The sequence below is a fragment of the Rosa chinensis genome, chromosome 3 (genome assembly GCF_002994745.2).
Source record: "Rosa chinensis cultivar Old Blush chromosome 3, RchiOBHm-V2, whole genome shotgun sequence".
Classification (NCBI taxonomy): domain Eukaryota; kingdom Viridiplantae; phylum Streptophyta; class Magnoliopsida; order Rosales; family Rosaceae; genus Rosa; species Rosa chinensis.
This window is the reverse complement of record NC_037090.1, coordinates 18,166,730-18,237,198: the sequence shown is the minus strand read 5'-3', so window position 1 is coordinate 18,237,198 and position 70,469 is coordinate 18,166,730. Positions and strand designations below refer to the sequence as shown.

At 38.1% G+C, this 70,469-nt stretch overlaps 7 protein-coding genes and 1 pseudogene across 16 annotated transcripts; 3 read left to right on the top strand and 5 right to left on the bottom strand.

The window, feature by feature from the left end:
* Positions 1–71: 71 nt before the first annotated feature.
* Positions 72–4,334, top strand: LOC112195042 (40S ribosomal protein S15a-1). 6 transcript variants are annotated; one of them, XM_024335356.2, is made up of 8 exons: positions 73–310; positions 1,158–1,298; positions 1,397–1,557; positions 1,932–2,115; positions 2,253–2,538; positions 2,852–2,963; positions 3,636–3,698; positions 4,066–4,334. In XM_024335356.2, the coding sequence occupies exons 1-4, from the start codon at positions 265–267 to the stop codon at positions 2,055–2,057; spliced, it is 474 nt and encodes a 157-aa protein (XP_024191124.1). In that variant the 5' UTR covers positions 73–264; the 3' UTR covers positions 2,058–2,115; positions 2,253–2,538; positions 2,852–2,963; positions 3,636–3,698; positions 4,066–4,334. The 6 variants fall into 6 exon arrangements, with proteins under 6 accessions (XP_040371945.1, XP_024191124.1, XP_040371944.1 ...); XM_040516011.1 differs by lacking the exon at positions 3,636–3,698 and having other exon boundaries at positions 72–310; positions 1,932–2,177; XM_040516010.1 differs by lacking the exon at positions 3,636–3,698.
* Positions 4,335–22,656: 18,322 nt separating this feature from the next.
* On the top strand, positions 22,657–25,284 carry LOC112195119 (UPF0481 protein At3g47200). 2 transcript variants are annotated; one of them, XM_024335476.2, is made up of 3 exons: positions 22,657–23,482; positions 23,615–24,250; positions 24,359–25,284. In XM_024335476.2, the coding sequence occupies exons 1-2, from the start codon at positions 22,771–22,773 to the stop codon at positions 24,247–24,249; spliced, it is 1,347 nt and encodes a 448-aa protein (XP_024191244.1). In that variant the 5' UTR covers positions 22,657–22,770; the 3' UTR covers position 24,250; positions 24,359–25,284. The 2 variants fall into 2 exon arrangements, with proteins under 2 accessions (XP_024191244.1, XP_040371949.1); XM_040516015.1 differs by having other exon boundaries at positions 24,336–24,472.
* A 2,466-nt stretch (positions 25,285–27,750) lies between these two features.
* LOC112192661 (UPF0481 protein At3g47200) lies at positions 27,751–29,537 on the top strand. Its single transcript, XM_024332494.2, has 2 exons — positions 27,751–28,637; positions 28,808–29,537. The coding sequence occupies exons 1-2, from the start codon at positions 27,926–27,928 to the stop codon at positions 29,437–29,439; spliced, it is 1,344 nt and encodes a 447-aa protein (XP_024188262.1). The 5' UTR covers positions 27,751–27,925; the 3' UTR covers positions 29,440–29,537.
* A 1,926-nt stretch (positions 29,538–31,463) lies between these two features.
* Positions 31,464–33,693, bottom strand: LOC112191369. The gene is made up of 6 exons (XM_024330689.2): positions 33,018–33,693; positions 32,840–32,921; positions 32,691–32,757; positions 32,393–32,584; positions 32,232–32,292; positions 31,464–32,138 (listed from the first exon to the last, which is right to left on the bottom strand). The coding sequence occupies exons 3-6, from the start codon at positions 32,724–32,726 to the stop codon at positions 31,978–31,980; spliced, it is 450 nt and encodes a 149-aa protein (XP_024186457.1). The 5' UTR covers positions 32,727–32,757; positions 32,840–32,921; positions 33,018–33,693; the 3' UTR covers positions 31,464–31,977.
* On the bottom strand, positions 32,854–33,267 carry LOC112194220. Its single transcript, XM_024334465.1, has 2 exons — positions 33,018–33,267; positions 32,854–32,921 (listed from the first exon to the last, which is right to left on the bottom strand). Exons 1-2 carry the CDS (start codon positions 33,265–33,267, stop codon positions 32,854–32,856), a joined length of 318 nt encoding a protein of 105 aa, XP_024190233.1.
* A 276-nt stretch (positions 33,694–33,969) lies between the features above and the next one.
* On the bottom strand, positions 33,970–39,950 carry LOC112193858 (serine/arginine repetitive matrix protein 5). Of its 4 annotated transcripts, none has more exons than XM_024334103.2 (11): positions 39,884–39,950; positions 37,504–38,919; positions 36,981–37,009; positions 36,075–36,141; positions 35,837–35,894; positions 35,379–35,603; positions 35,180–35,261; positions 35,025–35,091; positions 34,770–34,934; positions 34,400–34,460; positions 33,970–34,343 (listed from the first exon to the last, which is right to left on the bottom strand). In XM_024334103.2, the coding sequence occupies exons 2-11, from the start codon at positions 38,887–38,889 to the stop codon at positions 34,147–34,149; spliced, it is 2,337 nt and encodes a 778-aa protein (XP_024189871.1). In that variant the 5' UTR covers positions 38,890–38,919; positions 39,884–39,950; the 3' UTR covers positions 33,970–34,146. The 4 variants fall into 4 exon arrangements, with proteins under 4 accessions (XP_024189871.1, XP_024189867.1, XP_024189868.1 ...); XM_024334099.2 differs by lacking the exon at positions 39,884–39,950 and adding an exon at positions 39,676–39,877; XM_024334100.2 differs by lacking the exon at positions 39,884–39,950 and adding an exon at positions 39,676–39,877 and having other exon boundaries at positions 33,970–34,316.
* A 1,114-nt stretch (positions 39,951–41,064) lies between these two features.
* Positions 41,065–44,208, bottom strand: LOC112193780 (annotated as a pseudogene).
* Positions 44,209–47,728: 3,520 nt separating this feature from the next.
* LOC112194219 (ethylene-responsive transcription factor ERF024) lies at positions 47,729–48,484 on the bottom strand. The gene has a single exon (XM_024334463.2). The coding sequence runs from the start codon at positions 48,401–48,403 to the stop codon at positions 47,786–47,788; it is 618 nt and encodes a 205-aa protein (XP_024190231.2). The 5' UTR covers positions 48,404–48,484; the 3' UTR covers positions 47,729–47,785.
* Between the last annotated feature and the right edge of the window lie 21,985 nt (positions 48,485–70,469).

The window sequence follows — 70,469 nt, the reverse complement described above, 5'->3', positions numbered from 1 at the left end:
ATTTATCTATTAGTGTCCAATTTGTTTTAGGACACTAAACGTTCATTCATTTTCTCAATTTAGTGACCAATTCTGTGAGCGGGAATTATCCTTTTTTTTTATAATTTTTTTATTTATTCAGTGAGCGGGATAATTGGGCGCGGTTTCTCAAAGCTTGAAGTGGGAAATTGATTTCTTTCATTATTTATTTTTATAAAATCTGGTCACGTCTTTTGTTCTCCTTCAAAAACTGAATGCACCATCTAGTCTATCTTCCTCTTCCAGATGGCTTCTTGTTCTTGCGACTCATCTTCGTCAGTCATTCGTGAAGGTAGAGTTGAAGTATTGGATTGAATTTGTTCATTCCTATCCAAATTAATGATTGAATTTGTTCCTTCCCCTTCCACATGGCCAAACTTATTTTCGTTTTAGGGTTTGGGTAAGGGGCTTTTAATCAATCAACTTTAAGGTCAGTATTCATTTTCTTCATCAATAACTGAAATTGTTTCGATCTGTATCCATTTTAAGCTCTTATCGTTTCATGTATGCGCCTTGTGATTTCAATTAGTGATTTTTTTTTTTAGGCGTAGCTGGATTCTCTGTTTGGTTTCTTCGAAAATTTATGGAAAATATGAACCAAAGATTTGATCTTTAGCATGTAGATCTATTGGGTAATTGCTTTTATTATATTGGTGTGGATATTTGGTTTTTAGGGTCTGTGTTTGTATTGTGCTTGTTCTTGAAGTCCTTGGTGGAATTCCAGGGCATTACGGTGAAATGTAAATATTTGGTTTATTATTGTAGGATGAAATTGTTTTGGAACTGGGTTAAAAAAGATTTAAACTTTTGAACTAGCTAGAATTCGGTGCGGCCTTGTTATAATGGTGAACAGAGCTTCGGTAGTCATTTTGATCTTTTATGTGTTTGGTAGATAGAAATGGGGAAAACTAACATGGGTGTTGGTGGTTGCTATAAAAAGATAGTTGGACTGGTGGGTTGTTATGTGAATATGGATGAAGTTAGGAACTTGGCATGTGCTTTTATGGTTTTGGGTGCTATTGAGTAGGAGCATATTGAGAGAATGAGAGCAGAGGTTTTATGTGTGTTTCTGTTTGTTTGATTTTTTTCATTCCTGATTTGTGAACTGAAGTCCTGGATATTTTTGTTTTCTTATGCAGCAGCGACAATGGTGAGAGTTAGCGTGCTGAATGATGCTCTCAAGAGCATGTACAATGCAGAGAAACGTGGTAAGCGTCAGGTGATGATCAGGCCGTCATCCAAAGTGATCATCAAGTTTCTTATTGTCATGCAAAAGCATGGTAAGTATCCATTACTTAAACATAATTCATTACTTCTGTTTTTGTTAGTCCGTTTTTATGAATGTATGGATATTTATGTTTATGGTTTTCTTCTTTAGGATACATTGGAGGGTTCGAGTATGTTGACGACCACAGGTCTGGTAAAATTGTGGTCGAACTGAATGGAAGGCTTAACAAGTGTGGGGTCATTAGTCCTCGTTTTGATGTTGGTGTTAAGGAGATTGAAGGTTGGACTGCCAAGTTGCTTCCTTCAAGACAGGTTAGTCAAGCATTAGCAGTTAGCTTTCTTCTCGGAAAAAAGAATTGCAGTGGTCTTTCAAGTTTAGAAATATGATATGATTTCGACGCTCCGTTAAGTATACATATTTAATCTATAGTTGTTGTTTTGAACAATTTTTTGAAATTTTAAAAGATTAGCAGAACTCTAGGTGAGTATATATAGTGTGGCCTTGAATTGTGATCATTCGTGCTCATCCTTCACTGGGCACTAGTGGTATAATTAGTTGCCTTGTTATGAATCAAATAGTGTTGTACATTTATACCCTTTTCGCACTCTTACCTTATTAAGTTCACCTTACAAATTTGATCCTGCCACTTTCAGTTGAGCTTACTGCTTTTTGTTTGATCTTGCAGTTTAGATATATCATGCTCACCACTTCTGCTGGCATCATGGACCATGAAGAGGCTAGAAGAAAGAATGTTATTTCTTCGAGATGTTCCATATTATGTTTGTATGCTATTTATTTCTCCGTTTGTTGAAATTTTCATGCTTGCAACCAAGATGCATGACCTATGTTTATGCAGGCACAAGTGGGAGGTGAGTGTACACATAGATGTAGTGGGAAGTTAAACTCTTTTTGGCGTATAATTTAATAATTGGTACTTTCCATTATTTAGTTTCCTCCGCAAGTATCATTCTCGATTATACCTGATTGATCTACTTTGAAATTTCAGATTGTCAGGCAGTGGTTCCAACCTGTAGAGGCTTCAAGGTTGAGAAGTAAAATCTGGAAGTTACTCAAGGAAGAATTTCAAAATGCATCCAAGTCTAACTGCTCTAAAGAATCTTCTCCTTTGAGTGATGCTTCTGATGAATGAATTGACAAGTGGGATCCTTTCTGAATCTACACACAATTGGTGCATATTGTCCGACCAGTCAATCAGTTAATCTGCCTTGAAAATGATCTTTTGAGTTTAGTAACTGGAAAAATTAGTCTGATTTCGAATTTATGAAAGACAGGTAATACCATTGCTCAGAATAAGGCATAGATCTTAGTCATTTACATTACTGACCATTTTTGGCGAGTTAGAATCCTTCTCTAGGATGAGGCTTCAACTGTATAGTAGGAAACAAAAATAGTGATGGTGGACTTTTCTAGGTAATGTTCACCATGTACAATGCAGCTGTTAAGTAGAGATATTGTTTCCATAAAAGTAATTTCCTCCATTTTGCTTTGTAATCTCTCTTTGTGTGTTTTCGCCTTTATCTAGATATGCAGTTTTCAATTTTTTACTTCTGCAGTTGTTTCATTTTATGCTAATTTGGTATGCAGCTTTTTAAAAGAAGAATTGTGCTATCTGGATCAAGAAGTTGATATTTCAGATCTAACAGTTTCAGACTGTTGGAAATGACTCCCTGACCATATTGAGGAGAAAAAACTTGTGGTAATTTCCGTCCTCAATGCCATATAATACACACCCTATCTTATGGAATCATCATTAGTTCACTCACATTTGCCTTAGTCATAGTTGTCAACTTTAATTAAGATCATAAAGCTCTTGAACTTTATTCTTGAACTTCAAATTTAGCGTTGCTAATAAGTTGGAATTCTGTTAAGAGCTATAACATACTCAAGTATCTCAAGTTGGGGTTTACTTGGTACGTATTTGGTTTCAGCTGGTTCTTATGGTGGTCTAAAACTATTGAAATGAAACTGAGAATAAATTCATTAAGATTAGTTTGCAGGTTGTAGCAACTAGCATGATGAGGATAAGTTGCTTGTTACTTTTGTATGTAAACTTGTTGAATCATGCAGGATCACATAAGTAAGAAGGTTACAATGCTCAAATGAAAATGAAAAAAAAAATAATAATAACTGAGATGCTTTGGTCTTTATTCGGGAATCTCTTATTAATGGTATAGCTAAAGTGTGAGATCCTGCTTTTCTTTTAAACTCTTGGGTACTGTTGTGTTATCAATGGACTTTTTTTTTGTCCTTTTCCTAGCTTGGGTGAAGTGTGAGGTTTATCCAGAAGGTAGTCTAGCTTGCTAGAAAACTAATAGTCACTTGTAGTTATGTCATGAAATTTGATCTGGTATTCATATTAAATTTTCAGTATCAAGATCTCTTAAGAACCTAAACTAAAGTCAATTGAGGACCTGAACATACGTCAATGGAGGTGACCTGTCCTTACCATTCTTTTCAATGAATATCTTCATTTTATATTTGATAGCAAAAATCTTTAGGAGTTGGGCAGACCTTTTTCATTCTCTTGCATTTAATTGGCATGACTTCTATGTATTGCTCAACTCTTAATTGTATAGTGGAAGTACAGCTTCACTTATCAAATTAAAAAGCAACTGAAGAAAGAACATTACATTATTTGCTGTTTTCCAGTTTTCCATTGTAATTAATGATTTATTGTGTATGTTGGTATCACTGATGTCTTCAATAGTTTCTATTTTGTCAAACTTAGCCTAATGCCTTTTCATTTACAGTATATTCTGTTGGTCAATATGTGTTCTTATAATGTTCTTATAATGCAGAATGGTGAAGAGGGTTGTCAGTTCAGAGGTAGATATCTCAATGCACATCAATTACAACTGTTACATGTGAAGAATTGCAAAAGCTTGTCCATCTTTCTCATGGATTTTGTTGTCATGGAAGTATTGAAATTGTTTTAGGCTTTTAAATTAGTTTTCAAGGGACTTGTACTTGTGATCATGATCAGCAAGTGATAATATGGATTGTTTTTAGCAATACAATGTATTTACTTTGATACAATTTCAATTATATAGAAGTTTTATTATTAATATTGGAGTTTTATTTTCAACTAGTTATTATTTGATGACTATTGTAGAGACCAAAATTAAAAAGTTTATGAGATATTTTTTTTTCTAGTGATTAGAACTTTAGTGGCCTACAGTTTGGTCACTAATATAAGCATGTTATTCGGATTTTAGTGACCATATCATGTGCTTTAGTGACCAAACCTGTTACTTTCAGTGAGGAACTCTGTGGTCACTAATTTTTTTGTGATGAGTGACCAAATAATCATGGTCACTAAATCTTTTCACATTAGTGACCAACAACCATATTTTGGTCAAAAGAATATAGACCAAAAAGAATGGTACGCTCCCCACGCGCCTTCCCAATTTGGGGATTAGGGTTTCTGCAATTTCTCTTTTCTTGCTCTTTCGTTATCCTCTGGGTTGCTTGGGTTACTACTTGGAGATCAAATTGGCCAAGCTTTGATAAACCCGAACCCAATAGCTCTCTCCTACCTTTTGAATTCCAGTCTCCGATTCTTTGTGATGGTAGGAAGCTGGGACCTGCAGTTTTCGGCGATGTCAATCATTATGCCCCTAAAGCCCCTTTTGGACAGAAGGTGTTCTTTCCCAAGACGAAGATCTCTTCTTGGTTGTTGCACAACCGTTCGATTTCTTTGCTTCATCTCCACGATCAAAATCCTGCGATCCACTCTCTCCTGTGGGTTCAATTCTACCCAGATTTCAAGATAAATAATTCACAGGGAGATCTCTTAAACCTTTCGAATTCTTTTCTTGAATTTTCTATTGGCGCGTCTATTAATCCTACTTTCACTGGTATTGGTTGTTTTGTTGCATGCTCAAATCTTTTCATTCTCTGTAGATTTTATCATTTGCGTGTGTTTGGAATAGTTTCTCTTTTACTAGATTACTTAGTTCATAATCTTAGTTTTCAAGGCTATATTTGGGGTACCAAGAACCCTAGAGTTAACTTGCGTTCTTATCCTCTTCCTGGCTTTATGTATGCGGTATGCCCCAAGTATTTCTGTAAGTATAAATACTAGATTAATTCAGAACCTTCCCCATCCGATTCATCATCTTTCATCCTTTGTCTCGACAACCTTCACTATGGCTTACAGTCCCAACTCTCAAGCTCATGTTTCTAGCCCTAGGAGACTACCACTAACTAGAACTTACCCTCCTTTCACACGAAACACTGGTACTGATCCTATCCAAGTTAACTTTGGGGATGCCTCTTTTGATGTTGATCGATTTGCTGCCCAGGCAGATATGCCTCCCCCTCCTGAAGGTTTTTTCTCCCACTTTTCCAAATTTTGCCTTGTTGGCAAAATTTTTGGGAAGCAACTGTCTGCTGATATCGTCCTTGAAAAGTGCTCTGAGCTCTGGATAGCACTTCAGGGCTCAGTTACCATGAATTGGTTAGTCAATAACTGGTTTAGTTTTGAGTTCTCTATGGATGAGGATATTGAGTTTGTTCTGGGAAGGAGGCCTTGGTTTATCCGTAGCCGTCTCTTTCGACTTCAAAGATGGACCCCAAGTTTCGATCCAACTGTGAATCGTATTGATAAGCTCATTGTCTGGGCGCGTCTTCCAAACTTACCAAGGCCCTAATGGAACTCTACCTCTCTTAAGTCCTTGGTAAAGCATCTTGGTTGATTTATTCTGGCGGATGACAACACCATTAATGGTAAGAAGACCATGTTCGCAAGAATTCTCATTGAACTCGACCTGCGCTACCCTCTTAAGCGTACGGTCCAAGTCAATAATGGGAATGAACCCCCTTCTATTGTTCTTGTCTCCTATGAGGTGATCTTTCAAGTGTGCTTCAGGTGTGGCCAGCACCGTACTAGGCTTCACTCTTGCTCGCTCAGGGCTGTCAATGACAACTTTTTCATGGTGGAGCGTATTGGACAAGAACATGATGTTTATCCTCCCGAGATGGCTGATTATGATTTTATTAAGCCATTCCTTTCTGATGATGTCTCTATCATCTTCCCACAACCTTTAGTGGCTAATCAATTCCCCCTATCCTCTGATCTCCCTTCTGAAAACCATGATGGAGGATCTTGGAAGATTGTGTCCAGGAAGGGAAAAGCAAAGGATGCTTGCTTTTCCAAGTTTGGATCTCTCCCCAACAGCTCAACAAAATACAACCTCAAAAACAACTCTCTTGTTACCCCTGGTTGGTCTTTTAAGGAGGCTGCTGTCGGGAGTGAGGCTAGCCCTGCAGGCCCGTCAAAGAAGAAGGAGGTTATTGTGCTCTCTGATTCATCTCAGGAGGTGGATCAGTATTTAGATGCTGAGGAAGCGCCAAAAATTGGAGATATGGATGCGCTGCTAGCTGTGAAGGACTTGTCTAAGAGTCCGGCTGTTGATGTTTTGGGCCCTAGTAATTTTATGTATTCTAGTCCTAAGAAAAGAAGTAGGCAGATGGTGGAAATGATGCAGACTAGTGATAACCAGAGTCTAGGTTTTATGGCCCCAACTGATAATGTTGTTAATGAGATTGCTAAGCTGGAATAGCCAGGGTAGTTCCTAGCCTGGGTTTCTAACCCAAGTTCAACACCTTGTTGTTGGCTTGAGGTTAGACGTTTTGTTTATCCTAGATACTAGGATTCCTGATATTAATCAAGCAAATAAAATCGTTTCTTTCCTTTCGTGTTTTTTTTTTTTCGGATTTTGAATTTGTTCCTTCAATTGGCCAATCTGGAGGTCTTCTTTTATTTTGGAATGCTTCTACTGTTCAACTTAATGTTTTACATGCTCATCCTAGATATTTACATTGCCAAATTACTGACTCTGCTCTTAATATCACTTGGTTCACCACTTTTCTTTATGCTTATCCCCATAAGCCCTTGCAGGCAAATTTCTGGAATGAAATTAAGAATCTGAAACCTGATGATGACTCTCCTGGGAATTTAATTGGTGATTTTAATAATATTGTTTCCCCTGCTGAAAAAGTTGGTGGGTGTTCCCTTTTCAACAATTACATGCATAATTTCATTAATTTCTTGAATGATATTCATATGACTTCTCTTCCTGCAGATGGAATTCCGTTTACTTGGACTAATAAGCACAAAGATCACACTGTGATATTTAAAAGGCTTGACCGAGTTGTTGCCAATGCTTGCTGGTTGCATTTATTTCCTAATTCTTCTCTTGAAAATCTCCCTATAGTTGGGTCTGATCACAACCTCGTTATTTTAACTACTCTCCCCACCAGAAGAGTCCACAAGTCAAATTTCAAATTGGACGCCATTTAGATGAACCATCCTGATTTTTCCCATATCGTTAAAAACTTCTGGTCCCAAAACCTTGATCCTAATCCCCAGAAATTTTTTTTGGCCATTACTGGTGCTTTTGCCTATCATCTTTCAGTTTGGAAGAAGGAAGTTTTTGGCAATTTTTTCAACAAACTCAATGCCTCACAAAAAGATCTTATGTTTTACCAAAACCAACTTATGATGTTTCCCCAGTCTGCTTTTCTTCATGATAAAGTTATGAAAATTTCAGAAAATATCCTTGAGATTCAAAGGAATGAAGAACTTTTTTGGGCCCAACGGGCAAAAGTCAACTGGTTGGCTCTTGGGGATAGGAACACTCGTTATTTTCAGACCCAAGCTACGGTTAGAAAGAAAAAGAACAGAATCTGCAAGATTAGAAATGAGCTTGGCATTTGGTTAAATGATCAATCTGACATCAAAACTTGTTTTCTGCAGGATTTTATCAACAGGTTTAGAAGTCGTGCAAATCCTGAGAATTCTGTTTTAATAGAATTTATCTCTGTTTTAGAACCTACAATTTCTGACCATGACAACAGGCTGCTCTCACGGCCAATTACAGTTGAAGAGATCCACGCTGCTGTTCAATCCATTGGAGGTCTGAAAGCACCTGGACCGGATGGCTTAAATGCCTTATTCTATCAGAAACATTGGGATTTTGTTAAGGGAAGTCTCTCGAAGCTAGTTTTCAATTTCTTTTCCAATACTTCTTCTCTAAAGTATCTAAACCACACTAACATTGCTTTGATTCCAAAACTAGATTCTATTGAACTTGTTTCGCACTTTCGTCCTATTAGCCTCTGCAATGTTGTTTACAAAGTCATCTCAAAAATCTTGGTTTCTAGGCTAAAACCCCTTTTGAAAAAATGTATTTCTCAAAATCAGGGTGCCTTTGCTCCTGGCAGATCGATTATAGATAATATCCTCATAGCCCATGAGCTTTTTTCTGGTTTCAATAAGTCTAAATCTAGGAAAGGTGCCATGGCTATAAAGTTGGATCTCGAAAAAGCCTACGATTTTCTAGATTGGACTTATATAAGAAGGGTTCTTTCTCGGTTTGGTTTTAATTTTGCTTGGATTAATTTAATCATGGAATGCATCTCGTCAGTTTCTTTTTCTTTGATTATTAATGGTAAGCAGGAGGGAAATTTCTCCCCCTCAAGGGGAATTCGACAAGGGGACCCTCTATCCCCTTACATTTTTATTTTATGCATGGAACCGTTGATTAGACATTTGAATTTGGCTACTGGTCGTTCTAAATCTCATATTGGTTTACTTTCCTCCCCCAAAGGGTTTAGAGTTTCAAACCTCATGTTTGCTGATGATTGTTTGATTTTTGGTAGGACCACTCCTACTGCGGCAAGGAATATCTCAGCTATTCTCCAAAAGTTTGCTTCTGCTTCTGGCGAGAAAATTAATCTCGATAAGTCGTCCATTTTTTTCTCCTCTAAAGTTCCTTCCAATGTTAAAGTAAATATCTCTGCTATACTTGGGAAAAGTCATAGATGTTCCATTGGAAAATATTTGGGGATTCAGAACATTGTTTTCTGGAAGGATCCCATGAATGCTAAAGAGCTCCTCATTAGAATTTCAAAGAAACTTAGTGGCTGGAAAAGCAGCACTTTGTCTAGAGCAGGGAAATTAACTTTTATCAAATCAAATTTATCTGGTATTCCTAACCATATTATGTCCTGTTTCAGGTGTCCCCCCAAGGTCACTAGGTCCATTGACAAAGAAATGAGGAATTTTTTCTGGGGTAATGATTCGAAATCCCCCTCGGTTGCTTGGAACCAGGTTTGCTTACCCAAGAACCAGGGTGGTCTTGGTGTTAGACCTTCTGCTTTTTTCAATAATGCTGCTCTTGCTAAGCTCGGTTGGAAATTATTAACTGACAAAGAAATTTGGTGGGCTCATTTGGTTAGGAACAAATATTTAAGAAAACACTCTTTTTTTTATCTGAAGAAGCAGGCTAATCATTCGATGGCCTGGAAAGGTATTCTTGATTCTCGTGATCTTTCCCTTCAGGGAATGCGATGGATAATTGGTTTTGGTAAGGATGTCAAATTCTGGACCTTTAATTGGGCTTTCGATTTCCCTATTTACTTTATTTTGGATGATAATGCCAAGGCTATTGTGGATTTGAATGAATCCGTAAGTGATTACATCACTTATGGAAGCTGGAACTTGGATAAATTAGCTCGTGTCCTGGATCAAAAGATTATTGATCATATAATTAGCATTCCCATTCCTGTTTCTGATTTACAAGATGAATTTGTTTGGGGTCCTGCAGCAGATGGTGCCTTTTCCATTAAATCTGCTACTTGGCTCCAGTGTAGTCCTATTTCTCATAGCCAATCAACTTTCTTCAATAAATTGTGGAAACTTAATCTTCCCCCAAAAGTTAAAATCTTTGCTTGGCTGTTTTTGCGGGGGAGATTGAAAACTAGGGCTTTCATTGCTCGTTATAATCAGTCTATTGTTTCTACTTGTGCCTTTTGTGGAACAGGTTTGGAAGATTGCAACCATTTGTTCCACTCCTGTTCCTTTGCTAACAGTCCGTCCCAAATCTTCCTGCCCCAGCAAACTTCTCTGGTCTCTCTGATTGGATCATTTCCCTCTTTACCAACGATTCTCCTACAACAATTGAAGACTGCTTATTAATTTGTTGGCAAATTTGGGGGGCAAGGAACAACCTCATCTTCAACAACACTCTTGCTTCCCCAAACAACATCTCTCTTGCTGCAACTTCTATTGGCTCTAACTTCAGAAGCAACAATCAGTCTACTGTCAAGAAAGTCCCTACCTCCACGACTTCTATTCATTGGAATTCTCCTCCAGCTGGTTATTTTAAACTCAACTTTGATGGTTCGGTCAAGAATCGCAACCATGCAGCTGCGGGGTACATCATCAGAGATTCTATTGGTAGCCCTCTCTTAGCGGGAGCTCGACGTCTTGGTGCTACTACAGTTCCTATCGCTGAAGGATGTGCGCTTAAAGATGGTTTAATGCAGGCGCTTTTGCATAACGTCTCAAGAATTCAAGTTGAGGGTGATTCTCTTCTCATTATCAACTGCATAAAAAAAGCTTGTACCCCTCCTTGGAAACTTAAGGCCCTCATCCAAGACATTCTCAATCTAGCTGCGAAGTTCGAGACCATTTCTTTCAAGCATGTTTTTCGGGAGGCCAACTTTGTGGCGGATGCTATTGCCTCATCGGGTCATGGCCTCTCATGGCCCAAAGTTTGGTTTGGTTCTGTTCCGGCTGCGGCTTACTACTAGATACTGTAAACCTTGGCTGTCCAAGGGCTTTGTTTTGTAATTTCCGTTTCTCCTCAAAAAAAAAAAAAAAAAAAACCATATTTTGGTCACTAAATAGAATTAGTGACGGGTCTATAGTGACCACTCAGTGACCAATAATATTTGGTCACTAATCATATTTAGTGACCAAATTGGCTATTTTTAGTGACCAATGTGGTGGTCATTAAAGCCAGATTTTGTTGTAGTGATCACTATAAGGCTTTGTTTGTTTCACGGATCTTAAGATCGGAAAAAGGAAAGTGTTTACTTTCCCATGTTTGGTAAGTGCAAGGTTAGCAAAATGGTTCTTCTTGCAAGGGAAAATAGGGAGAAAAATGAATCATTCCATTCTCCTAAGGAACCATTTTCCTTTCTCATTTTTCAACATTAATTACACTTTTTTTTAACATTTATTACAATATTTGTATTGCTAAAATAATCCTATAAACAAATAAATACCATTTTTTCCATTATATTGTAAGTCATTGATTCTATTCCTTACTGTTACCAAATATACTAGTAGGAATCTTAATTTCCTTTCCCAATAGAAATACAAAGGAACCACTTTCCAAAGAAATCTATTTCATGAACCAAACGAAGCCCGGGTCCTCATGAAGAAAAGTAAAAAGGAAAAGAAAAAGAGAGTTTCTATTGGGACCTCCAAATCTGCTCACTTGACCTCACTCTATTATGAATTATTAAATTACATATATAACATACTATAAAATGACTATTAAGGACAATAATTATACAAAAAAAAAATGATTATATTTATTTTCTCTAAACTTTCTAATTCAATAATATTAGATTGCATTCTTTATTATTTTCCCTATTTATTTTAATTTTCCAATTTCACTACATACTCATTAAAGCATTCATATATATATATATATATATATATATATATATATATATATATATTAAGAAATAAAACTATGATTAAGATAAAAATGTATGATAAGTATATTGAACGCATATTGGTTAGAGAGAACAAAATAAATTGTATTATGCCCTAAATCTAAATCTATCCATTATATTTGTAAAAAGAAGAAGAAAAAAGAGCTAGCAAATAAAAATAAATAAAAAATATTTAAATAATTAATCACGGGGTACAGAAAATAGAGAAACATTAAGAAAAAATGATTAATTTTTTTTTAACAGCCAAAAAAGAAAAAGTAAATAAAAAAATCACATAATAGTTCATGTTATTTTATTTTTATTAATTTTTCAAACTCAATACCTTGTGTTTGATTTTTTTTTTATTGGATAAGAGATTTATGTTGTCTGATTAAAAAATGGAAATGTAATTAAGATTTATAGAGTAATTAAATCATTGAAATGACTAAGTTTTTTTATTATAGAGATCTTAGTTTGTTTGTAAATTAATTATATGAGTGAGGTTATTTGAGGAACTTTAGTGAGGTTTAATGAGTAAATTTAGTATTTGAAAATTTGATAGGAGGTGTAAAAAGCATAGAGGTCAAGTGAGCAAATTTGGAGGTTCCAATAGAACACCAACAAAACGAAAGGAGAAAATCATGAAAAATAAGTAAATTCATGTGAGAAATGATGGAAAATGAGAAAAAATTTGTAAACTTTGGGTTGTGTTTTGAGATCATATTAGTCTTTCTCTATACCTCACTGAGGAAAAAAAATTCATAAACGGAAATAAACGATTAGAAACATTAGTTTCAACTACATTTTTTTCAATTCAACTTTCTTGTTTATTAGTTAGCTCTGGGGTTGAGGGACGGAGAGTTGAGAATCAAATTAGGATTAGGTTAGATCAGGAGTTTGATTTCTGTCTAATTTAACAAAAAAATAAAATTCTTTTCTTCGTTAGTTGATATTGAAGTTTGAAGTTTCATCATGAATTAATTTTTTTTGTTTGTTTTTATTTTATTTTACTCATGTTTTCAAGAGGATTAAAGGATTAATTTTTTGTTATGAATTTGAATGTATTAGGGTTGGGCGTCTGAACCTGAAAGACCGAGGACCCGACCCGAACCGACGGAAAAAGCCGATTCGGTTCGGTTTTAGTATAGAAATGTTCGATTCGGTTTGAAGCCCCACCCAAATGCATTTTTTCGGTTCAGTCTCGGTGTTCATATTTTTAGGGCCCGAAAGCCCAAACCTACCCGTATCTTTAGCATATGCCACCTGTCAATCCATAATTGGGTGTTATAATAATATGTTAAATATTAAAAAATAAAAAATAAACAACAAACAACCCTAAAAGGCTAAAACACTCCTCCAGTCGTCTAAATCGACCTCAGCCTCCCTCACTCCCTCAGTCCCTCTCTCGATGGTATCGACCATCTCAGCCCCAAATTATCAAAATCTGAAATCCTAGATTTGCAACTGAAATCTCCCTCTCAGTCCCTCCCTCACCCCTCTCTGAGTTGTCTATCTCTCTCTCTCTCTCTCTCTCTCTCTCCGTCCATTACCGGCTCCTGGTCCAGTCTCTGTCTCTGAAAATCGAAATCCTCCTCAGCTTCTCCGCCATTGGAGGCGAAGGTTCACCATCGCCGTCGATCCTCCCTGAGCCTTGATGGTCTGCAGTCTACACTTCGCTCCTTGCAACTCATTTCAGTGAGTAATCTAGATTCTAGGGGTTTCAACTTTCAATCCTCTTGATCTGTGAATGAAATTGATATCATGTAATGTATGGGCCATGGCTAAAATGTACAGGCATCCTCTTTTCAACATATATAACTCAACTTACTTGTTTTGCTTCAGATAGCAAATAGAGATGAGATGCCCAATTGTGAATTGCCCATTCATGTTATACTTCCCCGTCCTATAGTCTCAGCAGGGTGAGTTGGTCAACAACAAAATATTTTCTGATTTTCATCTAATTGTTTTTGAATTGGTTTTGAATTATTAAATTGGCAGTAGCATGCTTATCAATCCTAATTGTTTACTATTTGTGCAGGCCATTCTTAATTGAATTTAAAGTTGTTAGAGGTAGCCAAATTGCATTTCAGTCAGAGCCTCAGAGGTAGCCAAATTGCATTCAAAATCTGATCCTACAGTTCATCCCAAATTTCATGGCTTCTCCTCAGAATTCATCCCACAGTTCCGATTCCAATTCATCCCAAAGTTGTGATTCCAATTCCAATTCAAAAGCCATTGCTCTTCCAACACCAACTGATGCTTCAAGGGTTCAGACGATTCCCAAAACATTCAAAAGCTCGAAGAGGAAGGCTGTTGTGAAGAGAAAACATGGTGAAACTGCAGCTGCTGGACCGAGCAATGCTAGAGATGATGAAAATGAAGAATCAAAAGAAGAAAAACCTGCTGGAAGATCTTGGGTGTGGTTGCACTTCAAGAATATTGAGAAGCCTCAGTTCAAGAGGGAAGCAGCCTGCAAGATGATAGTAATGGATGAACTGCCTTTTAGTTTCATCGAAAGGCCGGGGTTTAGACACTTTTGTAGTGTGGCTGTACCTAGGTGGGATGTGCCTTCTATGAGGGTTATTGTGAAATTGTTTCTGTCCATGTATAAAGCAGCCAGATTAGAGCTGAAGAAAGAGTTAAGGAATCATTGCCTTTGCTTAACCACCGATACATCAGTGCAAAATATCAACTACATGGTGGTGACTTCCCATTTTATTGATGCTGGTTGGACATTGCCCATTTTAGGGTGATTCCTAATCATCAGGGCAATAGCATAGGAAAGTTGTTGGAGGCATGCTTGCTTGATTGGGAAGTTGAGAGAGTGTTGACAATTTCCGTTGACAATGCAAGTGCAAATAAGGTTGCAATTGAGTACGTTAGAACTAAGATGTTAGGCTGGAAGAAATAGCCTATTCTTGGAGGCAAGTACCTGCATGTTAGGTGCCTTGCACATATTCTGAACCTCATTGTCAGATCAGGCATAAAAATGATGGAGAAATCAATTGCTTCAATTAGGAATGCGATACGCTATGTTCGGAGCAGTGGACAAAGGCTCGATGTTTTTAAATAGTGTGCAGAGAATGAGAAGGTTGAGTCGAAGAAAGTATGCATCTTTGATGTGCCAACAAGGTGTAACTCTACCTTTCTAATGCTAGACACTGCATTATAGATGCGAAAAGCCTTCGATAGAATGGCCGATGAGGAGGACAGCAAGTACACGCGGTACTTTGATGAGGATGAAGACCTCGATGATAAAGTTGATGAGCTGCAAGTTGGAGGGTCTGATTTAAGGAAGAAACAGAAGATAAAAAGTGTGGGGCCACCGATTAAAGAGGACTGAGAAAAGGCAGAAATTTTTGTAAGGTTTTTAAAGGTCTTCTATGATGTGACAATGAGGATTAGTGCCTCAAATCACCCAACATCATGGAAATATTTTCATGATAGTGTCCATCAAATCGGAGATCGATGAATTGTTCAATAAACAGTATGATTTCACTGGTTCGGAGACTGAAATGATCTTGTTCGATATGGCTATGAAGATGAGAGGGAAGTTTGATAAGTATTTTGGAAGCTTGGAACACTGCAATAAGCTTTTATTCATTGCCTTGGTGTTAAACCCAAGGTTCAAGATCAGAAACTTTGAAAGTATCTGCAATAAGTGGCTAAAAATGAAGTCCGATGACATTAAGAAGAAGACTGCCGAGGTTAAAGAGCTTCTAGTGGCCCTTTGTGATATGTACAGCTCCTCAATGATGTCTTCAAAGGCTGGAAATGGAAAAGCTAGAAGCGGAGAGAGCTCAATTAGCCAAGGCAGCAAATCCAGCTCCAAAAGGACAGTTGAGCCTACTGGAAAAATAGCCGACATGGAACAAGATTGGGAGAAAGAATTGGAAGACTCCGACGAAGCTGTTATTGCACATGAAGTGGATAGATACTTATTAGACCTGATTGAGAAGCCTGCAATTCCTCATAAATGGGATATATTGGAGTGGTGGAAGTTGAATGGTGCCAAGTATCCTAATCTTGCTGCCTTTGCCAAGGATGTTTTGGCAATACAAGTGAGCACAGTGGCAAGTGAGTCTTGCTTTAGCACAGGCAGAAGGGTCATCGATCCCTTTAGGAGTTCTCTAACTCTCAAAACAGTGGAAACATTGATATGCTACAAAAATTGGATCAGATCCAAAAGCATCAACAACATTCAATATATTCCTACTATCGAGGACATTGAATTTTATGAAAGTGTGGAGAATGGTATGATTTTTATTTTTTGGAATGGCTGCCTTGTTAATTTATTTCAAGTTTATAATACAATGTAGTAATGTGTACCAAAATCTAGACAGTTTTTGTTTAAACTTTGCACTTTTGTTGCTTTCCAGAACATGCAAGGGAGGAAGGTGCTAGTACAATTGATCAGCCTGAAAAGCCATCTACGTCTAAATCATCTAAAGCTTCAAAGAATTCAAGGGTAGTTAATGCAGGCAAAAGTAAAGCAGCAAAATAAGGTACTGCCCCAGTTATTCTTTAAAACTGTGCATTTATGCATTTGGTTAGCAATCTGCCTTTAGTTAGTTAATGTTCTTGAATCTGCCCCAGTTTTTGTTTAAAACTGTGCTTTTCTACATTTAGTTAGCAATATGCATTTATTTAGTTAATGTTATGCATTTCTGCATTTGGTCTTAATGATATTAATTTATGCATTTTATTGGTTATTGACTTGTTGCTTTAAAGATATTGGATTATTGGTTACTGCTTTAATGTTGTGTTGCTATGTCGGTATCTTTGTGATTTGGTATCTATGTTGTAATTGTTGTTAATTGTGTATCTTTGTGATTTGGTATTGTGTTGATGTTTGTATGTGAAATTGTGCATAATGTTGCAAAATGCATAGTTGCATCATGTTGATCTTTTCTGGTATCTATGTGATTTGGTATTGTGTTGATGTTTGTAATGTAATCTTGTATGTGAAATTGGGAACCTGCATTGTTGATTTGGAATGCACTCCTAGTTTCAAGTTTGTATGGGAACCTGCATATTTTAGATCATTATACATGTTATTGCTTTACTTTTTAACTTTGTATTTGTAAACTGATCAAGTTTGAAATGTGAATGCACAGAGTTGCAGACTTGCAGATTTGTGCACTTTTCGAGTTGTCATGGAGGTCTGGACTTATGGAGCAAGGTAGCAGGCCGAGCAACTAAAGCCTAAAGGCCTAGAGCTGTGCAGCTTCAGTTATTTCTTAGTTGGACAGTTTGACTATTTGTGCAAAACTGTAAATTGTGTTTATGTTTCTGTTGCAGTTGTACCATTCGTAATCTGATTATGTTTATGTTTTCTGTTGGACAATGTATTATGGACTCTTGAGTTTGTGTCGTAAACTGTAAACTGTGACTAAACTTGATTATTGCAAATTGATTATAGTTATGTCAATGAGTTTATTTCACAGCATTATAATTTGATATGCATTCCAGTCTTCTAGGTTCCAAAACTGGCAAAACAGAATAGCTGAATGATGAACCTGACATTTTGGGCCCGAAAAGCCCGAAAATCGAACGTGCCCCAATGGGCTCGGTTTCAGTCAGTTTTCATTTTACAAAAAACCCGAACCGACAGTTTCAAGTTCGGTCTAGGTCTCACTAATTTTCGGGCCTGGCCCGACCCGAGCCGAGCCCTAGAATGTATCTTTTGAATTTGATTTTTGGGAAAAATGCACAGTCAGGGTTTGAAGACTTCGAAGACTGTCAAAATAATACCTGAACTTTCAAACGTATCAATATGATACCTGAACTTATATTTTCTTATCAACGTAGTACTTACGTCAACTTTCGGTCACGGCTCCGTTAGTTCGAGTCACGTGCGATGCACGTGAGACCGAAAATGAGGGCAAAATTGACTTTTTACTCACATCAGCCCCAAAACTTGATTAAAACTTCAAATTTTTTTTTTTTTACAATTAAAACTTCAATTCTTGATGTTTATCTTCTTAAAACCATCAAAAACGCAAAAAAAAAAAAAATTCTCAGCAATTATTCATGTTCTTGAACCCATTCATGTTCAATGAACATTGGTCATCTTCTTGGACTCGACAAACCCATTCTGAAAGAGAAATGAAAGATTCCAAGCCTGCTCTGTTCTCCTCCCACCGCCGCTGGTACACCTCCAATAATGGCCTCTGCCTCAACACAAAATATGAATTTCAATCACCCAACAAAAACCCAGAAAGAGAAAACCTTTGCAAGTTCATATTGAAACAGACAAACCCAAGCTCAAATCATTAGTGGTATCTGAAATTTCTTCAAAGGAGAAGCGTTTCCATGTGCGTCTTGGAGAAAGCTCTATTGCTTCAACGTTCTTGAGGCTTTCAATGCTCTCTTTAACATTGTAGCACACACTTGGTGGGCTTGCAATTTCTTCCAAGCTTCTGCGTTTTGAGTGAGAATAGCCTTTTCTTCCAAGCTTCTTGGGCTTTGCTTTTTCTCTGGTTATAGTTTATAGTCTCTGTATATCACTATCCCCAATTCCTCATAACTAAATTCGCTCCATAAATCTCACACACCCAGATCTTTGCCTTCTGTGAATAACAAACATAGCCTCCAAAACACCCGCCACATCTCACGCGCCACCCACAGCAATGTCCGCCCCAGCGACACTCCCCATCACCAAACCCCAAACGACGTCGTCCGCCGCAGCATCCCATTCGCAGCCCCCGATCACCACGCCCGCCTTCCGCGCGTTAATCTCATGCATCACCTCGTCGATCCACTCTGGCTTCTCCCAGCGCCGCCCCTGGTACGAGATCCAGGACCGGAGCTCCCTGGCCCGACCCGACTCCCTCACCGACGCCTACTCCCGGATACGCAAGAACTTCACCTATTTCTGTGTCAACTACGTCACCCTCCTCACCGTGGTCCTCGCCCTCTCTCTCCTCACCGTCGATCTCAATTGCTTTTTCTCTGGTTATAGTTTACATGATGACTATCATGCCCACGTTGATCACCATCGTCTTCTTTCTTTCTTTCTTCTTGGGAAGGAACAAGAACTCGAAGCAAGAAAGAAAACCCCCCTAATTTCTCTGAATCTGAGGAGGGTTTAATTCACTTGTTTAATTCTCTCCATATGCAGATCACTTCTGCCTGCTAAGGTCAACTATGAACGAGAGAGAAGAAGAAATTTATTTAATTCTTCCTTTATATTTCTTTCTTATTTATGAAATTCGTTTAAATTAATTATTTTATTTTATTAAATCATGGCTAAGACACAAAAAACAATTTGAGGGCACACCAGTCATTTTGCCCTCATTTTTGGCCTCACATGAGTCGCACTTGATCGAACTGACGGAGCCGTGACGGAAGGTTGACATAGGTACTACGTTAATAAGAAAATATAAGTCTAGATATCACATTGATACATTTAAAAGTTCAGGTATTATTTTGACAGTCCTCGGAGTCTTCAGACCCTGACTGTGCATTTTTCCCTTGATTTTTTATTGTTGACTTTTTTATAGTTTCCTTGGTTCTTAATTGCAAAAAAATAAAAATAAAAAGAAGAAGAAGAAGAAGAAAGGTTCTGAATAGTTCTTATTGGAATATAATCATTTTTGTAATGTTTACTTTAGCTGCTTTTAAGAATTTTATTATCGGTTAGTTAAAAAAATAATGTATTGAAAAGTCTCCATTATCGTAAATTAAATTCTCTTTAAACATTCGAATTCTTAAGATTCGTCATGCACTAATTGTATTAAAGGCAGGGCTGTTAGGCCCACTCACTTTTGGGCTTGTATATGGGATCCAAGAGAAGCCCCTTTGTAGTTATGGAAAGGCAATTGTTATGTGTCCTGTTAGTTTGGAACCTTGGGATGCCCCCTCTACGTAGGGAGGTCCTAAGTTTGTAGAATATGTTAGGGTGATCTTCTCTCTTTGCCCTAAATTGTCTAGATTATTTGGTTTGTGGTGCTTATTGTTATGGTAACTTTATCTAGGTTGCTTTAGGATAGCCTCATGGCTTGATGTTGACATGATCCTCTTGGGTAAGTCATGTTATTTTGTTACCTACATTTGGTTATATAAAGGCTTGGCATCCTTCCATCAAAAAATGTATTAAAGGCAATTAATCATTAATTTTAATTTTGCTGTCTTTATTTTGATTTGAGCTCTACACCATATCTACATGCATGCCTATTTGGTTGGAGAATAAAATTTTTGCTTTAGGGCACAAGATGTTATAGTTTCATTTTTATTTTTTTTGAGGATGGTGTTATAGTTTAATTTCTTTACAACTCAAATTTTTTTTTTTTTTTTAAGGCTGTAGCCAATATATTGATCAAAAGTCAGAATGACCCTTACATACCCTTTTGCTGTCATCTAGACAGACAAGAAAATGTGTTAGTACCCATAGTGGTACATAGAACTAGGTCACTCATTGGACATTGAATACATCATAGACATATCGGGATCCCCTTTTGGTACTACGCCAGAGGCGCTAGAAGAACTAAATAAAATAGAAGGATCCGGCCCTCCCAATCTAACTCTGAAATAGTGAATCTAGTCGCCTAGAGACCTCAATTGGTGTACAACTAGAAACACTGAGACTTAAGTTGACAAGACCAAGACCCAATACTAAACTAGATAGGAAAAAATCCACTAGACTGCCCCAGAAAAGGCCTACCAAAACTAGAAAATAAAACTTAGCCCAAAATAATAATGGACTAGGGTAGAACCCTAGCCCAAACTTGAGCCCAATAAGGTCACCAAAGAGATCTCCAGGCCCATCCTGTTGGTTGGACCAGTCCACTGGCTCCTCCCAGACCCGTCGTGCACCGCAGTTCGGCCACATTTTGTCCAAACACGTCGCCGCATCACCACGATCTACACAGCAACACCATCCCGGCGATCCAAACCACCAAGCCACGTAGCCGCAACCTACAATACCACGGAACACCATCCCCGAGCCAGGCCTCGCAATCCCCATCGCCATCGATCAAGACCCAAGGTGTAATCGATCCAAGAAGTCATCAGCGGGGATCGAAGAAACCGACCTATACCGCATGACAGTCGCCGTCGCCACCATCCTAACCAAACCATCTGACAAACCGAAGAGAATCCCTTAGACGAAGTCTCTGGGCAGTAGATCTCCCCTCTGGCAGCAAATCCCAAGATAGCAGTGAGGCCGGTCGTTGGGGTGCCGCCGGACGAGAACAAATTGCAAACGGAGAGGCCGGCCTAGGGTTTCTCAGAGAGAGAGATGAGTAAATTGTGTAAAATAGAGAGAAATTGAGTTGATAATTTGAAAACAAAATCTAAGGAATTGTCTTACAACTCTATCTTCTATTAGCTATAGAAATGTGGGTACTAATGCATTGTATAATAAGAAATTATGCAGTAAGTCTAATAACATATCTACACACTTAATTACTTTGAGTCTGCTCCCAATGTTTTTTTTTTTTTTTGAAGGAAGGCTAGTAAGGCTGCTCTCATGCCTTTACCATTAATGAAACTGCACGAATAGGGACATAGTGCCTAGATTCGATATTACAATTAAGTGAACATCCAAAATGATAATAGGGTTCTCTGTAAATCCTATGCATTCTAACAAGCACTGATTGACAAAGAGTATTCTATTGGCTACTCCATTTGCTTTATAATTGTGGTAACATATTGGAAACACACTGCTCACGTGAAGACATATGACAATTATATCTACTTTTCCATGACGTTGCAACTGAGAAATAAATCCGGTGACAATATATTTCATTCTGCTACTCAAAAACTTCGATTATTTGACGAAATAAGGAACTCACTACCTACATAGAGTAGACATGGCACCCAAAGTGTGAAGATCAAGTCAAAGTCCACCTAGCCCTACCAGAAAATGGTAACAACCAATTATTTGCATAAAACTGCCAATTATTAAAAAACAAAAATTAAGTGAAACAAAAACAGCAAATGCAGACCATCCTGAGACAAAGGGTGAGCCCCAAGCCCAATCACCAACAAGCCCAAACAGAGAAGTTCCCTATTTGTTAGAGCATTAGTTTGTTTTAGCCATGTCGCTACAAGAAAACAAATATTTTTTGTGTGAGAGTGTTACAGTTTTCTTGGGTCCTTTTACACTCTCACAAAAAAAATAAAGAATGAAAAATCAATGAATTTGCTAATTAGAATAAACCGTAATTAACTAACACTAATTTGTAACTTATATATTGGGATATAGCCAGATAGGCATTTCAAAATTGTACCCTGATTATGTTAGGAAAAAAAACAATCAGATGCATTAACTATGGTTTGCTTATTTATGAAATTTTCACATTAAATAACTTGAATTATCTTAACTACTTCCCTTGATGATGAGTGGAATTTGGTTGCGTCAGCGTTACACATTCAAACATGCTTATTTTTGGATGCAATCTTTGATGTAATCGCTTTTGGAAAGAAAAGTGTACGAATGGCCAGATATGGCTCTTAAATTTTTTTTTTCCTTAAACCCTTAGCCCACCCCACCCGTACATATACCCTTAGCCCACCCCACCTTTACATATATCAGTGATAATCAAACCTATGACTGTAATGTTGAAATTATAACTTACTAACATGACACAGCTCAGCGACACCTTTAAAAATTATGATCTAACATAACTTCTATTATTTTGATTATCCTCTTCATGTATGTTTGAGTATGAAAGTTTGGGCTATCAACTAATCTTTAATTCTCTCTCTCGCATGGTTGCACCATGAAAGCCCATTACTAGTTATCCTCAGGGTTTAGGGCCTCAGGTTGCCATATTATTCGTTTAATTTCTTTTTCAAAACATAAAAAATAATAATAAAAAAAGGTATACTTTTAATTACATTATCATTTCTCCCTGGTCCTTGTCTTGCTGTCGCTCAAACCCCCCGGTCTCCTACCTCTTTTAAGTATCAAAGTCTCTATTCTCTCCTTCCTCCATCTTGCATCACAACTCAAGCAACATAAACTTCAATCTCGTTTCTTCATGCATACCAATCCAGTTCAAGAAGAACACAACCATGTCACCCCCATCTCCGAAATGAACAATGATCGCCTAGCTTCCATGTACAAGAAGATCGCAGACCCTCCGAGACTCCTCAGCAATGCTGCCGGCAAAGACTCCTGCTGCATCTTCCGAGTCCCGCAGAGTCTCCTCGAGATTAACGGCAAGTCGTACCAGCCCCACATCGTCTCCATCGGTCCCTTCCACAGCGGCCAGCCCCACCTCAGAATGATCGAGGAGCACAAGTGGCGTTACCTGGGCTCTCTGCTTTCAAGAACAGAGCCCAAAGGGTTGACTCTCCAGCACTACTTGAAGTCCATAGAGCCAATGGAAGATAGAGTCAGAGAGTGTTACTCTGAAACAATCCACCTCAGTAGTGATGAGTTCATCGAAATGATGGTTGTTGATGGTTGCTTCTTAATCGAGTTGTTTCGAAAATTTGACCGTGTGGTTCGGTTTGAGCGCGATGATCCACTCATCAATATGTTCTGGGTAATTCCGTTTATGGTTAGAGATTTTCTTCGTCTTGAGAACCAAATCCCCTACTTTATACTTGAGCATTTGTATGATCTGATAACCAAGTCGGAAGATCGTCAAGACTCTGTGAAGTCTTTGTCCTTGCTTGCTTTAAACTTCTTCAACAACCATATGGACAGGCCGAAAGAAGTCATTGCAAAGCTGCATAATCTTACAGGCATGGTTTGAAATTTCGATAATATGTGATGAACTTTCCGTTTTTAACTGATTTTAGATGCAATATTTTTTTTGATATTTTGTTTTACTACATTTTACTCATGTTTTTTCGTATAATGTGTGTTGATTTTAGGTAAGCATTTGCTTGACTTACTCCGGTCAAGTGTGATACCAGCCGACCATGTTGAACCAGGACACAAGAATAGTACCCCAACCCACATTATACATTGTATTTCAAAGCTTCGTCGCGCTGGAATCAAGCTCAATCCTCCTAAAGAATACGAAAGCTTCTTGGCGATCAAGTTCAAGCGTGGAGTTATCGAAATGCCCCCAATCATCATAGACGATTTCATGAGCTCGTTCTTGTTGAACTGTGTAGCCTATGAGCAATGCCACAAGTCATGCTCCAAACACATCACCGCTTACGCAACGTTGCTGGATTACCTAGTGAATACTTACAAGGATGTCGAGTATTTGGCTGACAGAAACATAATCGAGAATTGCTTCGGAAACGATGAGGAGGTTGCTCATTTTATTAACAATTTGGGTAAGGATGTGGCTTTTGATGATGAAAGATGTTATCTGTCGAAATTGTTCAATGATGTTCATCAGTATTACAGCAATAGTAGGCATGTTCAATGGGCAAGCTTCAAGTACACTTACTTTGACACTCCATGGTCGTTTATTTCGGCTTTTGCTGCGTTGATTTTGCTCATATTCACCTTGCTGCAGACCTTATACACTGTTTTAAGTTATTATCATTCTTGAGGTAAATATATTGTTGCTGTATAAATAAATTTTATAGAGAAGTATTTGATATTCTTTGACATGTATCCACAATTTACATTCTATAGAATATATCATTATTTACTTCCAGATTAGGCCTTTGTTTTGAGGGAGTAGGCTGGAATGAACCAAAACATTTGTAGACCAAAGGGGCCCCACTGACGTGGTCAGTTAACATCCTCAGGAATTGATTACTTTTTGTTGATCGTGAATTGAACGGTAACTGTAATTGTTGTGCCGTCAAGGTGAAAGGACGAGGGGTTTCTGGTATTTTTCTAGATGCCATAAGAGGCTTATAGCTAATATATGGGTAGGCATCTTCTTCATCAAAACCACTAAAGATATCTGGTTTGGCAATTGGCAACTTCTTCATCAAAAGCACAACAGATAAGCGAGGCATCAATTAGCTTATTTGGCATTCATGGTCCAGCAGTAAGTTGTTTCTGCTTCTAGTCTTTCGTTTTCTTCACTTTGCCGTTACTCTATCACTCTATGATTCTAGTTGAACCCCATAGAACCGACATTTCAGTTGAAGCAGTTCAAAAATGATCTTTGTAGGGTTTATCTATCTCTCTCTAGTAGTAGTCTCTACCCAACAACATTGAAACCCACAAACCCAGTGGACATGGGTTCTCTCAGAAATGAATCAGAGAGAGAGATGACAAGGAGGAGGAAGAGCCCATTTTATTAGTATAGTAAACCCAGAGATTCTGTGTGTTTCCCATCACGTACCAGCAACTTTGGGAGATGTATAGCAAGGCTGAGGCTAGTTTTGGACTGGTACATGTTCATTTAGTGAAACAAAGATAAAAATTTCTTTCTTTCATGACAATTTTGGTGCTTTCTTATTTGCATGTGTGGGTTTTGAACTATGTATCTGTTTGTTTTCTTGAATTTGATTCATATTTATTTAAATTTGGGGTTTGCTTTGCTTGGAATTGAGACTTGAGAGGGTATCTGAACAATGGTGGTGGCTTTCACTTGAGTTTATTGGAATTCAAAGGAAATTTAGTGAAATTCATTGATGCATGTTTTAATTAATTTGTTTATTTAATATTTTTCTGTATATTTTTATTTATTCGGTTTCAAAATTGAGTTGGTTTTGTGGTTATGTCACTTATTACTTGCAAGATATGCATGGTTACTCTCTGACTATGAAAGCAGTTTCTTCCTTTTCTTTAATGAGGCCCATAACATTACTTTAGATTTTTTTTTTTTTTTTTGAAAAGGGTTGGTGCGGTGCGGCTGTTCTCAAACCTTGATTAATGAAATTACAGAATAAAAGAGGGGGGGGGGGGGGGGGGACTAAAACCTAAACCCCATATTACAATAAGCATAAAGAGAAAATCCTAAAATAATATCAAAACTCTCCACAAAATCTATGTATTCTAACAAGCACCAATTAGTAAAAAGTGCACGAATGACTACTTTATTTGCTTTGACATAGCAGTGACATACTGGAAAGATAACTCTATCATGAAAAAACATCATTACACATAACTGCAATATATGTGTATGCTCTCAGTGAGTGATGTGCACATCTATTTCTTTGATAAACTAAATCCTCATGATTCTAGGTGTACAGAGAAATAATAACAATACTAATTTTGAAAGCTTGGTTTGTGTCTGTGGTAAATAGCACTAGCAAGACAATAACGACGACATAATATATGTGCTATTGGACTCCAGATAGGCATATCTGGTCTTTAGGGTCTGTGGATGTATTATAAGTTGGAGTGTGTACATAAGCCACAAGGCCTATATCCAGTCAATTTTTTGTTCCTTTTTTTGGAATAACCTGCTAGTTCATTGTTTTCTGCATCCACAGTTTTTTTAATGACATGTTAATGATCTTACAGCTGAGGAGGTTAGACAGGACCCTCCTTGGATTTCACCTTGAAATCCGAAGTGACCTTGTGGGACCCACCTTAGAAGAAATTCTACCAAAAATTTGGCAGAACTTCCCCTAAAAATGGACTACCCAAAACCTGTAGAAAGATATTTTATATTTCTAAACCATCCATCCTTATTCTCCTAGAGCCACCATGCTCCCCAAATCTCAACATCTCCCATTTCACAAGTATAAATCTCAACTTAATAACATTCATCCCACAGGTTATCAGAGCAATTCTAGAATGAAACGTAAATAAGCAAAACATGGATAAAATGGATACGCGGAAGTTGTGTTATTGACTATGTCTCAACTCCATGTACGCCCAACCTCAACTAACCTAACCTACAAACTGGGCATTTGAAACTGAAGGGCCCAGGGGAAAAGTATTGAAAACACATTAGTGTGAATGGACAAAAATAAATAATCAAGATAATTTAAATGAAGCAAAATTGAATACGTTCCCACTTATTTAAATTTATAAAACTTCGATGCATGCAACGTTTATAAAACATATTTCTTTAAACTCAAAATCTAGTGAAAACATACCAGCCCCGCTGGTTAAGAGAAATTAGACTAACCTCGCTAGTCAAGTAATAATAGGATATGGGGAAGAAATATTACCATACGGGTAAAGGAGCCCCTTAGGCTCTACCCTCTATTGCCACTCACACATCTCTATGTGTGAGGAGGAGAACTAATAACCTCGACTGTCACTCACACACACAGAGTATGTGAGGAAGAGAACTAATAGCCTCGAGTGCCACTCACGTGAGGAGGAGAACCAATCACCTCAACTGCCACCCACACACACAAAGTATGTGAGGAGGAGAACTAATAGAACGACCCCGGTATGGTGAAGAAAACATTCAAATCCAGTAAATCCATAAGGCTTCCCCAATATCTCACGAGAAAACAAATATATTCCAATGACGTGGCCCCGCACGCCAAAACATTATCGAAAACATAAACAAATAGGCAAGAAATAATAAATATAACAATTCTTCCAAAAACCTCAAGTCCAATAATATGGCAAAAATCTCCAAATCGACGAATAAAATATATTACTAAATTCCGGAAATTACCTAGGAAAATGATTAGTCGAGAATCACATAAATTACGATTTCAATTTTTTTTTTATTTTTTAGAATGAATTACGATTTCAATTAAAATCATATATCGGAGATAAACTATCGAAGGCTCAAAATCCATTTCCGAAACATAATTGAAATAAATCATAATTAATCTCCGAAAATTAAATCATATTCCCGAAAATAAATCATAACTCTAAATCCAAGCATAATAAATTCGTATCCAGAATTCATATGGAAAAACAATGCCAAAATTCATATGGAAAAACAAATGTTTTGGTCTACAAATGAAAGTTTGGGATCTCAACTAATTCTTCATTCTTTCTCTAAAATGGTTGTACCGTGAAAGCCAATTACTAGTAAACTCCTAAGTTTCGGCTTCAAGTCTCGTTTGATTCACAGAATGAAAAATTTGGATAGGAAAATTTTCCGGCGTACCTCCCAAGGTTTAGGCCTTAGAAAAGTCATATTATTCGTTTAATTTCTTTTTCAAAAAATAAGAGGATAATAAAACGTACACTTTTACATTATCATTTCTCCTCGCCCTTGTCTTGGACTCTTGGCTGTCGCTCAAATCCCTTGGTGTCCTACCTCTAACATCTTCCTTAATTTTCCATCACGGCTTTAGCAAGTAGCAACACAGAAAACTAGAGTTGACTCCCAATCTCGTTTCGTCATGGATACCAATCCAATTCAAGAAGAACACGACCATGTCAACCCCACCTGGGAAATGAGCAGTGATCGCTTAGCTTCCATGTACCAGAAGATAGCAGACCCTCCACGACTCCTCAGCAACGCGGCCGGCAAAGCCTCCTGCTGCATCTTCCGAGTCCCGCAGAGCCTCCTCGAGATAAACGGCAAGGCTTACCAGCCCCACATCGTCTCCATCGGCCCCTACCACCGCGGCGAGCCCCGCCTCAGAATGATCGAGGAGCACAAGTGGCGCTACCTGGGCTCGCTGCTTTCAAGAACAGAGCCCAAAGGGTTGACTCTACAGCACTACTTGAAGTCCATAGAGCCATTGGAAGCTAGAGCCAGGGAGTGTTACTCTGAGACCATCCATCTCAGCACTGATGATTTCCTAGAAATGATGGTTGTTGATGGTTGCTTCTTAATCGAGTTGTTTCGAAAAGTTGGGCGTGTGGTTCGGTTTGAGCGTGATGATCCACTCATTAATATGTTTTGGATACTACCGTTTATGGTCAGGGATTTTCTTCGACTTGAGAACCAAATGCCCTACTTTATTCTTGAGCACTTGTATGATCTGATAAACAAGGCCGAAGATCGTAAAGACTCTGTGAAATCCTTGTCCTTGCTTGCTTTGCAATTCTTCAACATCCATTTGATGAGGCCTGACCCCGTCATAGAAAAGCTCCATAGTCTTACGGGTATGGTATGAAATTTGGATGATCTAATATCCCATGACATTTCTACTTTTGAATTGATGCTCATTATATATATTGTCAGTTCTTTTTTGTCGATAGTTTGTTTTAGTACATTACTACTTGCTGCTATTTTGTCTATAGTTCTGCATTTTCTAACCCTTAAATGCCTGAAGGTATGCATTTGCTTGACTTGTTGCGGTCAAGTGTGATACCAGCGGGTTATGCAGAGCCACAAAGAAGAAACAGTACACCAACGCACATAATACATTGTGTGTCTAAGCTTCGTCGCGCTGGTATCAAGCTCAATGTTAAGGAATTCGAAAGCTTCTTGGTGGTCAAATTCAAGCGTGGAGCAATCGAGATGCCATCCATCACAATCGACGATTTCATGTGCGCTTTCTTGTTGAACTGCGTGGCCTATGAGCAGTGCCACAAGTCATGCTCGAAACACATCACCACTTATGCCACATTCGTCGATTGCCTCGTGAACAGTTACAAGGATGTCGAGTATTTGTGTGACAGAAACATAATGGAGAATTGCTATGGGAACGACGGGGAAATTGCTCGTTTCATTAACAATATGGGGAAGGATGTGGCTTTTGATTATGATAGGTGTTATCTGTCGAAATTGTTCAATGATGTTCATCAGTATTACCGGAATAGTTGGCATGTTCAATGGGCTAGCTTCAAGTACAGATACTTTGACACACCGTGGTCATTTGTTTCGGCCTTTGCTGCTTTAATTTTGCTCATACTCACAGTGCTGCAAACCGTATACTCTGCTTTAAGTTATTATTATTCTTGAGATACAGATATTTTTGCTGTATAAATAGAGTTTATAGAGAAGTCTTCTATGTTCTTTGACATTTGACACTCAATAGAATATACCATTATTTACTCTCAGGCTAGGCCTTTGTTTTGTCTTTGCCATGTCTCTCTTTTCTTGCTTTTCCTGGCAACTATTAGGCATGCAAACCATGTGTCAATTAGTATGTAGTATGTAACATTTGCAGTTTGGGTTTAGCCTAGGGGGTGAAGGAGAACGGGATTAAATTCAGGAGTCAAGTGCTACGCTAAACACTAATAATGTGTCACTTTTATGTTACCTAAGAAAAACAGGGCAAAGAAGAACTGAGAAGAAAGAAAAGGAGGGAATTCAAACTCTGAACATCTAGAATTAATACCAGACCAAAGGTTAATTTTGAAGAAAATCACAACGGACTGATAGGAATACAAGCGCCAGTTACAAAATTTTTGGAAAAGAAGCAGACAATTTGACCCTTCGAGTAGCCAAGATCGAATAACACTCCTTACAAAAAAGCATCACACAATATATGTCGAAAATTGGTAGCGGCTGGTAACTTTGTTATTCATGTAATCATCAAAATGTAAATGGATGAGCACACCCTGTAGTTTGAACACAAATGACCCTGCTGGAAATGTGAAATACCAGCCCATAGAATTGTCAAATTAAGTCATCGTCAGTTTGCTGTTTTATAAGCCATCACGTCTTCTTGTTTGTTGGTTAGGCCCAACTACCAGTTTTATATGTTCTGTACCAACTCCATTTTGTGGAGTTGTTGAGTGGAGCAAGTGGATAAGATGCTGAGTTTTCTAGTTCTGGTCAAGTTTTCTTGCTAGAAGATCAGAATCTAGAATTACCTTACACCTAGGCATGTTAGACACCAACTTGGAATACTAATAATTTGCGTTAAGAACTATAAGCACGCAAGTAGACGCAGTATTAGGAATATTTCGGACATAATCAAGATTCAAGAACTAACCGAGATTTGGTCTTGCCGCCGCGGTATGATCACAAAGGTGAATTTGACTGCTTCTCAAACTTGACTCCCGTATTGTCAACCAGTTTCTTATGTTGACTGCCTTTGAAAATGTCAAATTGCAATGTTTCAGTTTTGATTTCTTCAACCCTGATTCCATATATATGTACCAAAGCGAACTTTCAATTCCAAAACAAATTTCTTTGCTCCATAATCTCCTAGAAACGCACCATATAGCAAGAGCTAGCGATCAGACTTTGCGAAGATTTTATAGAATGAGTTCAGAAACCTGTGCATGCCAAAATTCAGGGGTGAATCAACTTCCTAGACCCACAAGGCCGATAAGCAGCTACGGCATGGCTACGATGTCTTCATTGCCTTCATCTTTTCCTCATCCCACAAGACCAGTTAGCATAGACCAATACAATGCTCAACAAGTTGTTTATGATGAAACTTTTGTCCATGGGGCACAACTAACTGAAGACGAAGATAGGGAAGGTCTTGATGGATTGCTTGGGTTCGTGTCAGAGCTTATTGAAAAAGTTCCTGCAAAACTAGAACACATATTACTTGATAAATATATGGATCATAGAGAAAATGAAGGTCCTGTCATTGTGGAAAGGGGTACTACTACTACTACTACTAGTCGCGGTCTTCAAGGAACTGGGGAATCATCACCAAAGCTTGAGCGCTTCAAGATCCGAACTGTGGATTTTGGGGATGATGTCAAGGAGGAAGAGAACGTGAAGCGATAATGTTACTAAACTATTATCATGAACTATGAGCAATTCTTTCATTTTTTGTACAAGACAAATTTAGGAGGAAGGAGAATTGGAACACAAACCTCTAATTGTTGAGGCGACTGCTCTAAAGTCTAAACTACCACAACTACATTTCTGATTTCTCCACAAATTTATTTTTATTTTTTGAAACATGGAATTGAAATCCATTGACACATTGTAGCAATAAATAAGATGCTTCCATTTCATCATTCTATGCAACTTTTTGTATGCTCATCCGATCCAGACTCTCAAGACTCATATATTTATTTGGATAGAAAATGAAGATTTCATTCATGCTGATTGAAACCAGAACTTACAAGATGATAGAGGGGCTTATTAAAAAGCCTTAATTCAGAGTCCAAAGAGAATATGGGCTGCTTATTTAGGCCTCAAATTAGCATTGGCCAGTACCCAAATGAACTGTGTGCAAGTGTGAAAAGGTTAACTTGATGCTTAAAACAACTTCTTAATCCATTTCTGATCATTTGAAGCATTAATATTAGTGCTCAATTAATCATAGACGTGAAAAGTAGAAGATATCCCTTATAGCAATTACCATTTTATTTTATTTTTCACTTCAACTTCAGAATTTTGCTAGAGCACAGACCTTTTGAAAAAGAGCAAGAATCTCTGAATACTAATTCCGTTCAGAAAGACTAGTTGTTATTGCAGGCTGGCCAAATGGAAAGCCAATTTTTTAAAACTAGAAAATACCGTGATAACAATCTTATTCTAATGTCTCCAGCTCCATAACATTAATTGATGAGCTTCTGCAATAGCTTAATCTTTCTGGAAATGAGTAAGGATCTTTGAATAGAAATCCCAATCTGAGTGAGTAGTTGTTATTGCTGGCTGTCCAAATGGATGATCTTTAACATAAGAAGTAACATCATCGGCATCTGCAAGTCCCTCCAAGTAAAGCCTCAACTCACCATTAGGACCTAATAACACATTTGAAGTAAATTTTCAGCACATACGAAACCAGACGACTCTTTTCTAAAAAATACAAAACAACCTTGTTTAGTTATGCTTACCTAAAGCCTTGTCATCAACTTGGTCAACCTTGAATTCAGGAGGAAAGATGGCTGTGTGAGCCTGAAGAGAAACAATAAACAAATATTAAATAAATAAACACATGTTTAAAAGAAATTTAACAACAATTTAATGGTTTCATGAGAATGAAGTATAATATTACAGGATTTAGTAGAGCCTTGTAAGCCTTATCATCAATTAACAAGGTGTTCAATGAAGAGTATTTCCCCATGGAAGATGGAAGTGAGGCTTTGAAATCCTTGTTTTCCCATATTTTCTTCAACCCTTTCAGAAAGATGGGCTTCTTTTGGTTCTCCAAGGTTTTGAACCCTGAATCAGTACACTCCACTTGATCCTAAAGGTGTCAAGAACATTGTAATTGTATATTACATCAATGTCAAAACAATGAACCAAAGCTTTACAAAATTTAAAGTGCATGACATGAGATATTGTGTATGTACCCAAGCAAACAACAACTTCCTCCTCAATCCTTTCATCCCACAATCCAAGGCATTGTCCAAGTACCATCTGTTAAACACATTGTTAATTCAAACAGAGAACTCAGAATTGTACAACAAAGAATGATGGTGATGGTAATCTCAGTACTTACTCCCTTGCAGAAGATCATATTCCCACTTCAAATCTTTCCAGACAAAACTTCATAAATTCTTCACAGTAAGGCCTCTTGTAAACTGTTATCAAGATCAAACAGAAAAGAGCTCTTATTGAACAAACTACAAAATGAGACATGTAATGGAAAGAATTTATATTATAAAAGCAATTTATACGCTTGTAGTTTCCATATGCTGCATCCGGACGGCGATAATTTGGAATGTAGATTTTTTCAGTGCGGTATACTCTATGACAAAGCAAGCCTCCAAGACCAATAACCAGAAGCTTCTTCTTCTTCTTCTTTTCTGGGCCAAGGTTGAGTTTCTCTAGAGGGAGAGTTAAGTCATCCAATGTCTTTTTGCTCTCTTCAGCATCACTGTGATCATCATCTGAGCACACAACTTTGCTTTTATTCTTTTCAGCCATCTCTTGTTGTGCTAGATGAACATGCATAGGCGGCTGTTATATATATATATATATACCTGATTTATATGCGAGTTCATCTGAGGACTAATTGTTGTGTCTTTTGAACTCCTTGTTGTCCTTTGTTCACTGTTAATCAACGCATGGTTTAATCCCAAGGTTCATTAATATATGGTAATATGACGCCTTGGTTTCTCAATGCACATGGAAAATAGCTCCTCATTTTGAGATTCACCTCATCTGTACACATCTTCAATGAGGGAGCCTCCAGGTTTTGATTCATCTTCTCCAGGAATTCATTACATGTTGTGTGTTCGAACATACATAGGTAACTTGTGAACTGAAAACTTAATCCTCAAATGTTTTCAAAGCGATACATTTATGTGGAAATGGTCATCCATGACACTTGGTACTCCATCCCGTCCATTTTTTCGACTAGGTATCACATTGTCCAAACTGTAATACGTCAGGTACCATAAGAAAAATCAAAAAGATAATTCTGCTTTAAGGCCATTACATTACATTAGGCAGTGTACAAAGACGTATACAGCGCCTATATCGGTTACATATTGAAAATTACAGATATACAACTTAAATCTGTCTTTGATAAAGTATCTTCTATGGTTTCGTTCTTCAATAGTTGTCTGTAGGTCTAGAAAAGAAGCTTATGAATTTTATCCTTTTTAAAATGATAACCGGCCAGGAAACGAAGAAAAGGAAATAATCAATTGCATAGACAACTAGAACAACCCCATTAACGAGTTCAACTAAAAATCTATGAAGTGTGATGTTTATATGAGACAATAGCAGAAGTTGAACTCCGCAAGCAAGTACAACCATAAGGTAAGAATTCGGTTCACATCAGTTCATTGAAGCCAAGTTTTAACAAAGTAGATCCTTTCCAAGTTTTCGGAGAACATGAGAGTAAAAATTCCAATCAGGATGTTCAGATGAAATTGCAGGCTGGCCAAAGGGATTGTCCTTCACGTAATGCTGAACATCATCTGCAAATGCAAGGCCAGCCAAATACTTCCCCAACTCTTTCTTTGGATCTATTAATTCACATTCAATAAGGGCACCTATTAAGGAAAGCAACTACAGAAATTTTACATGTTGCATGCATTTTGTTTCTTACCTAAAGCATTGTCAGTACCATTGTCAGGAATGTAGGGATCCAGGAAAATCCCTGTGTAAGGCTGCAGAGGCATCAATAATAAGACAGATCAGAACAGAAATATAGGACAATTTGTGAAATATACCCCAAACCTGGACCCTTTAAGGACATTGCCAGCCTTTTTAGATTCTTAGAATTATAACAACTCGAGGGGGCTCAAGTGTTTGTCAAGAGGATGCAAAAGTACTACTTGAAAAGTTTTTTGTTTCTATAAATCGATATCAAAAGTTGGCTAGATGTCTTTAGAGGGCCTAGAACTTGGATTTATGTATAAACTTTTCCTAATAGAGTAGAACAAACATAGAAAGAACAGAGTATTTGATTATATTACAGGATTGAGAAGGGCCTTGTAAGGCTGATCATCAATCAATAGAGTATCAGATGCAGAAAACTTTCCCTCAAAATGATCCCATACTCTCTTCAGTTCTTTGAAAAACAGAGGCTTCATTTTCGTTTCCAGGGACTTGAACCCAGAATCAGTACATTGATGCTGATCCTGTTGAACAAATGAACGTAAGTAATTGTTCCTAGTCAAGTAGTTCAAGGATTCCTATCTTTACCAAAGGGTTAATCTGCTCCAACTTACCCACACAAATATAAGTCTGCTTCTCAGCTTTTCCATCACACAATCCAAGACACCATCAACATTTTTCCTGTTAATCAATCAGTAAAAAAAAATTAGAAACATATCATAGGTAACTGATATTTTTCTTGATCAAATAATCTCAATGAAATGCTGACTCAAGCGCAGAAGTCCATATTCCAACTTCAAATCTTTCAAGGCAGAATAGCATAAACTCCTCAGCAAAAGCTCTTTTAAAAACTACACAATCAAAAAATTGATTATTGTCAAACTAAACTCATTATATATGTCCAAATAAATTGTGATCCACAATTTCATAAATGGTTAGATTGAACAAATAATAGTTTGCATTACTACCTAGATGGTTTCCACATTTCCCATCAGGAGTACGATCCCTTGGAATACCACTCTTGTTGAAACAAAAAACTCTGTAGACTAGTAAGCCATTGAGATCAAACACAAGAAGCTTTTTTTTTCTTGGTGCTAGATTCAGCCTACATATGCCTCGTGTTCTTTCATTATCATAGTCTTCATCATCATCATAGTTACTACTCGAAAGAAGATTCTTCTTATAGCTATCTCCTGCCATATTTGATAAAAACAAATCTGCTCTTAAGGAACAGCCGAACAGATGACTTGGTCCATTATTTAAATCAAAAGATAAAACATTGCTGGGTGCTGGTTTTCTACTTAAACCCTTTGAGATTAGTGCAGTCTTTTGTCACACCAACATTTACCAAAAAAAAAGAAAAAAAGAAAAAGAAAGAGAGTAAGAAGAAAACAGATCGTTTCAAAATCAAGAAATGAAGACTCACCTCTGAATCTATTGGTTTCCATAGCAAACTTTCCAGATAACTCAAATGAAGGATTTTGCTGCAAGTCGAGTCACAAATGATTTGCAATGAAGTTATGATACTTGAAAGGGGTAGGGATAAACAAGATTCATCACAGCTTGCATATGATTACTGAGAATAATTTGACATGAATAACCAAAAAGTAGAAGATGAGAGTTATGATGTCAAGGAAAGGTGCCACACCAAGCTATGCACTCACCTTTTTCTGTGCTTCCAAGACTTCCTCAGCAGCGCTCATCATAGCTACTGAATCATTCTTTTCAATCCTGCTCAAGCAAGCAACCAACAGCTTATCAAAACCACATCCAGGCTTAATGTAAGAATGCACAAGAAAGGTAAAACATAACACAGTCCAAAGCGCAGAAACCTATATTATATTTGTGTGAAACTAGATTAGCAAAACTATCAGGCATTCAGTTCTTTAGGGGAGTGCACTTCTGCACTTGGATTCTTAGACATAAACACGACATTGTAAGCTTCAAAGTCCTTTTCTTGAGGTCCCAGTTGCAACAATTTTTGGGAAATAACATATCATTGATACCCAAATATTTATGCATGTTTGGAGTTTCTTATACAAATTCAGTTTTTAGTTTATCATACTTATTTGTCCTCTGCCTACTATCAGTTGGACAAAATAATAAACAGACACAACCAATATAGTTGTCAAAACAATATTTGAATTTCAGAGGAAAAAGAGAAGGTACTATTGAGCAAAGAATTTCATAGTACAAACCTATATATTAGAAGGAACACTGAACACTGAACACCGGACACCATACCATGTTCAGAGCATTACCAAACTATTAAGGTTCTTGAGGAATTAAGAAAATCCGGTAAATAATTCTTCCATTGACCATATCTCTTATCAATCACCAACTTATGAAAAATTGGCACATTGTATTACTTTTGACAGCATGAAGATTTACAATGTTAACGTGGCAAGAGCATACAACTTCCACTAACCTTTACCTCTTCCTTTTTCCAGAACTAATGAATAGAATCAGTAGATATATCAAAGTGCAACCCAAGAAGAATATACGACAACCAATAGATAAATCAACTGTTCAAAAATGTGTAAACATAATATTTGGAAAGATTAACTCACCCATCCTTAGCCTCCCTCGACTGAGGCGCCTGGAACATAGTTACTTACAGTTAGACACTTCATATAAGAATTAATGCAATAAGATGCATACCACTACAAGCATCACAGACTAAATTGATCCAAAATGAATGCAAAATATATCATTTATGTCTTTGTTTTATGTTTTGCTTCATCCAAGAAAGTCCTGAACATGTCTAAAGAAAAAGGTCCTAAATTTAATACCACCCCCATATGGTAGGATGTTATTGAACTCCAGTAGTAGGAAGCGAAAGAAATGAACAAGAAACCACAAACAAATTACAATATGAGTGCCTCCTAAACAATAATTAAAAGTAATATATACAAGTTCTCAAAATTTAAAAGATGTTTGGATGGAAGTTGTGAATACTAATTCTCTACCAAAGTAACTTTGCCAATCTGCATTCATATGAAAAACCGCTTCCATGGAGTCGTCATTAAAATAAGCAATAAGTTACAAAACAAAGTTGTTGCAATGGAAGGGGGAGTGGATATCACCAGACACCTCATTGCGAGCTCTGATATCTGCAACCTGTTGAGATGAATGAGTTCGGTGTCTGTTCTTGTGGTGTCCATTCAATGGAGAAGTAGATTGCGTGTGTCTTCTTGCAGACCTATGACCAGAACTGTCTTTTGCTGTCCTTGTCTCCATTCTTTCAGTCTCATATTTCCTATCTGAATGCTTTTCCCTATGCATAATTCTATCGTTCTCTCTCCTATAATTTCTTTGACAGTCTTCAATTACTTTCTCCTTATCTCTTGTATCACCAGCATGGTGAGGTGAGTGATATCTATGTCTACTGCTGCGGTGTCGATCTGATGGAGAAGAACCATGCCTTGATCTTGAAGACCTATGACCAGAACTCTCTTTTGCTGTCATTCTCTCCATTCTTTCAGTGTCATTTTCCCAACGCATGCTTCTATAATTCCCTCGGCTATGATTTCTTTCACGGCCCTCAATTACTTTCTCCTTATCTCTTGTATCACCAGTATGTTGAGGTGAGTGAGATCTATGTCTACTGCGGTGTCGATCTGATGGAGAAGTATTATGCCTTGATCTTGAAGACCGATGACTAGTACTCTCTCTTGCTGTCATTCTCTCCATTCTTTCAGTCTCATTTTCCATATGCATACTTCTATGATTCCCTCTGCTATGATTTCTTTCACGGCCCTCGATTACTTTCTCCCCATGTCTTGTATCACAAGCATGTTGAGGTGAGTAATATCTATGTCTACTCCTGCGGTGTTGATCTGATGGAGAAGTATCATGCCTTGATCTTGCAGACATATGACCAGTATTGTCTTTTGCTGTCATTCTCTCCGTTCTTACAGTCTCATTTTCCCTATGCATACTTCTATCATTCCCTCTGCTATGATTTCTGTTACGGCCCTCAGTTACTCTCTCCTCATCTCTTGTATCACCAGCATGTTGAGGTGAGTGTCTATGTCTACTCCTGGGGTTTCTATCTGATGGAGAAGTACCATGCCTTGATCTTGAAGTATTACCATCAGTATCATTCCTTCCCAAAAATTTCTCCGTTCTATCACTTCCAACATCTCCCTCAGAACCACCTTCCTGTAAACTCCGACCGATCCCCCTACCATTGATCCTTTCCTGTTCTCTCTCAGGCACTCCTCCAGCTTCAGCTCTTCTTAACCTTTTTGTCTGGAGAAAAGGAGAGCGAGCTGAGGGTGACCTTGCATGCTTCGGAGACTTGGGGCGAATTGAATATTTCTCACTTGGTGGAGAACTGCCTCTGTGGGACTTTCTATGACGAGTAGGTGATCTTTCTGTTCGAGATTGACTCTTCCTAGAGGGATTCCTACTACGCGGAGACCCATGGTCCTGTACTGAAGGTTCGGAATAATGTGTTAAATTTCTCGCCATCATGGAATTTGCAAATGCACGAGTGGACTTCTCCTGATAACATAAGTCGAGAGACAAACTAGAGGTTAGAACTTCAACGAATACCTGATGAAAAAACTTGTCTAAACTCTAACATCTAAATGAACATATGTTATATAAATATCAGAGAAGATAACAAATAAAACACAGTGCTAATGCTCATGGTGGTATGTTGATCTACTGTGTGTTATATTCCCACAACCAGATGTTTGTAATGAGAATGCTAATATGCTAAATAAATAAAATTCAACCACAAAGGATATTAAACATGCTGAGAATAAATAAAACGGGACACAAAAAGCCATGAACAAGAATTACCAAGCCATAAAAGTAAACCAGTTCACTGAAGCATGAACTAAATTGATATCGAGACTCTACTTTCACTATTCCATACAAGACTAAGCTAAAAATGCAATATACTGAATATAGCACTATAAATCACTTAGAAGACCAATAAAGTTGTCCAAATTTTAGTTGCAAGTGCGCAGACACTCAAACCGAAAGAAGAGGATGTGAACTTCAAATGGATTTCCTAATTATTACAGATTCCCAGTACAACGGAGCTTCAACTCGTGCCATATATATATATATAGGAAAAATGGGAGTATGCCTAGAAATGTATGCTCGACAAGTCAACATTACATTAAAACAGATATTACCATGACAAGCACAGAATCAGAATAGGCATTAAAATTGAATTCTTTCCCATTTCTGGAAATACATACTTTCCAAGTTCCAGTTTAGTTCAAAGAAAATAACCAAGAAATATACATGCATATACATGGCAGAACTGGATGGTGTCCTCATATTTCATGAAACTACAGAGAACCCAGAAACAGGAGGACAGACAAAACGCTACAACTGCAAGGTGGCTTCATATTCCATGAAACCGAGATGAGAATCCCAACTTGGAGATGGAAAGCTGCCATAAAATCCAAGAATACAGTTACAAAAGGAAAGCCCAGAGTGGAAATCGAACCTGGAGAAAAGCAACAAGTCAAGTCAACCAGCGTCAGATTCCTTCTTAAACGAGCGTCAGTTATTGGGCTCATGTTCGTACCCGGCCCGATATGTCTAGATCCTCTGATTCCTCTCTAATCGGGCCACTTCTTAGCTCAAGTACTTGTAGTCCTACACTTTTTTTTTAAAAAAAATATCCCTTAGCCCCACCCCGTTATTTATGTTAGTGAGAATCGAACCCATGACCTTTACAATATTGGAATTATAATTTACTAATACTACTTGACTTTGAAATGAAAAAACATTCATGAATTGGAAGAAAAAATGATAGAGAAAAAAATTGGTGTTATTTCATTTTTCTTTTCCCACTCTAGGTTCACTAATACTTTAATAATGTAGTTGGCTAAGTAAACAGAAATTTTCAGCGCGACTAAAATAAATTTAAGAACATGCTATCCAACCATCTTTTTTTCCTAGCTTTGGACTGATGATCGAGAGCAGAGTAGAAATTGGACTGAAGAGTCCTTAAAGAAATGTCGAGCGTCATCATCATTGGTCTGCATGAGCCCTTCCTACATACACATTACAGAGTCAATGAGTATCTTGCGAAAGAAAATATTGAGTGCCAACTGAGTAGATATAAATATTGAAGTGTGAATGAAGAAAGATATGGTAATGAAGAAGGCATATCATTCTTCGGTGTCAACAAGATAACGAGTGATCCGTATGTCACGGTGTCAGTTGCGGGTGCTGTAGTTGGGACTGTAGCATACTTTTGGTGCAATAATGCATTTACTGATCAACTTATTATTTGCTCATTGTTGCAGCTCCCGAAATTGCCTATGCATATCAGATATATATATATATATATATTCCTGTCTCAGGGTCTGTCACTCTGTCTTAAGGTCCAACAGTATTGATCACTGCTTGTAGCTGTGGGAAAGCTGTCCTGAATCTAGTTGTAAATGAGCAAAGGAAATGTGAATTGACTTTCACATTTTTAACCACTGTTACTTGTGCTTTCTTATACTTCGTAATTTTGCAGACATGTTTCCTTTAGGTCTTTGTAGTTTTTATCTTCTTCCCATATTATTTTTCTTACTGAGGTGTGGGACAGAAGCATTTTGTGTTTCATTTAGCTGACCATATATATAGTTTGAGAAGAAGAAAGATAAATCATTCATGTCGGTGCATTCACACTTCAATATTTATATACATACATTTAGCTATGTGATATACATACAGTCTGCATCAACAAACTCTTAACAAAATGCATCTGGAATTCACTTGAAAAGACTATGGTAATAAAAGCTACAGAATAAAGACTACATGTAATACTATCTCCCAATATCTCGAAGGCAATTACAGAAGTCACTGATATTTATTTTCTTTTTTCCAGAGTAAACAGGCTTGGCACATTGGCCTGCTGTCTCAATTAACGTATAGAGCTTCTGGATAGGCATATCATTCAGGGCATCAGCAGCTGCATTTATATCCTCATCAGCAAAAACTTGCAACTGCTCTAGCACCTTCTTTGCATCCTCACTCGTTAGTGTAGGAACATTGTAAGTGTGAGAGAATGTCTTGCAAAAGCGAATTGAGTCCAAGAATTCAAATTCACTAGTTGTTCCAATCACCAGAAGCTTGTTCCCCTTTGGAGGAAAGCGCTTAAGAAGGCCCCATAGTGTTTGATATATCATGGTTGAAAATCTTGGACCAATAGGAATAAACTCCATCAACCTCTCAACGTCATCCAAAATAATGATGCTCAATTGTGACTTGTAAGCTTCCTCGAAGACGTTTTCAAGGTGAACACACTTTGCCCTCTCGTCATGAAGACCAATCATGGACTCAGCCGAAATAATCCTGACAAATGGAAAGCGGCTGTGGATGCCAATGGTAGCTGCTAAGGCAGATTTGCCAGTGCCACTAGGGCCCTCTAGAAGGCATTTGACAAGAGGACTTCCTTCACTTGATTTAACTTGCTCCACAAGTAGCATAGCTCTGTCATAAGCGTGCCTATGTCGATCACCACAATTCACAATGCCATTTAACCTGCATCGTTCAAGCTCCTCTGCCAAGGCTCCATAAGTAGGTCTAATTTCTTGAAGTGCACGATGAAAATCATCCATAGTAACTTTAATATTCTCCTCGTCCACTGGCTTCTTAAGATCGTCCAGACTCAGTTGTCTATTAAAAGCAAATGACACAGCACTTCTAACAACACCTTCAAGTTCTGCACCGCTATAGTTTTCTGCACGAGTAGCAAGCTCTCGAAGGTTCACGTCAGGAGCAAGATAAGAGCTCTCCTTTATCTTGTTTGTATGAATTTGAAGAATCTGTAGGCGACCTTTTTTATCAGGAAGGCCTATCTGAATTTGAACTTCCAGACGTCCTGGTCTCAAAAGGGCTTCATCCAGCAACTCCTTTCTGTTAGTCAATCCAATAATCAGAATATTATTGAGAGGCTCCACCCCATCCATCTTGGTAAGTAATGTGTTCACAATATTATCATGAATGCGTGAACTATCACGGCTGGAACCTGATCTTTTCTTACAAATTGCATCAATTTCATCAAATATTATGACATGCAAATCACTTTCATCCCCATGAACTATTTGATCTTGTTCAGCATCAGCAAATAGCTCCCTAACATTCTTCTCACTTTCACCAACGTAACAGTCCAACACTTCAGGGCCATTGACGATCTTTGGATCTTTCCCATTCAAAATTTTCCCTATTTGCCGAGCCACCAGAGTTTTTCCAGTACCGGGAGGTCCATAAAGCAGCATGCCCTTCACATGCTTAATCCCCAATTTATTCACCACATGATGAGGGAGTACACGGGAGGCAAAAGCTCTTCGAAATATACTTTCAAACTCTGCATTTAATCCACCGATGCCAAGTTTTTGAAGATTAAGTTCCTTCTGCGTGAAGATTTTACGTTGATTTAGTATCTTTAGTCCATTTGAACCCTTTGGTGTCTCGAAGATGAAGTATGTCCCTGATGAAATCATCCCTCTTTCAAGATCAGCATCAACCTTTTCCTGTCCCTCTACTGCAGCTTGATGGACTGTGAAAACGTATTCACGACCTCCATCAGACTTGAATGATACTTTTTGTCCTGCCATCATAACCTGCATATATCAAGGCTTAATGTTATTCCACAATCCTAACACAACACATAAATACTTCCGCAAAAACATAGTCAACAGAGGAACAAGTGATGGCATCATTCGCAGAATATTTTCACTGTCTTGATAATTATTATCCTTGAGTTGACAACTCTTTGGCTAAAAGAGTAAAAAATTGTGCACTTTGGACTAAAATTGACTAAGATCACAATTCACAGGAGTATTGTTAGACATCTACAGCAAAATTGCACCATAACGAACAGGGGGCGATTACAATAGCTAATTGCTTCTAAATTTTACAAGCAAATTGGACACTGGAGATGCACAAAAGCATTTATAATAATAAGCTTCATGCCATAGTAGACCACTTTATGAAGAGTTGGTTCTGCATTTAACATATCGGTACATACCTTTGGGAAACATGTTCCAGAATGCTTATAATCACATCAGAGTCTATTAAGTCAACCAAACAATTGATCAAAAAAGGATAATTTGGGTAGCAGTTTACATTTACATGATACACATCTCACGAACTAACAAATCCAAACCAACCTTATTGGACAAACTCAATGGTCTTCGGAAAAAAAAAAAAAAAAAGAGAGAATCAAAGAGCACAAAATCCAAAGAAAGGTTCTTGATTAGAAAACAAGAAATTAACTTTTAATAGTTTTAACTTGTGCCTGCTAACCAAGGTAAAATCTTCAAGAAAATAAGAAATATAAACTAAAGTGGAACTGTAAAAAACAAAACAACAATAAAAACTAGGTAGAAGCTAGCTACATACCTGGTACATGAACTTGTTTCTAAGTAACTCGTCGAGGAAAACAGCATCGACCTGTCGAGTTTTGGTTCTTTTCCCCAGCAACTCTATCTCTATCTTGAGCAGTGCCAAGTTAAAACACTCCTCGGGCGGAATAAATCTGGTGGCAGAAACTTGGTCACCAACAGAAACCCCAGCTTGCTTTTGCTGGGTCGCATTCAGAGCAATGTGGCCGCTCTCTATACCCTCTTGGGGCTGATAGATAGAACGTAGTTGTCGCCGACGGTGGCATAACTGCGGCCGGATTGAGGGACGGCGAAGGTGGGAAGATCGGACGGCGAGCAGTAGGCGTGGTTGGTGAAGGCGGAGTCGCCGGCGGGCGTGGTTACGATCATATGCATGGTGGCTGGGACAAGGGACGAGAAGGGTGTCCGGAGAATCTTTAGTGAAAGTCTAGGATTAAGGTTAGGTTTGGAGTAGAGTGTTGGGTTTATATAGGTTTTCATCCCGCATTGGTCTAGGAATCTAGGCTGGGCCTGTGTTCTGTTTTGGGCTCAGTCCGGGCTTTGCTTATATTGATCGGGAAATACTAAAGGTTGAGATAAAATGACATAAAACGGATTACAGCAAAAATTATCTTTTCCAATGAAGTTAATTTCCTCCTATATTTGTAGTATTCATAAAAATCACTACTTATTTAATAAAGAAGATGTTCAACAATCAATGCTTAAGAGTTAAGATGTTTCACTAGCTAGTGTTGTTTTCATGCTAAAGATGTAAGTTCATAGTCATCTTATTTTCAACCCTATAACCTTCCTATACATGTGATCGAACACCACATTACAAAAAGGATCAATAAACATCTTGTTTGTATGAGAAAAAATCTGAAATTTTTGTCTATGGTTCCCAAAAAAAATAAATGTGTAAGAAGGAAATTAATTAGAAATATAAGATGGCAACTAGTCAAAACAGAAAAGGGGTTTAATTTACGCTTGATTTTCAGACAAACTCTCACCAAAGCTGTCAAAGTGGCCAGACATTGTGCTGCAATGCACAGTTGGAGCATTTCACAAGCACCGAAGGGGTTTATCTTGGGCCTAAGAAGCCTTTGAGTTCCTCTTGACAAAGTCAAAAAAACTCTCACCAATGACATACGAGGCTCCAATGTATTTGTCAAGAATGTAAAGTTCATCCGCCTTGGTGAAATACAACCTAGCGCAAGAGTTGATAAAAGTTTGGACTCACATATTGTTAATTAAATTTGCATGTGATGCTCAGAATACTTTATTATAGTATTAGCTTGCATTATCTAATCAAAGCTGTTCACGTATATAAGAAAATGTTTCGTTGTCTAGAATACACGCCCAATTATCATTTCCATCTTACTTTAGTTGCTTCCCCAACCTGCGATGTTGTCCTCATCTCCTTCCCCATTTGGTGTATATACACACTACAACCCCATGGTTCCATATCGTGTGTTTATTCTTAAAAGCGATCAAGTCGATATTAGAGACGCTAGATTGACCCGGCCAGTTTCTCTTTTGAAATGGAAGAGCGAAGTTCAAGGAGGAAATTTGACCTTCTAAAGGGTATTGGATCGAACTATATTGTAGCTGTTTATCAGCAAGCACTCAGAAGAAATCGACGACGGATCAATTTTTTGGGTTTTATTCTGGGCCTATTGTTTGAATGTAATTTTTGTACCCTGTGGACTTTTTGTAATCTATTGTGCCCGATTCCCTTGTTTAGCAGAAAAATAGAAGAAGGAATCTTTACACCATAATTATCACGTTGTGTGCGCCTAAACCAGTGCTTTAGCACATACTTATCACTCATTTTGACTGTGTCCACTAAAGAAGTTTTTGCCCTACAAGTCTACAACAAATCGGCCTAAATGTATTATTTTCCTTTGGTGTTCTGGACCACTATCACTTCACTCAAAAAAGTTGAGTTTCTGAGGGAAATGCATATATCTGCATCCGCCGAAACTCAAACAGTCAAACCTCTTCGTGCAGCCGAGTGGCTCATACAGAAGGTAACTAGACCACGGCGACGCGCATACAGAAGGAGACTCGACGCTTCGAACTAGCTGGGGTTTTGGTCTCCCGTCATAGTGATGTGACAAACTCACAAGACGGCCTCTGCAAGCTAGTTTCTTTTCTTATAAGAACCATTTGGCATCTATGCACCTAGACATAGCTATAGGTAGCTGAGCTAGGACCGTTGCATGACCAACCGAAGGAAGGTGAAGGGTCACAATCCACCCTTGACAATCCCTGGTATCTTCTCCCACTATTGGAGTGCCACGTCTGATCATGGAGACTCTAGTAATTAGTCGAAAATGACTCGTCAACAAAGGATAAGCCGATAAGGTGGCCCTAATTTGCATTGAGCTCCATCTGAACAATCACAGTTTATAGAGCTAGACAGTAAACAACTACACATGGTCGTTGAACAATACATTTACACATATATACTGTTCTGTTACTCTATTAGAGGAGATTTGTCAATGAAGAATAATATTCACCAAGCTAAATTGCATCTACATATGATTGAAAGTCTGGTAATATAAATGGAAAAGACAACACCGATCTACATACTTTTTTTTTTTTTTTGGTATTTGAAAAGCTACATACTTCTTTTATAAACATGCAATTATATATATACGTGCAAAGATTTATACGTACGTCATATATACTTCGGATATATATATCAATGTCTTGATTACTAATTTCTCAACTTGTTTGGTTTTCTTCACCAAATTAACTAAAGCATGGATTCAATCTTTGCTTCTGGGACAATTCTGGAATCATCTCCCTTCTATCTAATGCTGTTGCTGAATCAATTCATGGGAGTTTTATGATCTGCTTCAAGCTCTATGACAGACATTTGGATTTATCAAGCTTGGTCACGAAAGAAATTAGAACGAAATAGGAATCTGCGAACAATATTTTATATTATTTGAACTGTATGACAATTTTGCGAGTTCGCAAGGTTTGCAAAGTCCTTTCTAGAACCATATTGCATTTTGATATAACACACACACACACACACATATGAGGGCTTGCATTTTGAGGAGGCCGGAAGTCTCCAGAAGTGATTACTGCAGAACTTCATTTGTTCGATCACATTAATTTGATATAATTCAATTATTCGAACCATCACTCTTTAGGTGAATATGCGCGCACCGATCCTTCATTCATAAAGTTAGCCAAATGGTCCTTCATTCAGTCAATTAAACTATATATAGATATAGAGAAGCAAATGAGTTGGAAACTCAAAAGAGAATGATAGTAGTCTAATGTATAAATTGTTTTTGATTGAATATGTTGCTAGGAATGATTTTTAAAAAAGGGAACTATGATGAACGGTCCCTTTAGTATCAGAAACATTATAGATTAAACTGCAATATATTCATAGTTGCAAAGAAAAAAAAAAAAAAAACCATATCAAACTTCGGTTTGTCATTTAAAAAGATAATTCCAATGTATTGGATAAACTGCAGTTGGGATACTGAAATGGCTAATTCCTTTTCTGACTGCCTAATTCCTTTCTTTCTTTTTTCCCATTGCCTAATTCTTTCTTCTTCTTCTTTTTTCCTTCAGAAATGATTTGATGTAGAGAAAACTAGAAAATGAACTGTTTTAATCATTGAATTCCATGCAGAACAAGATGTCAGCAATTAAGTTTCGTCTGCACAGATCTATCTAGATTTGAGCAATATATACAGTCTCCTTCAAGAAGCATGATGAAGATGGCTAGAAGTTTACAAGCAATAACAACTATTCACAATAAAATTCCTGTACATTCAATCTATTAAATACAAACACCCACCATATATACGTAGTCCAGCGTATATAGTGGCACTTATTAATATGATGTATGTCATCCCTTTATTCAAAGTCCCGATGAAGACCCCCTTCATAAACATCAAGGGTTATGTCATTTTTATTCGGATTTTCTCGAGGGTTATTAACTTTTCCCTAACCTTGAACACTGGATATGTTATTATATATAGAAAGATGGACTAATTAAATTTCCAAAGGTTGCCATGTTCTTCAGCGGCAAATGCATCATAATCACCAGCTATATCCAAGCGAGGAGGACTAAGAAGCATTCCCTCTGCCATATTCCTTAAAACATTAGGCATATCGAAGATCAGATCCTCATCGATAAACTCATGATCATTTAGCACATGGCCATGACCACTCTCAGTACTCGGCCTGGTAGAAGTAGCACCATTCCCTACTCCCATGGCCGCAGCAGCTGCCCCTATAGCAGCGGCAGCAGAGGTTGCCGCGGCCTGGATATCTCTTGATGAATTGGAGGCAGGCACAGGCAATGAAGATGCCGAGTTCGGGAAGTTAAGCTCAGCGTCTTGACCCTTGAGAGCCAGAGCAGCGACATCATACGCAACCGCAGCCATTTCTGGTGTGGAAAATGTGCCTAGCCAGATTCTATTAGGCTTCTTTGGCTCACGAATTTCTGACACCCATTTTCCACTGCTCCGGCGCCTTACACCCCGATAGGTTGGGTGACGCCCCGGACCTGTACTGGAGCTGCTGCTTGATTCAGAACTGTTTGTGGTGTATTGCATGGTGTGTGTTGTCGATCGATGAAAACAAAGTACGATAAGGCATGCCATTTATGGTGGATGGAATCTCACTGATTCTCCAGTTGAAGAAGCACTGTGATGAAGCAGAAAGTGCAAACCAGTTGTTGATGAACTGCGCTGTGAAGATATTTGGGGTGTAAGCCAGCCTTTTGGTGTTAATGGACATCCGTTGGACTGGTTTTTCATTTTTGCATTTAGCAATGAAAACTGTCTCATACGTCAAGAAGGAACAGGCAATGTTACATGGGCCGGGCATGATGTATCCATCACCTTTCCAATATCTCTAACAAAGATTTGATTATTATAATGAGGGGTTCAACTTTTCAAGACTGATAATCCCATCCAACTAGGAATAATAACAGTGGAAATGTGGGAGGATGGGGATATTTGTTTAGTGTGGAGATATTCCACTCCGAGCGTTGCTAAGAAATCTATCATCTATTACCTATACTATATATAGAGAAAATGTTTCAAACAATACCCGAACTAAGGCTCATTCTTAATTTCAGTACCCGACTATGCAAAACTATCACTTTAGTACTCCAAGTTTGAAGTCCGACCCAAGAATGGTACACGCCGTCTATCACGGCGTTAACTAGCTAACCACGTGGCATATTTTGAGGACCCTCATGGTTTGCCACGTAGCAAAGACTTAACGCTGTAATTGACGGCGTATACCATTCTTGGGTCGAGCTTCAAACTTGGGGTACCAAAGTGATAGTTTTGCATAGTCGGGTACTGAAGTTAGGAGTTGGCCTTAGTTCGGGTACTGTTTGAAATATTTTCTCCTATATATAATGCAGGTTGGGTGCGTAAGACCAAAAAAAACTACATATATTGTTCCAGCAAATTATTAGATAACATTGGAACCAGAAAAAATATTATTTTCTACTTTCTATTTTTCTTTTTGGAGAAGAATTTATTTTTGGAATTTTTTCATTTGAGAACAAATACAAAAAAAAAAAAAAAACTTAAATATTGTTTTAGAGAATCAAAAATTGAGAGGAATTTGCTGTGTATTCTCATTGATAATAGGGGCCTCTTTATATAGAGGATTACAATGCATAGAATCTCAATCATACAACAAAAGTAATCGTACATTAAATAGGAATCTAGATCCTTCTAATTTAACCCTATTACCATTAGGTCAAGTAACCTAAAGTTTGGGCCAAATACAAATTAGGGTTTACTTGAACACTCCCCCTTGTGTTGCCCAAACGCGGTGCTTCTCTCGTTGCCTCTTTAAAAACCTTGTCGAGTAACAAAAACTCAGTGGGACAAAAATAACCTCTATCGAAGGGGGAAAAGAGCACAACACACCCTTCACATTTCGAGGTGAACATGTAGACATCTCCCCCTGATGTCTGCGTCTCCCCCTGATGACTACGATCATGGGAGTTCAGATAATTTCCGCAAGCCAATTCTTGCCACATGTTTCTCAAACGTGGATTTGGGCAATGACTTAGTAAACAAGTCTACCACATTATCCTCATATCAAAACTAGTTCACTTTGGTATTTGAGGAGAGTCTGTTGTTGCTGATTATGCTTGGTGTTGTCGCTTTTGATGTAGCCGTGCTTCATTTGTTCAAAACGAACAGCATTATCCTAAATGCTTGTAGTCTCATCTTGTGGTAGACTTCAAATCACAATTGTTCGAACATGCGTGATTATGGATCCAATCCATAAACATTCACGAACCATTTCGTGAAGAGCAATAATCTCTACATGGTTCGAAGATATAGCGACTACGGTCTGTTCTGTACACCTCCAAGATATCACAGTCTTTTCCCATGGTGAACACTTAACCAGTTTGGGAGCGACCTTTGTGTGGGTCAGAGAGGTACCCAGCATCAGCAAAACCTTCCAAAACACTTATATCGTTATGGGATGGGGATAGAGAACGCAGGCCAGCGTTGACGGCGTTTCTGGTGTGTGATGGGTCCGAATCCATCTTCTCTCTGTAGGGATAGAACAGGCCCATATCAATCGTACATCTCAAGTACTAAAAGATATCTTTTACACCAATCAAAATGGCGTCGCGTTGGCGCAGAGCTATACATTAGCTAACAAGTTCACTGCAAACGAGATGTCCGGTCCTGTGCATTGAGCTAAGTACAATAATGCACCTATTGTACTCGAGTAAGGCACTTTTGCCTCTAGCACATCTTCGTCATCATCCTTCAGACGAAGAGGATCCTTTTCAGGATCAAGACTACGGACGATCATGGGGGTGCTTGAAGGTTTGACCTTGTCAAAATGCCTAAGCATCTATCGACACGATGCTGAAGTTTCAAACTGAGACATAATCGTGTTCTCCCATAATCCTTCATCTCAAAATCGGATTTCAAGTGTTCAGCGGTTTCCCTTAACTCTTTAAGGGCTTCTAATGAAGATCATATCCAACATGAACCGCGATGGAGTCCGAAACTTGTTATGAAAACACGTGGGCATATCCCTTCCCAATCAAGTAGTCATCTTAGTGAGCGTTTCAACCTTATTGTAAACGCGCTCCGTGGTTAGAGCCACTTGACTTAGGTAAATGAAGTTCACCATGAACCTTCATGTACATTCCGTATCTAGATCCCCATAAAGATACGTAGTGACCACATTTGTAAGCTACATTTTCAGTTATTCGGAAACTACCAAACAGATAGGGTAGTGGAGTGCAATGACATCCATTACGAGAGAATATGTCTCATCGTAGTCAATTCCAGGGCGTTTTGCGAGAAGCCTTGCGCCATAAGGCGAGATTGTCATCTCTTTTTCTCATCACGCTTTCTAATGAAGATCCATTAGTCAATAGGTTTTATGTCAGGAGGTGTTGGCATTACTGGCTCAGAAAACCTTCCTCTTCGTTAGAGAATCCATCTTAACCAGGATCACATCTTTCCATTTAGGCCAGATTTCTCTACGTTAACATTCATTTATCAACGGAGCGTGGTTCAATATCATCGGACTCAACAAACTCATGCGCATGTGCAACTACATAATCATTATGATGGAGTTTCTATCCCACGTCTCATGCACACTAGTGTAATTTTCATAGAGCTCTATATTCTCAGGAATAGGTTCTGACGTTGAGGCGTCCCCCAACGATAACCATAACCCGGAAGATTCTCATGAGACGGATTTTGAGTGTCGATGATCAAAGGATTGGAGTGTGCCAAATCATCCTTTGAACCTACGGGCCTCCCACGCATCCTACCTGGGGCCATGGCCTGTAACTCCAGAGTGCCACTCTCTTTGGCGTTGGCGCCATGCCTACCTCTGTGTAGGGTGGCTCTACGTCCTCTCATAGGGACGTCCTTCTTTGCAGGCTTGTTTCAAGCATATTTGTGTGATCTCGTCCCTTTAACAGGGATTGAGATGAGACATAGTGGGGACAGGCCACGACAATTCCTGTCATTCATGCTGAACATCCGTGTTCTTATCTCCCCCTAACGTTGGGAAGACTGTCTCATCAAAGTGACAACCCGCAAATCTAGCGGTAATGAAATCGCCTTGTAAGGGCACTAAGTGGCGGACGATTGTTGGAGTCTCAAATCTAACGTAGTTGCCAATTCGTCTGTAAGGACCCATCATAGAGCGATGAGGCGGCGCAATTGGCACACAAATGGCTCACTCAAATATGCATAAGTATAATACTTGTACCCAGTCACTAGCTATAACGCAGAGGTACATTGAGTGGCGGTGGGTCGTAGATGAATTAGCATAGCTGCATGCGATATTGCATCACCCCAAGCGAATATAAGGAGATCGGTGCACATTACCAATGTCTGGACTACCATCGTAGTCATTTTCACAAGACCATTTGGGTGTGTACATGGGAATGTGATGTCCAACATTAGTCCCATTGCAATATCCATTGAAAGTCTTTCGATGTAAACTCTCTAGCATAGTCAAATCCAATTGACTGAATAGGATGATCCAGGGAGTGAGCCCGTTGTCATATTTTATGTGCTAGGAGTGTAGCATAAGTAGCATTTATAGGTGGACAATGGCATAACACGTGACCAACGTGTTTGCGTGTCAACCAACATCATGAAATATTTAAGCGTCCGCAAGTTAGTTGAATCAATCCATAGAATCCCTATGGATTCTATGTAAGAACAGAATGAGTATGTTCATTTCCTTTGCATAGGACGGTCTTAGTCCTAATTTTCCTAAGGAACGGGCTTTGTAAAACAAGCGAGAGGCTTTAGAAGCAACCAATGAGTATTTTGGTTAGGTCTGAGCGTATGAAACGCTATTTGAAGCAAGTTAGTGATCACCTGGGGCACCATCACCATGATGGACGCTATCCATGGTGTCATGGATAGGGACTGTGCCAACCCCAGGCTGGTGGTGGACGGAGGCGGTGCCCTAGGCAGCAGCATCGGTCACACTTAGTCCAGAAATCAACTTTTGATTCATTCTTCGTTTCGCTCGAAAGAAAAGATGTCTATGTGAAGTCTTTAGTAGACGGATCATCATATCATGACCAGGATGACCTATCCTATCGTGACAAAGCCAATATGTGTCTAAATCCAAGAGATCTTCTCTTGTAACTTTATTGGATTTAATAGCTCGAATAGTGACATAAAGTCCACTAGAGAGACACATAAACTTCTCTAAGGTGCACATTTGTTCGCAATCATTAGAGGTATTTCAAAGGAACTCATTTCCGTTCTCTACATGCTTTTTCGTATGGAATCCGTTGGCTATTCATAGGTGTGATTCACCCTAGGAGCGTAGAGAGTTTCTGTTACAGTAATTAAGGTGTCATTTGGCAAGTGGAATTTGGGCTATTCTATGTCCTTGAATTAATACTGATGGCCCAGCCATCGTAGTCACAAAAGTCATATGCTCAGAATCAAAATGGAGTCATAATGAAAAGAACTCGAAATTTTATTCATAAGCCAACGGAGTTACATCATTGTCTCTTTGACCAAAGAAAATCTAATCCAAAGTGCTAGCTAATGCAAAACAATGGTAGTTGTCTAACTTCTTTCAGTAATTCCAAAATAAATGTGACCAGGTGAGTAGAGAGATGTCGGTGAAGTAAGGCTCGCTTAAGTACCACTAATCTTATAACCTTCCTAGACATCACACTTACTTTGGGTAAGCCTACTTTGAAGAAATACTAAACCATTGGCATCTACGACAAAAATATATGGCAATTGCCTATTACATCTCTTGGAAAATAAAAAAACTTAATCAAAATCGCCAGTCTCTGGATCTTGGCCTTTGAAGTCTTCAACCCTTAGAGCGAGATCGTCATCATGATCTTCTTGCTCTATGAAATTTGCTTCCCTTGCTTCACGATACGTCTTGTACGCATTAGCAACATTTTGGGGTGCATTACATGCTTTAGCCCAATGTCCGGAAGCTCCACACCGACGACAAGCATCATCATGATCAGGCACCCTTGATCGAGGTGCGCCTAGGGCGTGTTGAGAAGGCTATGATCCTTGGTGGCGCCACCACCATAACCGGAGGCTCTACCTCTCTCTCTTTTCACACGTTGACCTCTACGGTTCCGTGCACGCCTATCTTGGCGATTTCCTTCCTCTTTGGGGCGAGAATATAGACCAGAACTTCCAGAATAATCCCTTTCCTTAGGGTTTCGCTCTTGGCGCCCTCCCTTAGGGGCGCGACTATAATTAGACTCCGGAATTGGCTTTTCTCCCACAGGTCTAGAGTTATAGTTCTTTAGAAGTATGTTGTCGTTCTTTTCAACTACGTTCATGGTTCCAATAAGCTCATAAAATCTTGTGATGCGTCCAGCATTGACATCAATCCGATAGTTCTTGGCTATCATCAATGCGGAGACGGGGAAGGTAGAGAGAGTCTTCTCGATCAACATCGTATCAGTGATTTTCTGCCCACAAAAATCCATCAAAGACTTGATACGAAGTGCTTCCGAATTGTAGTCAAGTACAGACTTGAAATCACAAAAGCAGAGGCTATGCCATCTCACTTCTAAATCAGGAAGCAGGGAGTCACGAACATTGCCAAAACACTGCTTGAGTTCTAACCATAGTTTTCTAGGGTCTTCCTCATTGAGGTACTCATTTTGGAGCGCGTCATTCATGTGCCTTGTTATGAGAATTATGGCTTTAGCTTCATTGGCCTCTCTCGTAGCTCTATTCGCTTCAAAAGCAGTAGCTTGTTGAGGAGTAAGCACGTTCTGACTTAGCTCTTAGATCGTACGCAGGATCCCATCAGCCTTAAGATGCTGGCGCACATCACGGACCCACTTGTGGTATCCTACGCCTGTTGTCTCTAGTGGAGCGAAGCTCAACTTGTTCAGGTTACTCATCCTGAAAAACAACAAAAGATTAGGGTTAGTTTCGGAGCGAAAAAGGCTACCACGAAAAGGATAAAAATTTCTGAGCGTGGTCGCTTCCAAGAAATTAAGAATTTTCGAGCGTAGTCGCTTCCAAGAAATTCGATTCCAAGAGGGGTTGGATTAGATCGAAACAATGATATTTGCGGTCGATCATTTTATGTCAACAAACTCTAAGTTTGGAGGACTCTACAAGCTCCAAACTTGGAGTGAGCACGAACCCCCACAGTTCGGCTTAGTTTGGTCTCCCCTATGATGAAGAAAGGGGGTTAGAAGAAGGGATGTTGGAAGTCCCCGATAAAAAGAAGAGAAAAGTAATAAAAACTTCAAAAACGGGAACTTTTAGAAAATTTTACCTTGAAAAATTGCCTGAAATCTTGACCGGAAAAATGTCGCCAGAAAGTGGCCCGAAAAAGGTTGACCGGCGTTGACCTTAGGTGCTGACGTGGCAGGCTGACTGGGCTGCTTGCGTGTCAGTGGGCTGAGGGGTTGGGCCGAGATCCTGCTATACTGGGCCTAGGGTTTTCTTTCTTTTGGGCCGAGACTTGATCTCTCTGGGCAAGGCTTCTGGGGGAAGGCAGATGCAGACCGGAATGAGAACGTCAGGGTTTCTACTAGTCGGTTCGAGGTCTTAACGGCTGGTTCCCGAAAAGTTGTCACCGATTCCAGGATCCTGGGGTAGCCCTGCAGCTTCTGACAAAAGGTGGCGGTGATCGGTGGATGGGAAGGATGCGAAAACAGGCAGAAGATCAACGAATTCTTCTTGGGGGCCGGTTCAGTCACTTCCGGTGGCCGGTTCAGGTCGATTCAGGCCGATTCTGGGGTGGCGCCGCCTGTTCTGGGTTCCTGTGATTGAGAGCTTCAAGGTGGGAGGCGGTAGTTTCTGAGATTTGAAGGCTACGAATATTAGGTTTCAGGGTTAGGGCTTCGTGCTGATAACGTGTTTTAGGGAATCAGAAATTGAGAGGAATTTGCTGTGTATTCTCATTGATAATAGGGGCCTCTTTATATAGAGGATTACAAAGCATAGAATCTCAATCATACAAGGAAAGTAATCGTACATTGAATAGGAATCTAGATCCTTCTAATTTAACCCAATTACTACTAGGTCAAGTAACCTAGAGTTTGGGCCAAACACAAATTAGGGTTTACTTGAACAAATATCAATTATTAAAATAAATATTTGGGTAGTTCTAGTTAAACCTTTCAATTTGCTACTTAGATCTCTCATAATTTTTGTAGAAATTTATTTCCGGTTTTACCCTCTGTTAAGAAAAAGAAACAAATTCAACTATTAGAAGCATATCGGAGGTTGACTCCACTCTTTCTGAACCTATAGTTTTGCTTCACCCAGAAGATGCCATGTATCGAAGTACCCATGCCCAAACCTTTCTCTCTTCTCAAGCAAACCAACTAACGAAGCTTACGCAATTAAAAACAACGAGACACAATCGATATATAGCCCAACAAGGAATTAAACTAGGATCCAATTGTTGTGTCAAGCGAGCCTAGCTTCCATCCATCTGCTCATTTCAAACGAGGGAACTAAGCTTGCCCAAATGGAAAAAAAAAATGGTTTTTTTCTCCTTCTTCTTTTGTAATCATACTTTTGCATAAGGAACTACCACAAAATGACGTTGGTTTGGTCTGGAAGTATAGGTTTTTCTATTATTTTGTGCCTTTCATTTTTGGCAAGCTTTCAATCTCAGCTCAACCATCTTTCCTTGTTTTCCTTCCATAAAAATCAACCCAGCCAATTGCTTGAGCTACATGTGCTTAGATTTGAGATCAAGCTTCAATGTTTATCGAACCCATTGCTGGTTATGTAGAGATTGAACAAGAATGAACCTTGTTGATGAATCTTTTTGGTTTGTAGGTATATGAAAAGAGATTGATTATTGATGATGTCTCTGCAATTTGGGAAAATTGACATGGTTGGGAGGTTTTGTTGTTCATTGAGAGAGAAGATGAGAAGGGGTATATAAGGGGTTAAATAGGATTTAAAATTTTATAAAAATTAGGGGAGGTCTATATAGCAAATCGGGAGGTCTAACTAGAACCACCCTAAATATTTTGCAACAAAGATTTTTTAGGGTTTCGGCATTCTTATTTCAGAGTCTAGAGGTTTTTTTTTTATTTTTTTTTATTTTTTATCAAAGGAGGTCAGCTCATTATATAGATTCAGCAAGCAGTACAAAAACGAAACACCCCTATGTGGTCGACAGAATGAATCGTTCTTCAGAGTACCTTGAGACTCCTATTCTAAACAAGAACAAGAACCTAATATACCCCAGTACACCCATCTTTTAGAAATTCCATATACCATTATTCCAAACAAAAACCTAGGAACTCCGAAGCAGAAGTAAAAAAAAAAAAAACACCCTTAGAGTTACTGGTCTTTGCGTCCAAGATAAAAAAATCAAGCAACATTTGGAGTAGATGATGATGTGCCACCATTTATACCATCTTCATTCATTAAAACCGCCAAAAGTAAGAGGCCCAATCAACTTTGTTCCAGCAAGAGATCCAAGCAGCCTAATACCCAATCCACAAGGAGTCCACCATCCCAAAAGTCCAACCGAGGAAAGCAGTAACAACCCTCAACGCTAGGCCCAAGCTCCATAGAGCCCAGAGTACCCCCTAAGAGCCACTAGAACAAACCTTAGAGGCCCAGTGACCATCTTACACTCCACCGTAATCGGCATGCCACAGCCTCTGTCGTCAGATATAGAAGAAACAAACCACCACATACCACCACCTCCCACACCGTCGTTGTCACCAAAGGTGGCGATACAAGCCACAACCCACTTAAAGAAATACCACGGCGACACTAGTCTTATAGACAGCAGCTTCGCTATTGACGTAAGTAGACCCAACCTCCCAATCTTTGTCATCGACAACCAAAGAGGCTTGCCAACAATGCCGACCTCGAAGTTCTTGCTCATGGACGACAAAAAATGCAAGAAGATTCGCACTCGGATCGGCGGCGTCACCGCCACAAACTCTGGTCCTCTAATCTTCATGACTAGAAAATCAATCCGTCTCAGATCGGACCCCCTATCTCTATCACAAACTTCCCAGACCCAGATCGTCGGATCGAGAGCCGCTCCACCACCACTACCATATGGATCTCCTCCAAACTAGATCTGATCAACCAGTACCCTATCCCTACCAACATTAGCATAAACGCCTCCTCCACCCACAAAGGGAGACATGTAAATAATTTTGTCGCCACTGCAATATGAAAAGCAGAGCAGATGAGGAGATTTGTCGCTGCCGCTCACCAAAAAGAGGAATTGACGATAGTCCTCTCTACAGAGTCATAGTCATTTTTTTGTAATACGCGAGCACACGTGAGAACTAATTAGAAAACTTGAGAACAGTTTTCCTCATAGTCTAGAGTTATTTTAAAGGAAAAGAATAATAACATGTAGTAACATTATCGTCAAAATTATTTAGTTATCTAATTAACATAATCAAAAATCAACATGATCAAAATTATTTAGTTATTTGAATACTGTTAGGTTGCGGCTATTACCAGCCTACTAACTACTTTGTTCACCCTACACATATTTTTTTAATTTCATGTTTACTTTGTTCACACATTTGCAATACCTAAAATACAATTTTTCAATATAGGGTTTAACTCGAATTCTTTTTCTATTTGGCTCCCTCCGCGTCTCTCTCAAGTTGTTTTTGGCTTCCTCTTGTTTCTCTCAATCAATCTCATGAAGTCTTAGTCAATTAGTTCCACTGAGTTTAACGATGAATAAAAAGATTAAGAATGAAGTTTAAGTATGTATTTTGTAAGGATAATAAGAAATACTAATTGTAATTTTTAATAAGATATTGTCCTTTATTGTAATTTCGTATTAGGATATTTTAGTATTTTAATAAATTATAAACTTGTAGGATGAACAAAGTAGTAAGAAATACTATTGTAATTTTTATTAAGATATTGTCCTTTATTGTAATTTCATATTAGGATATTTTAGTATTTTAATAAATCATAAACTTGTAGGATGAACACAGTGTTAAGTGTATGGGATTGGAAACTAAGCACAATCCTAATTCAAGATTGAAAGCTGATATCAGCATACCAGTAATCCTAGCAAACATACAAGTAATGCATTGGACCATTAGACAAGATACTCTACCATATCTGAAGCACCAGGACAGACTGAAGCTTGAAGCAATTCTGCACTCTGCTCAAGAGCATGCCAATGTCCATCCTTATGCTATGAGCCAAGACAAATCTGGAGCAAATACATCAAGACAAAAATCTTATCTCCCAAGCCTTGTTTGGCATCTCTATGCTTGTAGTGGTTTAAATATGTGTTCTCCTTTATAATCAATCAACAACTTCAATCAAGTAATTTCATTTCTCTTCACAAAGTAGTTAGTAGGGTGGCAATAGTTGCACCCATATTATTATTGTTATTATGTATCTATGGCATACTAGATACAAAATCAGCAAAATAGATGTTTATCTAATTTTAGTTCAAAATCAACAAAATCCACATCCATCTGTTTATTTATTTATTTATTTATTTATTTATTTATCATCATCGTTATTATGTTTATATACACATTTGACTTGCACATTTCAAGTCGACTTTTTTGAATTTTGCAAAGTGGTTGTGTAGAATGAGTTGTTCTAAACTTCTAATTACACAATAGTAGTGCAGGGGTTGTAGTGAATGAGTATCCTATTTTCTGAATTTGTTTACATATATAGGCTCATTCCATAGTGCACGGCCACATGAGGAGAATTTTGCAAACAAATTGGATTGAATTTGAACCACCTCTATGTTATGATTATGGGAGTTTGAAATTTGGGATGGAAAATGGCCCCAACAGTGTCCCACCTTTCGGCCATTTTAAACTTTCATACCTCAATTTCAAAAAATATCTGATTGGTATCTGATGTTTTCACCCCGACCCAATTTTGGTATCTGGAGCCGTTAGCTCCATCACAGTGCGTGTCATGTGGCATATAATGAGGGGAATTTTTATCCCTCCAGGTATTCCCGCCATTTCAATGACCTATTCATTCCCTTCTTTCTTCCTTTGACCCATTTGCCGCCAAATTTGAAGAGAATGGTTCCTGTTGACCTATTTGCCACCAATTTTGAAGAGATTGGTTGTTACCTCCATCAGAGGACCAAACTTTATATCACTTTGGTACCTCATGTTTTGACCTCAACTGAAAATAAGTGCCTCGAATTTATGAAGCTCTGATTAACATACTATGGCACAAACTATGCAGCCGTAAATGACCAAAACAAAATAAGATGACCTAAAATTAAGCTTGCATTGGCGTGAAGTTTCAAACACAATTCTTGTTTTAAAAGGCACAAATAACATCAAATTTGGATTAGCAACATACAAAAACAAAGTGTGCTCTGTGTCAACTTGCCTAGAAACAAAAGAAATCCATCATAATCCCACAATAGTGCTCTACTCATCTGTAGCTGGTGGTGGAGGGGCATTATTTGGCTTGGGTTTTCTGTTTGCAAGTACTTTGAACCTCGTATGTCTAAATTGGGGTATGGATGATGTTTCTTGAGCAAAACTGGTCTGGAACTGCTGAGTAGGCACAAAAGCAGGCTGAGACTCTTGCTGCTACTAGAAATGCTCTGCATTGTGCTACACATTCTAAGCTTTCTGATTGCTGCATAGTCTGAGCTTCTGATTCTTGCATATGCATAGGTTCCTCATGCTGCACATTCTTTGCACCCTATTCTTGCACATTCACATGTTCCTCCTGCTGGACATTACTTCCTTCCTGAGATCCCAATATACAACATCACTATCAACACAATCACAACAACAATCCAAATGCACATCAATTCTATTCAAGTCTGACCATATCCTCAAACCATACCTGATTCCTTGCTTGGCAGGTCCTTCTATATATTGCGGCCCTTTTTCTTACAGATTGAGCAAGTGACCTGGGAGTAATACACCCTAGGTAACTTGGTTGCATCAGGAGGTGGGGCTACCTCACCTACAATTATTTACAGGCAATGTGACAGAGTTAGTTACATGGACAGAATCACTAAAAATTAACCTGAAATGAAACTGGACAAGTGATTGGCTAACCTGCTTCTTTGTTCCTAGACATTTTAGGCCTCCCAGGCTGCCTCCTATATAGAGGTGCAATTGGCCTATGTATCTTCTCCCACTCAATCACTCAAAAAATGTGAAACTGAATTGACTCATATGCTTTCAAATAAACATCCTTGGTAAAATAATCATGAACCTGGTCATAGAAACCTTGTCTGGGTCTACTCCATCCACAAACAAGAACCCTACCGCCCCCCCCCCCCCCCCCCCCGACCCCCCAATATTGCCTATTACACCCTCTCTCACTGTAACCTACCTCCATGCCAAATTTTCATTGTGAACACATTTGTATCTGCATCAACAAAATCAGCAACCAATTTAATCAACATTGTTTACATTAAACACATGTTTTGCACAATAGTTAATCCACATGTTTTACCCCAATTCTGCAGACCCATTAGACACTATTTTGAAGCCCTAAAATATTGTACTCCAGTTATGACTCTCACCAACCCAGCAATAAAAACCCTAAACCGGAAGACTTCCAAATATGCTAGGATGTTTAATTCTTCACCAACCCAGTCCTTAAACCCAATTCATTTATTCATCCCACCCACTGAATTCCGACAGCAAACAGACACATAAATAGAAAATTGCAGATGATGACAAAAATAAAAAAGGCATAAAATCCTAACTCTAGACAAAACCCTTGAAAGCCAACAAAAGCGAAACTTTCTACCCCAAATTTCACACTATTATATTCCCCCCGAGTAAAGGAACAGGGTTAATGGCGCAAAACAAATAGGGATAGGGGACCATTTTACCTGAATAATGTGGTGTCTCTCCTGCCAAGCGAAAGTATCTCCACTTTTGGGTCATTGCTTGGAATCTTATGGATCAGTATCAGAGAATCTCGGTCAGTTTAGGATCTAGTTTAGAGATAGAGAGAGAGAGAGAGAGAGAGAGAGAGGGGGGGGGGACACCGTTTCTGATTTCTGATTTCAATTTCAATTTGGGGAAGGGGGAATAACGGGAGGGTTAGATGTTTACAGACATTAGGCTGAATAGACGAGATTACCCTTGTACATTTGAATTTTGGATGGCACCGTAATAGAGCTAACGGCTCCAGATACTAAAATTAGGTCGGGTGAGAACCTCAAATACCAGTCTGATATTTTTTAAAATTGAGATACGAAAGTTTAGAATAACCAAAAGGTGGGACACTGTTGGAGTAATTTTCCTTTAAAATTTTATCAAATTTTGAATTGAAAGTCTAATTTCTATGAGGAATATATATAACTGGATCATGACTAATGTCAGATTGCACGGACAAGGTCAGACAACCTGAATTGTTGACATGATGTATGGATATTGATGGCACAACGGCCATATTTGTTTGATGGCACGAATATATAGTATCATAGAACATCGATAATCCCCAATCTTCAAAGATTGCAACTGATTTGAAAGATGGGAGTTCCACTAGCAACCTGGCATTATTCCTCCTCCCTCTCTCTTAAGCAAAAAATATGGGCATTGGTATCACTTTTTATTCTCCCTTCTAACTTTTACCCTCTTTTTTCATCTCAGTTCACATGCATCGCAGCCTATATGCATTGCATGTGTCATATATGCTCCTAGTTATCGCTATAACAAGCTAGCTAGTTGATAACATAGTAGAATCCTTTTTTTGGTTAATTTTTACAATGACATTAGTATTTAAGGTCATCTCCAATCCAAAGGGTTAAAGAGCAAAATGGCTAAAATTTAACAATTTTCATCTCCAACCCAAATAGTTAAGGGTTAAGTAAGGGCTATTTTTTAGGGCTAAATATAACCTTTGATTTAGCCCTATAGCCCTTTAAAGTTAAAGTGCAAGCTGCCCAAATAAATTGTTATAATCTAATTATGCTTCACGATTGTTTTCATATAATTTTAGTTATTCAATTTTCCTTGTAACTTTAAGTTATTATGAAATAAATATTTGATAAAAGTCGTAAACCATGTGTCATATTTTCAATATATGTTTTATTCATTACAAAAGCATTTAAAAATGAACAAAAGAATGTGGTGAAAAATTGCTTTATATCCATTTCGAAATTTCACAAACGAATCACGACGAAACATGTGGCCTTGAAGTCATATCCGATAATTTAAAAATATTCCATCAAGATAACATATGTCACATATATAAAATCATATAAGAAACTTACAACATTGTTTGTCAAGCAACACATGGAATTTGAAAAGACAATAGGAAAAATATTTTTTATCAAAAAAATGATTTCAATTACTATAAATAAGAATCTAGTAAAAAAGAAGAACATATATATATATATAGAGGATCAGAAGCGGACGTCAGCAATTGATGCAAAAGTGCAGACGCCGCTCATGGAGGCTTGGGGCGACTCTGGTTCTGTCCTCGAAGACCAAGGACATCCCTAGACGTGATCGAAGTCGAAATTAGTTTGCCGGTGGACTCCTCAGTGTCGAGTTCGAAGTCGAAATTGGTTTGGTCAGAGTTTTCGTTGAACTTTCGACGCATACCTCCGACTTCGATCACTTTAGCCCTCAACTTGATGGCTCTCACGTCCGAGGTGTCCCTGGTCTCCGAGGACAGAACCAAAGCCACCATCGGTGCCGCCCCGAGCCTGCGTGAGGGCATCCGCACTTTTGCATCAGCTGCGGACGTCCGCTTGTGATTTAGCCTAAGGAGGTCCTTAACTTAGCTTATGGTACGGATTTCTATATTTGGACCACTTTTCGATCACATATTTGCATCTTAACCGTTCAGTTTTTAGGTCCTAATGTATAAATCATCTCTGCACATTTTTAGCCAAATTGATGATTGTTAATGCATCCAAATCTACAATTTACACAAACGAACTGAATCTGTCCAACCTGAACCGTTCGTGTAAATTGCAGTTTTGGATGCCGTAACGATCATCAATTTGGCTAAAAATTTGCATAAGTGATCTACTCATATATACCTAAAAACTAAAAGGTTAAGATGTGAATATATAATTGAAAAGTGATCAAAATATGGAAATCCATACCATAAGCTAAGTTAAGGATATCATTAGCAGAGAAGGCCTATATTTAGAGGCCTTCTCCTAAATATATATATATATATATATATATATATATATATATATCAGGACTTAAAAAATGAACGGTATCCCTTTTTTGGGTCTTTTCTAGGTATAGGGCATTAGACCAATATTTCAATCATATTTTTGCATCTCAACCGTTCATTTTTTAAGTCCTAATGTGTAGATTACTTCTACAAATTTTCAGCCAAATTGATTATCATTAAGGCATTCAAAATGACGATTTAAGATTATAAGTATGAACGGTTCAAGTTTGACAGATTCGGTTCGTCCGTTGATTTAATCTAATTTGATACCTTAACGAACACCAATTTCGCTGAAAATTTGCAGAAATGATCTATACATTAGGACCTAAAAACTGAACGGTTGAGATGCCGAAATGTAATCGAAAAATTGGTCTAATGCCCTATCCCTTAAAAAATTAAAAAAATGGATCCCTTAGTGGAATGGCTCTCTCTCTCTCTCTCTCTCTATATATATATATATATATGTATGTATGTATGTATATTCAAAATTTTAAAATTTATTTTAGAGCTGTAATTTGACCTTGACAGGTTAATGACGGTTGATATCATATCAATAAATACTAAAAAAATCATGGCTATTTTTAGCCCTGTGGGTTGGAGACTGCCTAATTAGGCATTGTTTTCTCTAAACAGCCAAAGAAGAACAAATGATAAATAAATAAATAAAGACATTAGTTACTAGTGAGAGCTAATTAGTCACCACCAGATTTAAGTGCATGTACGCATTTGGTACAATTAATCAATAATTTTCTTGACCAACCAGTTGCTAGTTGCCTTTTTCACCAACCAGCAGCTGCGGGCCGCCATCAACCTAATATGACTTTTATCGACACTACTTTCTTGTTTACTAATTCTAGAAAGTGGACGCAGAAAGCATATATAATTTTATTTAGCATTATTAGTAATTTGCATGAGATGCTATAGTACGTGAAAAAATTTAATCCTTATAATGTCTATATATAGAAAGAAATTGCTTGTATTGGATGACTTCAAGTCTTAAATCTCATATTTTTCATGAGGGTAAACGAATTGCTAATACTTTGGTAAATCATGGCATAACTTCATCAGATTTGATATGGTGGGATTTGCAACATGATTCATCACGTTTTCCCAACTTCCGCTTAGGTTATCTCTTTGTTAGTTGAGAGTTATAATTATGTTGTTTGTTTTGCGAGGTACAGTTTATGTTTTCTCTAATTGACAAATTGAGTGTACTAGATTTTTTTAAATTATTTTATTTTAAATAAATTTTCCTCACATTATCAAAGTTAAAATAAAAAGAATCTATATCCCTTTAAATTAAGCAGTAAGAAGTATGAAATTAAATAGAATTAATGAAAAGTAAATATATAATAAGGTTTACCACGCGCGGTTCGTACAAACTACAAACTTCATAAACATATAATAAGATTTTTTTTTTTTTTAATTCCCAGTGGGATATATGTAATGGTGCCTCGAAATTCAATATAACAGTACTAGTAATGAAGAAAAGGCAGTGGTATGTGATGGTGATGAACCAGAGATTGTGTGATGTAAGAGTAATTTGTGGGTTCTGCCCCCCACCACTAGACCATGAACGTCAGACCTCTCTCCTCTCTGAAAGAGACATTGCCGCGCGCGCAGAGAGAAAGAGAGAGAGAGATCAGATAATGTTAATCTGGGCTTCTTCAAGGATTTGATCTGTAAAGTGTTATAAGCGATGATACATAATCTGAAAAAGACTGATAAAGGAGGTTGTTGGTTTGCTTTGGAAGTTTGCACTACCATGCAATAACCAACTGTCTGATAAGTTTAAGTTTTTTTTTTTTTTTTTTGGAAAAGGTGATCAATTAAGCTGCTCCACAGCTAGCCCAATGGGCTGAAAATAGACATCCACAATCAGTCTATTGAATAGGCCCAAACATACATAAAACTAAGACGGAAAATTAATTTCCTCTTGGGCTTCAAAAGAGCCAGTATCAGGAAACTAATCCTTAAAACAATAAAAAAAAACTAAAGCATAGGCCCAATAAGAGGCCCAGCTCACTACTAAAACCCTAGCTACTGCCGTCCAAACCACGCCGCCGCCGTCAGCCACGAACCTTCGCCGAAGAAACGCCGTAAACTGAACAACCAAAAAAGCGGTAATGGTGAACCGATGCCATCCAACTCCCAATACACAAATCAAAATACAAACAACAACCAAATGGATGAAATCCCTCACAACAACATCATTTCCTCCACCATCAAGACGAAGAAGAAGCCATGGCTGCCGAACAGGATCCGAGATCCAACGCAAAGAACCATAACAAGAACAGTAACAATGGAGAATGGGGGGTAAAATACCCATGCGTGAGCACCCATACTCGCCTAGGTAAGTGACTTGCACTTTGTAATTGCAGCCATATGAAACCTCCTGGAGTTTGAGGATGGAGAGAAGAGATTTGTTGTGGGGTTGATTAATTTTTGACTTGGAAACATGAGGGAACGTCTGACAGTGAGAAGAAAATAAGAGAAAAATCGAGGAACAAGGTCCTCCCGTGCTGGACATAGCCAGGTAATACACCACAGAGGGTACAAAATCACCACAAGGGTGAGAAAAAGCTGAAAACAGCTTGAGGAAGATTATGAACAGTGGAGATGGAAGGGAAAAAGTTGAGTCTTTGCTATTGTGGTCTATCCCAGCTATTCAACCGTCGATCTAGATCTAGATGGATCAAGATCTGGGTGGGGGGGGGGGGGGATTGAAATCTCAGATCGGGTTTCTCTCTCTAGGTTCTAGAGAGAGAGAAGCTCTCCACGAGCTACCCGCCCACGGGTTTTGGAACAATATTGGTTTTCAGGAAAGTTAGACTAGCATAGATTTCATTTAAATATATATATATAACTTAAAATTAGTTAACTAAATCGAAGCTTTTAAGTTAAAACTCAACACATAATAAGTGATCAAGTTAAGAATATTAGTATAGTAGTGGATTGTGGACCACATTTATTGCTGCGCTCGAATTAAACAAGTAACTGGGCATATGAATTAACTTATGGAAGAATTCCACAAATGGTCACTCAACTATGATTCATTCTACACTTTGGTTACTCAAGTTTCAAATATATCACTTTAGTCACTCAACTATTACACTGTCAGTCACTTTAGTCACCCAAGGGGCATTTTATCTCACTTTGATCACTTCTCCCAATCATTCTAATACATATTTCTCAATTTTTCAAAATTGGTTTGACAAAAATATCATTAATATTGTGGCAAATAATTTTTTTTTAATGAAAAAAAATAAAAGAAGTGACTAAAATAAATAACAGAGTTAAAGTTGAGTAACCAAAGTGATATATTTAAAAGGTGAGTGACCAAAGTGTCGAATAGGTAAAAGTTGAGTGACCATTTGTGATATTCTCCCTTGACTTATTGACCCAAGTATAGCCGAACTCTTAAAAAATGCGTTAGCTCTAGTCTACAAATTGTCGGAGTGCGAATTGGATAAGTTTCAAATTGGTTGCAAATACAGACCTAATAGTTAGTATGCACCTGGGGGGGGGTTAGTTGTTTGTTGGTCGAGGATGGGAATCAAAGAAGCGCAAAAAAAAAAATTAAGTAGATGGTCTACTACTAATTGCGTTGAGGTCTTTCGAGTTAAAATACAAAACCTAATGGTTAAGTCAGAACAATATCAGTGTAGTACTAAGCTGTGGGTTTTCAATTCTTGGTATGTAGCCAGTTTGTTTCGTATTATGAACTTAACCGGTCTTAAAACCGTTTGATTCATCTAATGGTTTAACCGTGATGTGAAGAGTGATAATGAAAAAAAAAATGCGTAAAATAGCTCAACCTTTTAGAAGTGCATAGAAAAGAATTTTATTCAAATATTTTTAATAGAAGTTAATAGGCTTACTTTGTTTTAATAAGTGAACATTGGTTGTATAATGGATGGTTGAATTCTATGTACCACCGTGATACTCCCACAACCTCTTACAAGCCTACAATAGCAGCTAAGGGATATGTATTGATCATTCTGGCTTTTGATCAACATATTGGCTATGCCTTCATTCAAAAAAAAAAAATTGTGATATTTTTTTATGTATTTCATCAATTTTTTTTTTCTCTTCTTTTAAAAAAGAGGATCAAAAGATTTCACTTCTACTCCCATGGTGACTCGAACCCATGACTTCGTCATTAGGTAGTGGGTGCTCTAACCACTGAGCTAACACTACTTTTTCAATTATTACTTTATTTATTTGCTAGGTTCTAAAGGATATCTAGAAAAGTTATTATCTTATGCATTTGGTAAAGTTATTATTAAAATACACTGGTCCTTAATCGGAATTGGAAAAATTTATTATTTAATTGTTGTGACTAATTTTTCGAACATTCATTTATCGAGATTTTAGAATTATTACTAGATCCTTATGTGCAAAGACTATCACATATTTGGCATCACAAACCTTATTCTGGTATTGGCCGGGTTGCTTACATTTGACAACCCATGCGAGGATCATAGTCACCATGGATAGATCTGTTGGTCCAAATCTATTAACACTAGAGATTGTCGAGGACCCTCTCCTTATGAGCTTCTCTGAGCTACTCTCGCTATTGCTCGTAGAAATGCTCATGACTAAGAGTTGTTAAACCGTGCTGGCACATTGATCTCATGGGAAAACCCTAACCAACATCATAAACCTTATGAAGCGGCTTTTGTTCTTGCCAAAGCCTTAGCACTGGGCGTGTTTACATTAACGTCACCGGACAAACTCCGTCCAACGGCGTAGCATCTAGGCATCTTCACCGATGTGTCTCTTTTGTTGGTGAAGAAATTTGAGAAATGATACTGAGCGAGAATGGATGGGACTTTACTTGCGCAACGACATTTAACTCATGGCGCCCAACACTCCACCCTTCCTGGCAGAATCCAAGACGTAGCTATTGAGGGAATGAATTTTCAACACGTTAGTCGTTGCTTCTTGTGAATCTTGTTACAGAATTATGACTTGGATCGAGATTTGAAACGGGTATGAGTCAAGCATAGTAATGATGGATTGGATCAGAAACAGTACCTTAGGATGATTTTACAGACTGATGAACAGAGCAAAGCCCAGATAAGCTGGTAGCCAACTCCATATATATAGATGGGCTAATCTGCAGTCTATGGCAGCCCTTTGAACAGATATTTGTATACAAAATTCACAAGCCTTGCGACTATTCAAACACATGAACTGCAAAACCTGCTGTCTCTCAAACACTCAAAGCCACTAATTGTCTCTATTTGATTGGACTTTTTGATTCAAAAACAAAGATACTTTTGCTAATATAAAGATAGTCTTTTAATCAATACTTAAATCAAAGCCCTCAGCTTTCTTTGTTCTTCATCATGATTAAGCTCTCTTTAGGGTGACAACTCACTCCCACATACCAATTAGACAACTTTTAGCCACCATCACCCAAAAAGCAAGGCCTAATTGGTTGGCAATCTTGCCCACTTACCCTCTTAGGCTCTTCTTTATGTTTTCCGGCCAGCAATCAAACCCATCTTTGACTAATTATCCAATGCTCCTTCTCTTATAAGCCCTAGCTTGTTCATACATGTCACATTATCGATCCCTTTTTTTCTTACTGTAATTATTGAATAATTCTTATATATCAAGATCTTTCATTATCATGCATTTGGGGTCCCATAGCTATCATCAAGCTCGTCCCCACATTTGATTTTGTTGAATCAGATCTCGTCTCGCACAGTAAATAACTTGAGTTTTAGTCATGGTTGGATGAACTAGCTAGCTTTACAGTCTGCTAATATCTGTGGTGGATTCTTCGTACAATGGCTACTCCAATGTGAGGTTGACACCTGCCTTTGTATGCAAGATAGTTGGCATTCCATTCTAATTTGGTAGGTTTGGTTGATCTTAATTGATCATAGAGATGTAAAATGCATGCACGCTATCATTACGATGATAACAATCGTGACATGAACATAATCGAATATAGAAGTGAACAACCTAGTTAGCTAAGTGAAGTTCCTCCCATTTGGTTTATTAGTCCCTCTCATTCATAACTATGCATTTTTCAACATAATGTACGGCTATGGATGACATCTCACCTAATATATACGATTTCATCCGGAAATTTTTTAATGAGGGGCTCATTATTTGGTCTCTTCCTGATCTTCTTTTTTTATGCTCAATGTTGATGTCACAGTACAACTTTCAAATCATATAGTCGAAATTAATTTTGATCCGGTCAACGCGGGAGCCATCACTTAATTAGACAGGGAGGTTAGAAAGTAAAACTTGAATTTGCTTGAGATAGATTTTCTTTACACGATCTACTGTTGTTAGTGCATCTTTAGCAATATTAATCATTTTTTCGTCAAGTTTTTAACCAACATACCTAATAAGTCATTTTGGCTAGTTATTTTTATATAGAACTAAATTCAATTTACTTCCTTAAACTTTAGGGCAAACATTACTTTGGTCCATAATTTTTTTTAATTTTTTAATCACGATCGTCCCTATACTTTCAATCCATTACCCACGTCTAAATTTCAAAATAGACTCCAATTGTGAAGTCACATGCTAAGTT

Coding starts and splice junctions, on each gene's coding strand:
- LOC112195042 (XM_040516011.1), top strand. CDS start 265: ATGGCTTCTTGTTCTTGCGACTCATCTTCGTCAGTCATTCGTGAAG. Junction 1,299..1,396: donor TATTGTCATGCAAAAGCATG/GTAAGTATCCAT, acceptor TTTCTTCTTTAG/GATACATTGGAGGGTTCGAG. Junction 1,558..1,931: donor AGTTGCTTCCTTCAAGACAG/GTTAGTCAAGCA, acceptor TTGATCTTGCAG/TTTAGATATATCATGCTCAC.
- LOC112195119 (XM_024335476.2), top strand. CDS start 22,771: ATGCATACCAATCCAGTTCAAGAAGAACACAACCATGTCACCCCCATC. Junction 23,483..23,614: donor AAAGCTGCATAATCTTACAG/GCATGGTTTGAA, acceptor TGTTGATTTTAG/GTAAGCATTTGCTTGACTTA.
- LOC112192661 (XM_024332494.2), top strand. CDS start 27,926: ATGGATACCAATCCAATTCAAGAAGAACACGACCATGTCAACCCCACC. Junction 28,638..28,807: donor AAAGCTCCATAGTCTTACGG/GTATGGTATGAA, acceptor AAATGCCTGAAG/GTATGCATTTGCTTGACTTG.
- LOC112191369 (XM_024330689.2), bottom strand. CDS start 32,726: ATGAAAGGATTGAGGAGGAAGTTGTTGTTTGCTTGG. Junction 32,585..32,690: donor GGAAGTTGTTGTTTGCTTGG/GTACATACACAA, acceptor TGACACCTTTAG/GATCAAGTGGAGTGTACTGA. Junction 32,139..32,231: donor AGTTGATGACAAGGCTTTAG/GTAAGCATAACT, acceptor ATGTGTTATTAG/GTCCTAATGGTGAGTTGAGG.
- LOC112194220 (XM_024334465.1), bottom strand. CDS start 33,267: ATGGCTGAAAAGAATAAAAGCAAAGTTGTGTGCTCAGATGATGATCAC. Junction 32,922..33,017: donor AGCATATGGAAACTACAAGC/GTATAAATTGCT, acceptor TCTTGATAACAG/TTTACAAGAGGCCTTACTGT.
- LOC112193858 (XM_024334099.2), bottom strand. CDS start 39,711: ATGAGGACACCATCCAGTTCTGCCATGTATATGCAT. Junction 37,010..37,503: donor ATATCAGAGCTCGCAATGAG/GTGTCTGGTGAT, acceptor ACTATGTTCCAG/GCGCCTCAGTCGAGGGAGGC. Junction 34,935..35,024: donor GCAGACTTATATTTGTGTGG/GTAAGTTGGAGC, acceptor TTTGTTCAACAG/GATCAGCATCAATGTACTGA.
- LOC112194219 (XM_024334463.2), bottom strand. CDS start 48,403: ATGGCATGCCTTATCGTACTTTGTTTTCATCGATCGACAACACACACC.